Source organism: Notamacropus eugenii, chromosome 6 (genome assembly GCF_028372415.1).
Source record: "Notamacropus eugenii isolate mMacEug1 chromosome 6, mMacEug1.pri_v2, whole genome shotgun sequence".
In the NCBI taxonomy this organism is placed as follows: domain Eukaryota; kingdom Metazoa; phylum Chordata; class Mammalia; order Diprotodontia; family Macropodidae; genus Notamacropus; species Notamacropus eugenii.
In genome coordinates, this window is record NC_092877.1 from 334,505,827 (window position 1) to 334,577,915 (window position 72,089).

Here is a 72,089-nt window from a genome sequence, read left to right on the forward strand (position 1 = left end):
GTCTCACAGGGCTATGAGCTGAGACAAACGAGCTGCCTCTTCTTTCCTGCACTCAAGGGATCATCCTCATTTCCCCTTCAAGAAGCTAGGATGAGTATACCTCCTCATTTTTAATGTTTCATATAAAATGTTTAATACAAGATATGGAAGTTAGTCCAAGAGAAGTATAGAATTTTCGAAAGAAAAACTTGTGAAAAATGTATATAGTATAGAGTAGACAAGAGGGCAACATTCTCTGGAACTTTGGACTCCCCTAAGCACCTTGAACATAGTTATAGAAATAAAAATAGTGAGAATTTTAGACATAGGGATGTGACCTTGGGAAACAACTTCAGAGTTCAATGGGAAGATCATTTACCCATCAATCAGCAAGCAGTTATTGAGCTTCTACTCCATGCAGGGAACTGGACTTGGGTGTAGAGTTATAAAAACCAGGGTAAAGTCATTCTTGCTCTGCATGTTCTATCTGGGCTAAAGGGAGGAGGCTGAGGCCTCTATGAGTATATACAAAGTACTTTCGAGAAAAATGCAAGACAAATGTGAGGGGAGAGCAGTATCAGCTGACAATCAAGAAAGGCTTTCAGTAGAAAGCTTTTCTTGAACTGAGGGAAACAAGGAATTTTAAGGAGTAGAGAAGAGGAGAAAGAGTATGCTAGACATGGGGAATAGCCAGTGCAAAGGCAGAGCTCACCACGCAGAGTGATGGTAGCAGTGGGAGTTGAGGCACTGCCAACATAAAAAGATTATTGGGTAGAGGCAGAGAAGTAGTAAAGGTTGTCATGGGAGGTTTTGGCCATGAAAGTGACCAAACATGATAAGGTGACGACAAGATATAAGTTGTAACCACTCCTATGGGTCGCTGAGGTGGCAAATAGGAACAGGAGATTTGAGCTTGAGAGGGTGAGAAATGGGAAGGTTAGGGTATCTGAGCAGACATCAATAAGTATGATGAAGTTCCCTATAATGGAAGATGTTGAGGAAGAGAGGAATTCCAGGTACTGAATTCCTTGAAAAAGGAGATTTAGAACTGGCAGATACCCTCCTCTTGCATCACTGTTGTTCTCATTAGATTGCAGACTTATGGAAGTCAAGAACTGTATCATTCTTCACCTTTGTATCCTCGGAACATAGTATGTTCACAGTAATGACTGCTGTCAATTTTAGAGAAATGAAAGATAAGAATTTTATATGTATATACATATACTAATACACACAAATATATACAGATATATATCAAGATCACTTCAATGGTTGACTTTTTTTAAGCTTAGAGGTAGCATCAATTAATGAATCATATTTTGCTTACCTTATCCCACTACTGGAGAGAACTATGTGATTCTAGTATTTATGGAGCTGTTATGATCATTGCCATCATTCTCCATGTCCTCCCCCAGATGCTCAAATTTCCCTGACTCAGTCTACCACAGATACTTGATGTTAACCCTGAATACTACCCTCTGTAACACAAACAGCTTTAGAACTCAGGTCTTCTCAAAGATCAGCACATCACCCTTTTTCTGCTCCTGGTAGTCAGAGATGGGGTCACCACACTGTTCTCAGGGAAATGAGCAGACTGACCTGTCTCAACTGAGGCTCCATCAAGTGAGGCAATTGCTCCAGGGATCCCTAATCTAGGGTGATGGCAAAGGTTATCTATCTGGTCCCAACCCAGGTGTCATCCATGTCTATATAATTAGTGAACTACTCATTCAATTCCTTCTTCATTCTGTAGTTAAACAGGAGACTGATCTCATTCCTCAGCTTCTTGCTGTCCTAGGACCTTATTCTTATTCTCATCAGCAGGACCTTAACCCAAACCCACTTATTGTAATCTTACCCTTGCTTTATTTTTAAGGGGCCATCTCTTGACTCACTTTTTAAAGAGACCTAATCACTCAATTGGTGTTGCCTCACTCAAAGTGAGAACCTGGAAAGACTTTACCTTGAAAGGGTCAAGGTCATGGGGATAAGCTAGATGCATTTCCAAAAAGATAGGTGGCAAACCTAGGATGTCCCTTATGACCACCGTTATTCAATATGGCACTAGAAATGTTAGCTTTAGCAATAAGAGAAGAAAGAGAAATTGAAGGAGTTAGAATTGGCAAAGAAGAAACTAAGTTGTCACTTTTTGCAGATGATATGATGATATACTGAGAGATTTCTAGAGAATCAAGTGAAAATCTGCTTGAAATAATAAACTTTAGCAAAGTTGCAGGATACAAAATAAACCCACATAAATCATCTGCATTTCTGTATATTACTAGCAAAGCCCAACGGCATGAGATAGAAAGGGAAATCTTATTTAAAATTACTGTGGACACTATGAAATATTTGAGAGTCTGTCTGCCAAAACAAACTTAGGGATTATATGAACACAATTACAAAATACTTTTCACACAAATAAAATCAGATCCAAATAACTGGAAAAAAATATCAGTTGCTCATGGGTAGTCTGAGTTAATATAATAAAAATGATAATTCTACCCAAATTAATTCACTTATTCAGTGCCATACCAATCAAACTACCAAAATTGTTTTACAGAACTAGAAAAATAATATCAAAATTCATCTGGAAGAACAAAAGTTCCAGAATATCAAAGGGAATTAATGAAAAGAAATGCTAGGGAAGGTGGCCTAATCATATCAGATCTTAAATTGTATTATAAAGCAGCAATCATCAAAACCACTTAGTACTGGTTAAGAAATAGAAGAGTAGATCAATGAATAGGTCAATGACTATAGCAGTCTTCTGTTTGATAAACCCCAGGACCCCAACTTCTGGAATAGGAACTCGCTATTTGACAAAAAATTATGGAAAAACTGGAAAATAATGTGGTAGAAACTGGGCATAACCCAATACATGACATCATATACCAGAATAAAGTTCAAATAGGTACATGATCTAGGTATAAAGACTAATACTATAAACAAATGAAGGGAACAAGGAATAGTCTATTTGTCATATTTATGGAGAATGGAAGAATTTATGACCAAACAAGAGTTAGAGAACATTATGAAATGCAAAATGGACAACTATGATTACATTAAATTGAAAAGTTTTTTCACAAAGCCAATGAAATTAAAATTAGGAGGTAAGCAGAAATCTGAGAAAGAATTTTTACAACTAGTATCTGTGATAAAGGCCTCATTTCTAAAATATATAGAGAAATGAGTCAAATGTACAAGAATATGAGTCATTCCCCATTTGATAAATGGTCAAAGGCTATGAGCAGGCCATTTTCAGAGGAAGAAATTAAAGCTATCTATAGTCATATGGAAAACTGAAAGCTCTAGATCACTATTGATTAGACAGATGCAAATCACAACAACTCTGAGATACCACACCACACCTATCAGATTGGTTAACATGACAAACCAGGAAAATGATAAATGTTGGAAAAGATGTGGGAGGGTTGGAACACTAATTCATTATTGGTGGAGCTGTGAGCTTATCCAACTATTCTGGAGAGCAATTTGGAACTATGCACAAAGGGCCATAAAAATGTGCATACCCTTTGACCCAGAAATATCATTTCTGGTTTTGTATCCCAAAGAGATCATAAAAATGGGAAAAGGTCCCACTTGTACAAAAATATTTATAGCAGTTCTTTTTATGGTGGCCAAGAACTGGGAAACTGAGGGCATATCTATCAATTGGGGAATGGCTGAACAAGTTATGGTATATGAATGTAATGGAACACTCTTGTGCTATAAGAAATGACAAACAAGAGCACTTCAGAAAAACCTAGAAAGATTTAGGTTAACTGAAGCTGAGTGAAGTGAGCAGAAGCAGGAGAACATTATACACAGTAAAAGCCACAGTGTGTGAGGGCTGCTTTTGATAAACTTAGCCCCTCACATCAATGCAAAGACCTAAAACTTTTCCAAAGGACTCATGATGTAAAATGCCATCCACATCGAGACAAAGAACTATGGAGTCAGAATGCAGAATGAAGCATACCATTTTCCCTTTTGTTGTTTTGTTTGCTCATGGTTTCTCCCATTCATTTTAATTCTATGCAACTTGAGTAATATGAAAATGTGTTTCATAGGAATGCATGTGTAGAGCCCATATAAGACTACATGCTGTCTTGAGGAGGGAAGGGGAGAAAATCTGGAACTTATGGAAATGATTATTGAAAACAGAAAACAAATAAATTTTGAGAAAAAAAGAGCCAGAGTCTCTCATTGCATCCCAGGCCATCTCCAGTCATCCTGATCTATATCTGACCTATGGACTTAGATGACTCTGGAGGAGAAAGTGAGGCTGGTAACCTTGCACAGTCCTCCCTCTCTCAGATTCAATTCCATTGCCAGTGAGGTCATCATCTCCCTCATGTCATGATCCTCTTGGAGAACAAAGAACAAACCACAACCACACAAACTTACCAAGGACTGTCCTTCCAGTGCCTCCTGATATCCTTCCATTTACTGTCCCTCTTGGTTGCCACAGAGAAGATGAAAAGGCATTTATGCATGTCCTCACATTTTCAAAGGTCTCTATCAGGTCTTGTTTGAATTTTAAGCCCTTCTTGGTGGTTGTCATTAAGGAAAACATCTTACAGTCGCAAGTGGATTTAGGCACGATACTCCCAACACTGAAAAGTATTTCTTTTGATTTATTTTTTGGACGGGTGGAAGGCAAGACAATTGTGGTTAAGTGACTTGACCAAGGTCACACATCTACTAAGTGTCTGAGGTCAGATTTGAACTCTGGTCCTCCTGACTCCAGGGCCAGTGTTTGAATCACTAGGTTTTTGTTTTTGTTTTTTAAGACACAAGGTAACCTTCCTAACCTGTGGGACAAGAATAACCCTGAGACATGTGCTTGTTTAGAGGGCAAGGGAAAAGGGGAGAGGAAAGACATAAGAGCTAGAAGCCTATGTGTAGAACCCGAAGGAGATCTTGTTCTTTGACCTGGAGGCCTAGTTTTTGATCTTCACAGCAATTTTTTCTCTGTGACTTCTATTGCCCAGCTCCTGTCAGCTCTTACCTTGTGAGTGTCTTCTTGATTGCTTTACTCCTGTCATTTGTTAGGATAGCAGGGGTTAGCCTGGTAGACAAAGTTGATCCCTGCCAGTCTAATTGTTAGGGAAAACTGGGGTTGTGGTGAGGAATTCATGGGGTTTCTGCCCAAAACCAACGAGCAACCATTGCCTGCATCCTGTTTTCATTAGCAGTGTCAAGACAATATTACATTTAGATGAAGCAATGTTTTCTTTTTTTTAGACATAAGGAGAAAGTAGTTTTACGATTTTCTGATAATATACATTTTAAATTACAATTGTAAGAAATCTCATGTCATCTTTGTCTTATCTTTGATTACACTGACAATTTCTGGTAAACATGAAAGTTTTTTTTCAAGCATGGATGGGTTTTATTGATAAATTAATATGATTATATGATTTATTTTCCTTTCTTCTAGTATCTAAAAATCATCCAATGTCATTTACTCTTTATATAGCACAATTCATAACATTGCAGACCAACTATTGTTTTCTTTACCTCTGCATTTTTAAAGGTGCACAGCAAGACAATTCACGATGTTCTTTTTCTAAAAGCATGCTAAAGTTTTCTTTTCCCTGATATCATAGTCATATTATGTTCTTGAAGAAAAAAACATATAGGGGATATCAATAGGTTAATACATTCTATTTAGTATTCTCATTTCAGAAGTTATTTTACAAAAAAAGAACTGACAAAAGAGTATCATTACATACAATCTCAATAAATTGTGTACGTTCAATAACATTAACCTCTATAACTAATATCCCATTAAAGACATGATAAAATATAAGAAGTATTTTTTCTTAAGTAAAGTTGGTTGAATGTTTAATTTAATATCTAACAGCAGACTATAAAGTTAATTCATTTTTTTGCTCATAACATTTTCTTTTTTTAAGAAAACATGCCAAAGCCAATACCACCTTAATCAATTTTATTTAATTTTTCAGTATACCCATTAGAGTTTAGTTTATATATTTATACACATACATTTTGAGAAGTATTTCTTTCTTGTATTTAATAATTAATTATTGTATTAGGCCCAAGATGCTTCCCTTTTTCAGCTTCCTCATCCAGAAACCAAGCAGTGTGGGAAATCTCTCTTAAAAATTTACCCAGACTATGATCTAATCAGGCATTTAAAGAAATTCTAACTTTGAGCTAATGGGTGCATTCCTGCTCATTGTGTGTGCTCAGACAGGTCTGGGGAGGCTGTTGATTCTCTCTTTTGTCAAACAGGTGATATGGAAAGTGATGTCTCTTTGACTAAGATTTGTATGACCCAAGTCACATTCCATTAGACCTCCAAAGTAATTGAACCAAGCCTCTCATTATAATATTCATTTTCTTATCACTTATTGACCAATCAGAGTTGATTACCACTCCTCAGGATCACCTACTGTGCAAATGTGTATAAACTATAAACCCACAGTCATGAGGATTCTTTGGTTTAAGAGAGGTGGCCAAATGATCATCCTTTTATTAATAAACATGCTGGTCTTATTAATAAAATAAAATTATTGTTTTTTTTTCTCTTAGAACTTTTTAATCATTATAATATACACACACATTGGGGAACTATGGGATAGCAAGGGAATTTCTAGAGATTATTGTTGTTTAAGTGCCTCTATGCACTATGGAGGGTCCATAAAAATGAACTTGGAAATCTTTTCAGGGTTCTTGACCTAAGATACTTACAGAAGAAAATAATACATTCTATACTACAAAGATTTAGGGAATATGGAAATGCAAACATGTTTAAGAGAAATATGATAGAACCATTGATTTAAAGTTTAAAGGGATTTCAATTATCATCTAACACAATCCATTCATTTTACAAATGAGGAAATTGAGACCCAGTGGAATCAAGTGATTTGCCATAAAACACACAAGTGGTAGACAGAAAATTTGAACTTTGGGCTTCCGAATCCAGAGGTAATGTCTTGATTTTCCTCTATATGACTATGATATAATATAATAATGGTGTTTTTTAAAAAGGAGCACTAGATTTGACTGACATTTTGACCAGTACCTACCTGGTTAAGTCACAAGATCTCTAGGCCTTATTTCCCTCATATGTAAAATTAGAAGACTGGATTAGGTCCCTTTCAACTCTAAATCTATGATCCTAGGAAAATAAACCAAATTTATATCCTGTCCCAAAAATGTTATCTGTGTTGTTTTATAAAGAGTCTTTTAGTGGTAGGCTACAGCAAGTCAGGATGACATTCTTTTTTCCCCTCCAGCTTGTAAAACTTTTTTTAATGAATGCAAAATGTCATGTTACCACTGATTTCAAGCTGAAAAGGAGTATTAAACCTCTACTTTAGGGATATTGAAACTGAGGCACAGATAGGGAAAATGATTTACACAGTCACATAGGCAGTGTGTGGGGAATGGTATATATAAAAAACAAAGAATGTAATACATAGAATGCAAAGCTGGACACTTTATAAACTTTTCTTTAAAAATACCTGTTTCAGGGGGGTGGAGCCAAGATAGCAGAGTAGGAAAACTCACATACACTAGCTCTTACCCCACAGCCCATAAAATATCTGTAAAGAACTCTCAACAAATTCTGGAGCAGCAGAAGTCACAGAGTGGAGTGGGGGAGATTTCTACCCCAGAGTGACTTGAAAGACCAATGGGAAAGGTCTGTCCCACTGGACCTGGAGCAGAGTCCAGTCCAGCCTTGGCCATACAGCACTGAGAGGAGCAGATCCCAGCAGGCTTCAGGGACAGAATCTCCAGCAGCAGCCCAGATCCCTCAACCCACAGGCACCAAATGTCAATAAGAGGGTCTTTTCAGCTGACCGAGAAGGGAGCAGGGTGTCCCCATAACTTGGGCCTCCTCAGGTGGCAGCAATGGAGGCAACAACTGATGGGGGGGGGGGTCCCAAAGCAGGCAGTACCCCACATCCATTGTTGAAGGTTTCATGGTAAACCCCCTGAGAGAACTGAGCCCTGTGTGGTGGCTCTGCCCCCACCTGAGCAGCTGATCTTAATCTCACACTGAATAGCTGCCTTGCCTCTACCTAAAGCCTTTGAATCTCAGACCCCAGAGCTGGCTTGGTGGAACTGGAGATGAGGTGGTTATGGAGAGGAAACTCAGAAGTCAAGTAACTGGCTGGGAAAATGCCCAAAAAAGGGAAAAAAATAAGACCATAGAAGGTTATTTTCTTGGGAAACAGGTGTCTCCCCCCATCCTTTCAGATGAAGAAGAACAAGGCATCCTGTCAGAAAAAGTCAAGGCCCCTTCTTCCAGGGACTCCAAAGGGAACTTAAATTGGGCTCAGGCAATAGAAGAGCTTAAAAAACAAGTTAGTAGCTTATTAAAGGAGAACCAAAAAAATGCTGAGGAAAATAACAGTTTTAAAAAGAGGCTAACTCAATTGGAAAAAGAGGTTCAAAAAGCCAATGACAAGAAGGAGTCTTTAAAAAGCAGAATTAGCCATATGAAGGAGAAGGTCCAAAGCTCACTGAACAAAATAATTCACTGAAAGAGAGAATTGAGTTCAGGGAAATGAATGGCTATGAGTTAAACCAAGCAGTTAGTAAACAAAACCAAAAGTATGAAAAAATAGAAGGTAATGTGAAACATCTCATTGGAAAAACAACTGACCTGGAAAATATATCCAGGAGAAACAATTTAAAAATTATGGGACTACCTGAAAGCCATGATCAAAAAAAGAGCCTACACATTATCTTCCATGAAATTATCAAGGAAAACTGCCCTGATGATCTAGGACCAGAGAGCAAAATAAATATTGAAAGAATCCATTGATCACCTCCTGAAAGAGACCTGAGCAGAGAAACTCCTAGGAATATTGTGGCCAAATTTCAGAGTTCCCAGATCAAGGAGAAAATATTGCAAGCAACTAGAAAGAAACAATTTGAGTATTGTGGAAATACAATCAAAATAACACAGAATCTATCAGCTTCAACATTAAGGGATCAATGGGCTTGGAATGGGATATTTCAGAGGTCAAAGGAACTGTAATGAAAACCAAGAATCACCTACCAGCAAAACTGAGTATAATATTTCAAGGTAATAAATGGTCATTCAATGACATAGAGGATTTTCAATCATTTATATTGAGGAAAAGATCAGATCTGTATAGAAAATTTGACTTCCCAAGACAAGAATCAAGAGAAGCATGAAAAGGTAAACAGGAAAGAAAAATCATAAAAGACTCTCTGAAGCTGAACTGTTTATATTACTACATGAAAAGAAAATATTCATAACTCTTGAGTCTTTTCTCAGTATTTGGGTAGATGGAGAGATTATACATACACACACATATGCACACACATACACATATATAGATAGAGAGTACAAGGTGTGTTGAATCAGAAGAGATGATATCCACACAAAAAAATAAAATAAAATAAAAATTAAGGGGTGATGGAGGAAAATACTGGAAAGAGAAAGGGAGAAATGAAATGGGTCAGGCTATATAAATCATAAAAGAGATAAGAAAAATCTTATTCAATGGAGGAGAAAAGGGAGAAGGGGAGAGGGGAAAAATGAAGCTACTCTCTCCACACGTGGCTGAAGGAGGGAATCACATGCTCACTAAATTTGACATGAAAATTTATATCACACCACAGGAAAGTAGGGGAGGAGGTGACAAGTGGGGTGAGGAGAATGGTAGAAAGGAGGGTAAATGGGAGAAGGGAGTTATGAGAAATAACACTTTTGAGAAGGGACAAGGTCAATTGTAGGGGTAAAAAAAATGTGGATATAGAGTAGGACAGAGGGCAATATAATTAGTATTATGCAACATGATTATTATGGAAGTCTTTTGCAAAACAACACATATTTAGTCTGTTTTGAATTGCTTGCCTTCTCAGTGGGGTTGGGGAGGGAGAGGAGGAGGGAGAGAGGTTGGAATTTAAAGTATTAGCAATAAATGTTGAGAATTGTTTTTGCATATAATCAAGAAATAAGAAATACAGGGACTGGGGTATAGAAATTTATCTTGACCTACAAGAAAAGAGAGAAAATGGGGTTAAGGGAAGGGTGGGGTGTGATAGAAGGGAGGGTACATTGAGGGAAAGAGTAATCAGAATGCAAAGTATTAGGAAGCTGGGGGAGAGGAGGGATGGGGAGAAAACTGGACATGTTACTAAGTGAGGTAAAAGCAATGAGTATTAAAACAATTGACTGAATTAATTACTGAGAATAAATCAATGATATCTTTAGTTTGGGGAAAAGAATTTCAGTCTAAATTTCCTAGAGGAAGGTAACCTAGGGTAAAATTTTGCATTGATGGAAAAGTTAAGGTTTTAATGGTAAATTTTATTTTATGATTGCTATTTAATCAGAAACTAGAACATCTATAGAAAGGCATGTAAGCCACTTAAGACTTGCCTCAAAAGATGTTCCTTAGCCAAAGTGAAATTATAATCATATTTGAAACCTGGTTATTGGAACTTGCCATTTTTAGATGCTATAGGACTATTAAGTGACTGTTCTTCTGAGTCTAACTCCAGGTATGGATAGCAAGAAAGGAAGTCTGAGCCTCCAATCCATGATGCCAGTAAGTTGATGAGATGCTGGTATGAACTGGAAAAGGTGATCTCATGGGAAGGGTGGGAGAGCAGCTGTTCAGCCTGGGCTGAGGTGGGATTCTCCTGACTCAACTTCCCCACTGACACCTGGCAGACTTTAAACCTGACTGAATGCAAGTGGACAATCTAATCCTGCTTGGAATTGACAAGAAGTTGGGGAGATTTTGCATCCCTGCAATGTCCCTACTCTTGGTGGCAATCTCCTGTAGTCAAAAGGTTTGTAAGCTTTATGCAAGATCTGTTAAATTATAGATTATTGGTAGGGGAACATCTGAGGTTAAGTCTAAAATTAAGCTATTAGGCATAGGACTTCAGACCAACAACAATAAGTTAGGGTCCTTTAATTCTTAGTAATACTGTGGAGACAATTAGATCAAGAACTTGTGAAATTAGCAACATAAATATTATTTGTGTCTCAGTTTGTTAATGTTTAAAAAAAATTCTTTTGTGGTCAAATACTTTAAAAAGAAGTATCACCTAACCAAAAGTTTGAATTGTTTTATCTGTTATAAATTGTGTTAAAAGTGAAAAATAAAATTGAAAAAAAAAAACCTGTTTCATTGATCCCCAACACCACTAACCTAGGCAATAGTTTAAGTGACTTCCATCAGATGGTTCATAACAGGGTAACAAAATACTTAAGGAACCAATAGTTTCCCATGAATATTATCAAAAATATCCTCTTCCTCTCTATGGAATTGTAAAGACTGGGTTTATAATAGAATATAGACTGGCTCAGCTCTATTCCATCCTCTAATATACCCAGGCCAGTTTTCAAATAAATACAAATCCAAGTGATTACATCTTCCATCAACAGGCAATGTCAATAAGCTGGTTATTTTTGATAAGCATTTTCACATGATGTAAGATAATGAAAAGTTATCACTTTTTTCACTGAATCTTACTTTTCCAAAGCAGAGATAAGCCTTCACTGAAATCTGCTCCCAAACTGTGCCCACTATGCTGATCAAAGACAGATATCAGCATCTCTGTCAGAGCTGAGGGGACCAGGTTCAAGTAAAGCATTTTCCATGTGACCATTGACATCTATCTGCAATTGTGCCAGAGACTTCTTGCAAGAAATTTGAAATAGTGTTCACTCTAAAATAGTTCCAGAAAATGTCAAAGATCTACCTGATCCAGGCATATAAATAACTATAAGATTCTCAATCTGTGGTAGTCATTTCAACAGTTAGAGCTAAAGCTACTTTAGAAACCGCATTAAAAAATAGTCTGATGGGTCTGATGACCTAAAATCATATTTTTATTACCCCTTTTCTCTATCCACTTCCTATACAGCCTCATTAACCACCAATCTGCCTACACTAGAGACTATGTCTTACAGTAACATTTGCCTTGAGCCCTCCTTCAGTCCTAAATGATGATTCCCTTTCCCAGACTACTATCTTAGGCAAGAATTAGGCATTCTTCACCTTGTCCCTCTTGTCTACCCTTTTTCTCCATAGATACCTCCTCCATACCCCTCACTAATCCCTTTGCTGATGAGCATTTACTGTTTTGTCACATACCTAGCCCCTCACCATGAACCATGATTAAATCAACTCTGACATTATTACAAGACAGAACACGTAGTCCCATAATTAACAGATATCACATCCACATTCCACAGGGGTTATTTCTAGCCATTCTTCAATATATGGCCTTTCACTTTGTCAACTGTTTTCAAGATTGCAAAATATAGGATCTTTGTTCTAAAGGTTTTGACATAACCTTTAACTAAAAGCAATGAAATTCTGTCCTGATCATTGATATTATACTGAACTCAAAGTGAGAGAGAAAGAAAATGCTAGCTTACCCCAAATACACTAAAAACAAATAATATTCAGATACAAATTAAATGGCATAGAACCAAAGACCTGAACAACATTATGACTAACTGTCTCTTCAATTCAATGTGAATTAATTTATTACCAACTTTGTACAAACAATGGAAATAAAAAGACAAAAATAAAATAGACCCTACTTTTGAGGACCTTCTATTCAGTTTCACATAGTATCTCCAAAATGAATATTATAGAAACAGTAGAAAGAGTATTGTTAAAGTACCAATAATTTTTAAAAGTCCTTTCAAATTCTAAACTCACAGAGTCATAAATTTAAAGCATCTATTCAAATGGCATCATTTTACAAATGAAGAAATTAAGACCTATAACAGTTAGGTGACTTGCCTACAAATCACACAGTAGTAAGTTACAGAGGTAGGATTTGAACTTAGGTCTTCCTGACTCCAAGTCTAACATATCCACCACTCTACCAACAGCAGGAAGCATAGGTAGCCCCAGAAGCAGAGATTACAGAACTAATTTGTAGTGAATCATATTATCACCTTTGGACAACTTTGTCCAGGAACTGATGAGTAAAAATGCGGAAAGCATATGGTAAAGGTGAAAGGATGGAGATTTAGTTGAACCAGTTATGATTTATGATAGGACAAGGTGAGAAAGGGTAGTTGGGGACTGAATCAGACAAGTCCTAGAGATCCTAGATTCAAAAAGTTTCATTTATTTATTGTCTGGGTACTATGAAGGTCTCAGAGAGTCAGTAGACATACAGCAAATGAGTAAATGCATTATTTTGAATTATTTTGCCCTTATGATTTCACTCAGGATCTAGACCAATGTAAATTAATTGCTCTACAAAGAGCCTAGCCAGTTCAGTAGTCAACAAACATTAAGACTTATTTGTCAAGTAAAGAAATGACTGCCAAAGACAATACTAGTTTAGGATATAAACTGCAAAATCGTACAATTGTACTGAATTATTGTGAGTAATGCAGAAAGAAGTCAGATAAAAGTGGTATAAAGAAAGCTTGGGAAGATATTCCAAGAAATAAAGTTACTCAAAGACATTAAGGGATGGAAATGAGGGTAAAAATGACAAACGATTTAAAAATGGAAAACATCTGTTAGAATTATTATAAAAAAAAAACCTTTCTTCATCACAGATAGTTCAACCACCCCACTTGAATCCTAACATCACAATCCTTGGGGTGCTTACAGAGAAAGTAGGAATAACATTACAAAGAACAGAGAAAGAAAAAGAAGCCATGTTAAATCAATTGTACATAGAGGGGATTTTGCTGGAAATGAAACAATTGAGAGAGCGTTCAGCAACCAGTTTAACAAGGTATCTAAAGGAAAAGAACATAGATTCTTGGAAAAAACAATTTTACCATATTGATCATGTTATATATATATATATAGATAGATAGATAGATGATAGATAGATAGATATAGATAGATATAGATATAGATATAGATATAGATATAGATATAGATATAGATATAGATATAGATATAGATATAGATAAATCTATATATGTAGATAGATAGATATAGATACATATATTCAATCACTATTAATCTATGCTTGCTGTTTCATCTACACAAAACTTTTATGATGATGATTAATATATGAACCCTCAGCATTATAAGGAACAAGCAGTCTTTTACAAACAATATTTAATAGACTGCATCTCACAATTGATTGAAATATGTAAGGAACATAGTGATCATATTGTTGTCCATAAAATAATCTTTCAACTAGATAAATCAGCATGTACCTCTATATGACAAACTATCTCCCATCTATATATCAAGATAATTCAAGATTTCTTGGAAGGTATAATACGAGAAATAACACTGTTCAATTATCTTCTGATAATAAGCATCAGGGGAGGAATAAAAGATGTATGTTCACTCACAGCATTTGCCATTGTTATGGAGAAGATTCAGCACAAAATCCGGGTCAAGGAGCAATTCTTTGTGGATACTGAAGTTGTGTTTTTAGAGGAAAATGTTTTAATTGTATGCAGATCCAAGATACTTCAGAGCCTCCTCGAAGAGATCTTCAAGCATGTAAAGAATTTTGGCCTGTATAGAAACACATGAAAAACTAAGTGGATGAAGAATATCCAAATTAAAATATGAATCTGAATTGCTACCCTTTAGAGGAAAAGTCTGGTGTCTACATGTCTCCAAGACGTGTGTGGATAGATTTCAATGAGTTGGTAGACTTAGATATGGAAGAAAATACATCTTTACTTGCACTAACCTCTAATGGAAATTTAGCATTTCCTTTAATTATTTAAAAATATTAGTCTGAGAGAAGAACTGTAGGCTAACTTAGACTGCCAAAAGGCCATATGCACAGGCATGTGTGCTCACACACACACACACACACACACACACACACACACATACACACACACGCACACATACACACATTTTTTCCTGGAAGATTTTGTATTGTAGGTGCAGTGGGAGAGCTGGACAGAGTTTAGATGATTTCAATTTTGTTGGCAACATCCAAAGCATCATAGTCTGGAGCAAGTCAAACATATGCCTTCTTCTCTCCAACAGGCTGGGTCAATGTGTTGACCTTGGCCACATTAGCATCACACGACTTTACCACCTGCTTGATCTGATGCTTGTGGGCCTTGATGTCTACAATGAAGACTAGGGTGTTGTTGTCCTCAACACATTTACATATGTATACACATATACATATGTATATACATATATGTACATATATAAACACACATATATGTATGTGTGTGTTTGTGTGTGAAAATATAGATGAATACAGAAAATACAGATGAATCATAAACTGAACCCACAGCTGAAAAGGAATAAAAAAGACAGGATTACTTTGGGAAAACTGAAAAATATTCTTACTAGCCCCAAACTTCCCAAAAGAACAAAGGTACGTATTGTCAATACAAACATTTTTGCCAATATTAGGGTTAAGTAATAAGACCTAGATAGAGGTGTCAAACTCATTCACAGCCTATGCCCAGTGCAGTCAGATTGAAATGTGGGGAGATGATTAGGAAAATAAATCAAAATGATACAACATAAATATATATTATTTTGTGCTTTTCTAAGCCCATATGTCCCATAAGAATCAAAAACAACAAAGGAGAACAGAAATAAGGGAAGCCATCAAAAAATCTAAATGAGGAAGAAAAATTGATCAGATTACATGAGAGCAAGGGAGGATAGAAAAATGGTCAAAGCATTCCACTGGGTTCCTCTCAATATCAAGGAAAATGGAGAATTGCCCACAGCATGTTGGATAGAGCCCTTATGGGAGGACATGAGCAAGAGTAGCCCAGAGTGGATAGGCATGCATGGGTTCTAGTCAACTTATTGGTGTAATGAGAGTAGTGAAGTCCTGGATCCATTTGGGCCTTTAATTAATTAAAATAGAAGCAATAATACTTGTATTTTGTAGTTCTCTAAATATTTGTGTACAAAATATGTTAGGGAAAGCTTAATGTGCTATAGAAATGTGAGAAGAGTGAGTAACCTAAAAAATAAACATACGTGTTCCTGGAGCAGCCTCACAGCTTGGGGTCAGTTTACATTATTAACAATAAGTAGAAAGAAGATCTTTCCCAAAATGATTTCTTAAACAGGAATTTAAATTTAAACCACTGATAGTCCTCAATACACCCAAGTAAATGTGGTGAATTTAAAACTTAACACTATGTGCAATGTTCTTATTTTTCTTCTCTGTATTTTAATTATCAGAAAAAATAGTAAGTGGAAGTATTTTGAAGGACATAACAGTGACCTTAATGAAATATTGCTGTTCCATATAACCAAGTTGTCTAGAGCAGGAATGGGGAACCTGGGACCTACAGGCCACAAGTGGCCCTCTAGGTCCTCAAGTGTGTCCCTTTGACGAAATCCAAACTTCACCGAACAAATACCCTTAAAAACAGGATTGAACTAATACAAGTTTGGATTCCATCAAAGTAAGTTTCTAATTGTAACAAGCCTAAATTTGCCTCTATTAAATTTCTGTCAATTCAATATGATGAGTTGAAGAAAATGTGCTGACCTGCCTTGATAGAAGGAGTTTCTTCACCGGAAAACTCGCAATATGAATGAAGTCATGGATCCATTTCCTATCCCTCACTTTGGTTTGATCTACATTGTTTTCATGCTTTGATGACAAACTGCTTTGATGGTGGACTGGTTGGTTTTAAACAATGGAAACCTAACCATTCTAACCTAACCATAGTAAATAAGGTAACCTCTTACAGTTCGTTGACAAATCCACTCACATCGGAAACTTGTCCAAACTTGGATCAGTAGGGCTAGGCTTCCTTAATTTTCCTTTGCTGAGGAATGTCAGCACACAGATAAAACTATACTGAATTCATTAACTCAACTCAAAGGGATATTACAGAGACCTGGTTCCTGAAAAGGCCTAAAGTGAAAAATCCATCTCTGTTTTGCCACTCTATTGTACTGCTGGGTCCTAACTATCATCAATAATGCTAATTGGGATAAGATAGCTGCCTTACCAATGACAACTATGTTCCATTCTTAAAAGGAAAAAAAAAACCCACTTAAAATCCCTCCATAATCTTTTGACTTTTTTCTCATCAAATAGGCTTGCTATAAATACCCCTTATACTGACCTCTAAAGAGAACTCACTATTTCCCAAGGTTTCCATTCTACCTTTGGATGCCTCTCATTGTTAAGTACAGACATTCCACAAATCTTTTAAACTCAATTGAGAAGCAATAACATATATACCTCTAGAGGACACTCTTGGAATTCTTGATGGAAGAAACCAGGTTTGATGTGTTGTTGTCATTGTTGTTTTCCACTACCCAGCTATGAAGGAGTATCTTAATAAGCTCAATTAACATACTGTATATACATAAGATTTCAGGACTTTATACAATCAAAGTGATGGATATAGGGTCCTATATCCATTTGAAGATTTGTGAATTCTAGATGGCATTTAAAACTTTTTGAGTAGACCTTAAAATCATCATAAAAATTTCCACTAACATCATTATGACAAATTTCTAACTTTATCTCTTGGCTATAATAAGGCAATTTAAGGTTTATGGTCAATCTAATAGCCAAAATATTTAAAATAGAAGTTTAAATGCATAGACTGACAAGTGTCTCATTCAGGGTAGGCCCAGTCATTCAATAATAATTTAATGATTCCCAATTTTTAAGTCAAAATTTAATCATATAACTGATTTCAAGTTATATTTTATGACCATCCTAAGGACCTAGATGAATAGGAATATAAAAGATATATAAGATAGTCATATACATCTGTGTTACAAGTCTTGAGTACAGAGCAAATGAAATGTCATTCATTTCTAATTTTTTTGTTGACTTAGTCATGTAGATTTCCCTTGTATCTAAAGCAGAGATGGTTTTTGTTATACATGCATCATGCTTTGGTCCATTTAAAAAAGCAGCGTGAGGGGAAAGATAGAAAGAAAGAGACACAGAGAGAGGCATTCCAGTAGATAGTAGGTTAAATGCACCTGGGGTTGAATAGATATCTCTCCTTTTTAGTAAGTTTTTAATTGTCATAAGCCTAAATTTACTTCTATTAAATTTCCATCAATTCAATAAGATGAGTTGCAAAGAATGTTCTGACTTGCATTGACAGGAGCTTCCTCATCTGAAAATTCCCAATATCAATGAAGTCATGGATCCATTTCCTATCCTTCACTTTGGTTTGATTTAAATTTTTTTGATGCTTTTATAGATAGATAGATAGGTAGATAGATAGATAGATAGATAGATAGATAGATAGATAGATAGATAGATAGATAGATGGATGGATGGATGGATGGATGGATGGATGGATGGATGGATGGATGGATGGATGGATGGATGGATGGACAGACGGATGGATGGACGGACAGATGGACTGACAGACAGACAGATAAATAGATAGACAGACAGACATATATCCATATGTAGGTAGATAAAAATATAGATATAGATATAGATAGATATAGGTCTGTCTCTATATCTATATCTATTTCTACATATCTATATATCTCTACATATGTATCTATGTAGATATATCTAGAGATATATAGATACATACAAGGCAAAAAATCATAAATTGGAAAGGAAAGATTTTTGGGCATCATGATGATAAAATTCCTTAGCAATATGAGTACAATATGAATACTTAGCAATATGAGTGATGCCCAGTTAGGTAATTTATGACACCTCTAATCCTTTCCTTAAATTAGAATGAGAGGCTCCCACAAAGATGTTCAGAGATCACATGGGTCAGATTTCTGCCCACCTCCAAAGAAGTAAGAGCCCCACCCATTCTTGTGCCAGTTAACATTCTAAAATTCTTTGCACGAGTCTTTTAGAAGTCTCAAAAACGCCAGACATCAAAAAACTTGTCTTCATGGTAATTTTAGTATGAATCCCTTGCAGTACAGCCTAAATTAATTTCATTTTATGCTTCCTATATGAGATTAGGTGCCAACTAGACATTATCCTATATTGGAGAAAGCTAGGTGGCTCACTAGATAGAGTGTTAGTCCTGAAATCAGGAAGACCTAAATTCCAATGCAGCCTTAGAGACTTGGCTTTGCAATCTGGGTCAAATCAGTTGATCTCTATTTACCTTAGTTTCTTCAACTGTAAAATGAAGACAATTATCAGTGCCTTTCCCCCAGGGTTATTTTGAAGATCAAGTGAGATAACAATTTTTAAAGCACTTGAAATACAGTAGATACTCTATAAATGTTAGGTATTATCATTACCCTAAAACTAACAAGGGTCTCCAACTGTGAATACTTTAAAAGTCAGATCATGTATACAAAGTGCTCTCCAAACATTAAAGTGCTTCAGATTATTATTTTTGCTGTTGCTAATGAGGATGAAGATGACACTTCTCTGATATCTCTACCCTTACCTTTTCCTCCTTTTGGCTATATTTCAACTCTTTCCACTAATCCTATAAAGAATCACAGAATCACAGAACTTCAGAGGGAGAAGAAAACTCAGTGGATAGATATTCCAACACATAACTACAAAATAATTTGCTTCGCAACATACCTAACATCAGCTCATCTTTCCTGACATCCTGCAAAAGGGAGGGAACTCACTCCCTTAGGCAGTCCATTCCACATTTAGGTGTCTCTCATTGTAAGGAAGCTTTTCATTATAGTAAGCCTAAGTTTACCTCTTGGAAACTCCTGTCGATTCAGTTATTGAACATTTACTATGTGATTTGTACCATGTTCCTAGTTCTTCCTCCACAAAAGATTTGCCCTGATACACTTTTGTGGCATGGAGGTTACATTGGCTACTGACACCCTATGTCAGTAGAGCACAAGCATTTTGGAAGGGTGTAACAGTCTAGAAAGACTTCTTTAACTAGTAGATTTTTTTTCTAGCCACTCTATAATCCTCTTCAGGAAAGTTAGGTGTCATAGTGGATGGATTGCTGCACTTGGAGTCAAGAAGATGAAAGATATTCCCAAGATCATTACTTTTCTCCTTCACAGGTGTCCTATCAATGACAGGGACTGCCAAATATATCCCTCCTCAGTTAATGGTGTTTTTCTATTTATCCTCAGGTGGAGGAAAAAATAAACCCAACAGTTGGCCCCAGAAAATGTAAACCTGCATACCATATGTCCCTATTGTCCTCAATGGCAAGAAATTATAAGTAATCTTGCCTCACAAAACTGTGAAATAATGTTAAGAATAAAATGAAATCTTAGAGTGAATGGTATGAGAACCAAGTAACGTACAAAAAAATGAACATTGAAAAACTAAATTGGAAGTAAAAGAGGCACAAACAGTAACTCTTTTGTCAATATATCTATACTGATCTATTATTAAAACCACCACATAATAATATAGAATTGTAATACTATATAACCTAATGTATTTATTAGGAACGAAAATTACTCTCACAAAGCTGAAATTTTGAAGGATAAATGGACCATATTTAACACAAACAAAAGAAATCCATGCAGAGGATGACACAAATTTGAAAATATCCAAATTAAAGGTACTTCAAAGAGGGAAAGATATAAATAAATGGGGTTAGGGAAATAAAAAACAACTAGATAACACAGGGGAAGACACTACTACAAATATATTAAAATTCATGGAACAAGATTAAGGAAATTAAAATATCCAATTTTTGTATTTCTCAGAAGTTTCATGAAGGCAATGCATTCTTCAGTAAAAAGTTAGCATATCCTAGAGCTACCAAGTATCAAAGACTGTCCCCACCCCCATCCACACACACATGCACAATGAAATTGACTATATTTTTTAAAGACAATCAGTGACTGGTTACTGATGTAGAAGACACGTCAGGCATTTCTACAAAAAATAGTTATAAGAGAATATCAACAACTCCCAACACCTATGTCTACTTCCTTATTTCTATAAAATTTTATGAGAATTATCTACTCATGTATCAAGGGTAACTGAAAAAAAATGAGAAAGTAAGAGGTACACTCAAAGGCTTTTTTATAGCATGCTGTCTCTCCTAGCCCTATGTTAAGATCATAGAAGATTCCTCAATAGATGCTACCCAAAATAATCCTGCAATGGTACTCTCATTCTTCATGTTTAGTGAGTCATAAAAGAAAAGAACATATGTTCACCAAGAGTATATGTTCATCATGACAATGTTCATGACTGTCATGAAAGATATCATGCCTAGAGTCCAAGTGTAATAGAGAATACTCTTGTTCATGGATGACAATTGGCTGATTGCATCAGGTCAGAACATCAGCAGACTTCCTCAGATATCCATGGCAACTCAAAAGATATGACAAAAATAACAAAGAAATTTAAAAAAAAACTATTTCCCAGACCCACAGATTTTTGAGTAGTCAGCTGAGTCAACCCACTGAAGCAGCCTGTCCTCCACTTGGTCTCTGTGAATGATACCCTGTGTAAGCAGGATTGGTATTCCCAACAATTTAATAGGAGTAAGAGAACGAGATGTTTTGTATTTAGAATATAGTGCAGGTTTCCTTTTTCTTTATTTTTTGGTGGGGGTAAATCTCAATCTCTACTCTAACTAATGAAAAATATATTTTTAATGCCAATGTTCTCCTAATGATGAATACAGATCATAGACAACCACATTTTCTAAGATTTCAGAATTGCAAATGACCCAAAAAGCAATGGGCAAATACATATGGTTGAATAGGCTGCAGTGTAGAGCCAATGATTTATGCAAAATTGTAGGTTTGCAAGATGTATAGGGAGGAAAGGAGGTAGGCCAGTGAGAAGAAAAACTGACTGCAGGATAATCCAAATGTAAAATTGGTACCCACACCATGTTGGAAAGCTTCCAATGATAAATTCACCCATAAAGCAGATAGCACATAGATTAGAAACTAGAATCCAGTAACACATTATTTGCAAGAAACACACTTTGAAACACTTGAAGGACACACGCAGAATGAAAATAATGGATTGGGGCAAAATAAGAAAAAGGATGCAGGGACAACTGTGCTTCAGTTGAGGTAAAAAATATAGACATAAAATTAAAACAACTCTGGTACCATGTCACACCTACCAGATTGTCTAACAAGGCAAAACAGAAAAATGATAAATGATGGAGAAGATATAGGAAAATTAAAACACTAATGCATTGTTGGTGGAGTTGTGAACTGATTCAATCATTCTGAAGAACAGTTTGGAACTATGCCCCAGAGGCTATAAAACTTTGCATACTGTTTGACCAAGCAATACCACTGCTATGTCTGTATCCCAAAGAGATTATAAAAATGGGAAAAGGGCTCATATGATCAAAAATGTTTATAGTAGCTCTTCTTGTAGTGGCCAGAAATTGGAAACTGAGGGCATATCCATCAACTGGGGAATGACTGAATAATTTGTGGTATAGGAATACAATGGGACACTATTGTTCCATAAGAAAAGATGAGCAAGTGAACTTCAGAAAAACCTGGAAGGACATGAACTGATGCTGAGCGAAGGGAGCAGAACATTGTACACAGTAACAGCAACATTGTGAGATGATCAACTTTGATAGACATAGCTCTTCTCACAATGCAAGGATCTAAGACAATTCCAAAAGACTTAAGATGGAATGAACTATGGAATGGAATCAGAATTCAGAAAAGAACTATGGAACCTGAAGGCAGATTGAAGTGTATTTTTTGTTCTTTTTGTTTCTTTGTTTCTTCTTTCTTGTGGGTTTTCCCTTTGGTTCTAATTCTTCTTTACCACATGACTAATGTAGAAATATGTTTAACATGATTGTACATGAATATTATATACCAGATTGCTTGCCATCTTCAGGAGGCAGAAAGAGAGGAAAGGGGAGAAAACTTGGAACTCAAAATCTCATAGAAGAGAATGTTTGAAACTAAAAACAAATAAATAAAGAAATGTATATATATTTAAAAAGGCAGGTATCATAATAAATCATAATGTCAGACAAAGCAAAAATAGAAATAGACCTAATTAAAAATGATCATTAGGGAAACTACATCGTGCTAAAAGGTACAATAGACAAGAAATAATATCAATACAAAGTGTGTGTGTGTGTGTGTGTGTATACACACCAAATGGCAGAGTATTCAAATTCTTAAAGGTACAAACAAAACCAATGCAACAAAAGTAAGAGGGAAAGCAGGAAACTGGAAAAAATTCTCTGGTAAGGGCCTCATTTCTCAAATATAGAGGAAACTAAGTCAAATTTGTAAAAAACAAACAAAAAAAAAACCCCAAACAAAACAATAGGAACCATTTCTCAAGTGATAAATGACCAAAGGTTATGAACATGTAGTTTTCAGAAAGAAAAAAAGAAATCAGAGCTCTCAATAATCATATAAAAATGTTCCACATCACTATTAGAGAAATGTGAATTAAAACAACTCTAAGATACTAGTTCATACTTATCAGATTGGCTAATAGGACAGAAAAAATGATAAGGATAAATGCTGGAGAGGATGTGGAAAACCAGTTACACCCATGTGCCATTGGAAGTGCTTTGAACTGGGTCAAACATGCTAGAGAATTATTTGGAACTATGTCCAAAGGGGCATAAAACTGTGTATACACTTTCACCCAGCAATGCCAGTACTAGGTCTGTAATCCAAAAAAGATCAAAGAAAAGCGAAAAAGATCTATATGTATAAAAATATTTATAGCAGCTCTTTTTGTAGTAAAAAAGATTTGGAAGTTGAAGAGATGCCTCTCAGTCAGGGAATAGTTCAATAAGTTGTGGTATACGATTGGAATGGAATGTCATTGTGCTATAAGAAACGACAAGCAGCATGGTTTCAGAAAAACCTAGGAAGACCAACAAACACATGCACAGTATACACAGTAGAGAGGACACAGTAGCGATAATATTTTATGGATGATCAATAGTGAGTGAGCTATTATGATCAATACAACAATCCCAAACAATTCTGAAGGACTCATGATGAAAATTACTATCACTTTGTTCTATTTCTTCTTTACAACATGATTAATGTGGAAATACGTTTTACATAATTGAACATATATAACCTATATCAAATTGTTTACTGTCTTAGGGAGAAGAGAGGTGAAGGAGGAAGGCAAAAATTTGGAACACAAAATTTTATTTAAAAACGAATGTTTAAAATTGTCTTTTCATGTAATTGGAAAAAATATTTTAATGATAGATTTACTATAAAGTTTCATTTTCTCTAATAAAAAATGATCTGATAGTAAAAATCTCATCATTTGCTTGCCTCTCATCATGCCTAAAATTCCTTCCCTTTATTCTCCCTCCTCCGTTTCTCTCTCTCTCTCTCTCTCTCTCTCTCTCTCTCTGTCTCTCTCTCTCTCTCCCCCTTTTTCTGCTTCTTTTGCACCCTTTCCCTCTTCCCTCCCTCTCCCTTTTCTTCTTCTTCCCCTTTTCCTCTCCTTTCCCTCCCTCTGTTTGCATCCATAAAAGCCAATATACTATGTTCACATATTATGAGAATGCCTAACATACAGTAACAATACCTATTTGTCTATTCATTCTTATACTTGAGTTGAAACATGCCTAAAATTTCCTTGCAGCATTCAGTGATAACACATGATAATTTTAATCAATATCCAATTAATATAACATAATGTAATATAATTAATATAATATACACACTATAAATATACAGATATAGAATTTATAAAGGGGTCAATAAAATTGGGATTTCTGTGTAAAATATACTTCATTTCTTTGAATACAATCTTTCTACAGTCACCTTTGGAAGTAGCAAGCTCTTCATCACTCTAGGTTTTCAAACAGAAGCTTCATGACCATTAGTTTTGTAGGAGGTCTTCATGTTCAGTTAGGGGTTGAACTGGATAACCTCTGAGATTCCTTCTAAGTGCTGTCATTCAATGTATGGACTTAAGTTTTGTTTATGGACAATTTTTTTTTAACAAACTAGAACAAACAACCCCCAAATTCCTGCTCATAAATATAATGCCTAGGATTTATTCAGGTAATTTATATAATGCTGTTTGCTCTCCTTGTTCATAAAATTCAGTGTTGCTTGCAGGAATTCCCTGCAGTGAGGTCAAGAATCAATAAACCAGTCTGTGTCCTTTGTAGAAATAAGCACTACAAATAAGGTTGTCTGGTCACTCCTGTGCAACTGTGATTCCCCCAACTGTTAGGCAGAAGCCTTGAATCTTTGATCCCTGGTGGCTTTTGGCAGCCAGGTGATATCCATCCTGATTGACTTGAGAGCTGGTGAAAGAAGCAGAGATTACAAGAGAAGGCATTCTATTGTGCACTTTGTTATTTCAGAATTGGAAAACAGAATCAAACTGATTGCAACCTTGGTTAAGGGAGATGGAAAGAAGGAATAGAAGGAAAAGAAAGGGGAAAAATAATTTATCCCAGGGAAGAGCCTAAATAAAGACCTCACCATTTTCAGCCCTAGAGAAATTAAAAGAGAGTGCTTGTGGAATAGATATTAAATATAAAAGATCATGGCATAAGCAATAAATTGGCTAAAGAAGGGACATTAACTACAAAAAGAAAAACATTAAAAAGGAAAAACAAAGCAGGAAATAAATTGTCTAGGGCCAGGGAAAGGTGATAGGCATGAACACTATTTAATGTGCTAAATAATTGTTATTTTTCTTACATAGTAATTTTGAAATATATTTTTCCGCAAGTGAGCAAATGTCTATTTTGCATAAGAAAGTATTTAGGAATTTTCTTTGTGTCTCATCAAATTTAGGCTAACAGCTAACCTCACTGTAATATCCTATTGTTGTGGAAAGTTAAATTGAAATGCAGAGAAAATGTTTAGAGCAAATAGACAGTATAATCATAGACCTAAAACGCAATTGAGCTTTCTCATCTGTTTTCGAGCACTACAGAAACTACTTCTAACTGCAGTATCAATGTCTATGTATTTGTCCTCTGGGAATATTTCTCTATTTGCATCCTGCCACCCACATGGAGTTTTTCCTTTTTGTAACCTGTGGCTCTTTTGTAGTCATCAATACACAGATAGCACTTAATCATAAGCTGTCCTTTATTGTTCTTTAATTCATGTGAGTTAGTCTTTTGCTGTTGTCCATTAGTTTCAGTCATGTCTGACTCTTCATGACCCAATTTTCAGGTTTTTTCTTGGCAAAGATCCTGGAGTGGTTTGCCATTTCCTTCTCCACCTCATTTTACAGATGAGGAAACTGAGACAGTGCTAAGTGACTTGTCCATGGTTACACAACTAGTAAGTGTCCAAGGCCATATTTGAACTCAAGAAGATAAGTCTACCTGACTTCAAGCCCAGCGCTCTATCCATTGTGCCAGTTAGCTTCCCTAGGTATTAGAGTTGCTTACCTCTTTAACTCTATTGTCAATCCAGTGAAGGTAAAATCTATGTCCTCTCCTTCCCTTGTGTCTCCTAAAGCACAGGTGTCAAATTCATGGCTAGTAACCCATGTGACCCACCAAAATCCAAAGTACAGTTGAAACTAGATTAAAATTTAATTGGGAAATGTTTAACAAAACAAAATGCAAAACAACATAGATCATTTTAATTTGTGATTTTCAAACCAATATACACCCTCAGGGATCCATTTCTATTGTTATTTTACAAGATTGCCCTAAAGTACTTAGTATATTTCTTTATATCTAGAAGAGGTTCATTAAATAATCAAAATATCAACCATGCTCTAAAAATCAAATTGCCCATTGGAAATGTTCATCAGCAAAACTAATCATAAGGTTTCATTATCATTACTATCAACTAGTGGGGAATATAGATTGATTTGGTGCTCTTAGAAAATGAATAAGCATGCAGCTAACGTGGCTTTCAATGCATAAAGTATTTGGAAACATAAATTGAAACCAAATTTAGCATAAAATACATCGTAGGACATTAAAAATAATCCCATCATCTTAAAAGCATCTATCAGCAGACAACCATACACTGTGCTACGACAATCTAATCTAACAAACATTTGTTAAGCACCTGCCCTGGGCATGTTCAAGTTTGAAGTGGTGAGGATGCCCCAGTCTTTTGGGCCAGCAGAAAGAAAAAGGATTATATTGGCTAATATTATTGGCTAACTAATTGGGAAGTGAGGCATCTTCAGGTCACTGAATAAAGAGATCTGTCTAGGAGCAGGAATGGTTAGACTGAAGAAGAGATTTAGAAAGAACTGGATAGCTATCTCTAAGTACTGGAAGGTCTTTTGCATAGAAGAGGTCAAAACTACATGTGAGCAATTACAGTAAATGAGGCATTAAGTAAATGGAGACTGGTATAAAAAACAATTTCCCAATAATTCTAGCTATAAGAAATTATTTAGTCAGTAAACATTTACTAAGTACCTACTAGTCAACTATCATGCACTGTGATAAACACTGGGGATTCATAGGTATAAAAACAGACTCAGCTTTCAAGGTACTCATAACCTAAATAGGGGGGAAACGTGCACATAACCTTGCACAAACAAACTACATGTGGTATAAATAAGAAATAAGCAACAGAATGAAGGCACTAGAATTAAGACACATTATGAAAGTCTTCCTGACGAAGGTGGGATTTTAGTTGGGATTTGAGGGGGTCAGGAAGCCAGGAGGTAGAGATAAGGAAGGAGAACATTATAGCCAAGGATAATACCCTGAGTCCAGAGATACAGTGCCTCATTGACACATTGATTAGCAGCAGGGAAGCTATTTTCTCTGCATCAAAAAGTACTTGGTGCTGATGAGACTAGGCTCCCACTTAGAGAATTCTGAGCTCTTCTGGAAAAAGTTGGATGATCAAATTTGGAGATGTAATATAGGAGTTCTTGAGAAGGTATGGATTTGACACTGTGCCCATCTGAGGCACATGACAAGTATGATATTTTTTGATGTGATATCAACATAAAATACATGTAACAAGGTAGTGAGATACAGCCCTTAATTTCTTACAGTCTGCATAATGTTAGAGACTGGACTTATGATTTTGTTTGTAAAGCATATTCACCGTGAAAAAATTTCCTCCACCAATGCAGGTCTGTACCTTCTCTTTAGAGAGAGCTAGCAAGAGAGCTAAAAGATCAAGCAACTTGCCCAGGGTCTTACAGAGTATATATCAGAAGTGGCACTCACATCCAATCAGCCCATGTTCAAACCTGACTTTCTAGTCATCACACTGCCTCATCACCCCTCTCTAAATATCTACTCACAGAAAGTAAATGAGGAAGCCACATTTTATAAGTCAGAACTCAGAGATTTCCAATCTCTCTACTGGTCTTCTCTTTTCCTTTCCTTTTCCTTTCCTCTTCTCTGTTTCCTTTCCTGATTAATTACCTGGTTTTAATTCACTGTTTCCTCCCACCTTCTGCTATCTGACTTCTCAGGTCTAGATGTGTTCTCACTGTCTGAGATCACAATGTTGTTTCTATGCCAACATGTTCAACTGACTTAATGTGACAGACATGAGAAAGGGGCTGTCAGAGAGGTAAGGAGAAAACCAGAATCATGTCAACACAAAGATGTCAAGGACAAAGGGGAGCTCAGGAAGGAGGAGTCAACATTCTACTTGAAGCAAAGAGCTCCTTTTCCTTGGTTCTTGTCTCTGTGAAGAACATAATTCTAACCATTATTGTAATAGAAATAGGTAAGATTGGAAGAGAAAATTATTCTTTCTCTCTCTGTCTCTGTGTCTCTCTGTCTCCTTCTCTCTGTCTCTGTCTCTCTGTCTCTCTCTCTGTTTCTGTCTCTGTCTCTCTCCTCTCCTCTCTTCTCCTCCTCCTCTCCCATATTCCTTTTCTGTATGTGTCTCTGTATGTGTGTGTTTTGCCTACTAATCTAATAGATTTTGAGTCACGGAATCATATGGTTAGAAAAGGTCATCCATTCCAAAAACCTCTATCTGAAACATGGAAGCACTCTACGGTATCCTAACTAATCCGCATTCAGCATCTGTTTGATGACCTCCCATAACAGAGACAGTCATCCTACTGTAAGTGTCCAACAGTGACAGTTGTCAAAAGACAACTAAATTTGGAGATTTATTACTGTTTTCTAATATTGAGGTCAAATTTGTCTCCTTGTGACTTTAACCCCCTGAACTGTATTATGGTCAAACAGTACAAGACTAATTCCTCTTACATGACTATATCTTATTGGAAGACAGTGATCCTGTCTCTCCAAGGTTTCTCTTTTCTAATAGATTTTTTCGTCTAATTGAATATTATTTTTTTATATTCAGTGATATTCTTTAGTTAATAATTTGCTAATGACAAATTAGTTAAGATTATTTATAACAAAATCAACAATAACTCTGATAATGGAAAAGTCTTAATTTTAATGTTCAATAATATATTGTACTTTGACAGTGAATTCTCTGGACTGCATTATCCAAAAGCCAAGCAAGCTGCATTTCACTCCTCCCCTAGAGTTTTCCAGTTGATAGTCTGGAGGAAGGGGTTATATTTTGTCTTTCTTCCATTGGCTCAAGACCTCCACCATGGTGTTCTTCAAGTTTTAGGGATCTGCTCTGGCAATACAATGTCACAATGGAAAGAGCTTGCTACTATCCACATAGTAGGGGGATGTAGGATGTCTTCTCCCAGAATCAGGTACATGCCATGTCCCATGAAGATGCCTCCATCTTTGGTGATTTAAGTGCATGCAAAAGAGGACAATTACAATAATACCAAGTTAGCAAGTATTTCGGCTAGATTGAAGATTGTCTAAGTTTTGTTTTACCATGACACTTTGTTTTTGCTTGAGCTATCATCTATTTGCTTAATCTTATTGCCTTGACATAAGATTTGATAGCACAACATGAAAGAAAGTTCTATTTTTTTTAAATAGTAGATGTTCATTCAATGTATTACTGGCCTGGGGCTCTCTACTAACATATAATTATTTAGTTCTCAATTGCGTTTTATGTCCCTGCATGGTACATCATAAGACAAGTTATCCTGAAAACAAAGTCCTGAGGTAAATTTTTATCAGTGCTAAATAGAGTTAATTTAGGAATTAAGAATAAGGCATTATTTTAAAGTTACCCAATTTTGAAAACATTAAATCTTAATAAAAATATGGACATTTTAATGAATGAGTATTGCCAACAGAAAGGAAGCGATAATATAGTTATTCAAATGTGTACTAATTTCACTAATTTATTTTTAAAAAAAATAGATCCAGTCCATAATTTCTAAATGAGCCCTACAAATCCTTTTTCATTCTTTTAAAAAAAATATCATTTCCCATAGATACGATTAGCTGAGTCTTGAATGAGACTTCGAGGTTCTGTGAATTGGAGGTATGTACGAAGAGAGTTCTTTCTAGTCATGAGAGGATGGTGAATATTAACACAGGGACTTGGGAAAGAATACATAGGCCAATGTGGCTGGAACAGAGAGTATGTGATTGGGAGGAAAGCTAGGCTCCACCCAGATGTCAAAGGGCTTTAAATATCAAACTAAGGAGCTTGCATTTTAATTCAGAATTTAAAGGATGTTATTGAAATTTATTGAGCAGACAAATAGTAATATCAAGCTAAGACTTTAGGCTCTTACATTGCAAAGTCTTTGAAGACAGAGTCTGTCTACATAATTTTTGTATTTACAGTGTCCCCCACAATGTTTTGCATATACTATAGTCCCGCAGAAAAAATATATTAAATTGAACTTGTACCTGAGTCACCAAGACTTTTTCTTATTCTTGTTCTGTCTTATGACTAGAGTCTGGGATGAGGAACCAGCAGCCTTGAGGTCACATGTGGCCTTCTAGGTCCTCAGGTATGGCCTTTTGACTGAGTCCAAGTTTTATGGAACAAATCCTTTTATTAAGGGGATTTATTCTCTAAAGATTGGATTCAGTCAAAGGGCCACACTCGAGGACCTGGAGGTCTACATGTGGCCTCAAGGCTGCAGGTTCCCTACCCTTGATACTAGATTTTAAAAGTATTCTCTCTAATTGCCAACGTCCTAACCCCATCCCCTGTGTGAGATTGGAATTTTCTCTACTTCTGTCTTTGAACCAGAGCTCCCATGACTGATTTTCTACCAGCTGCTTCCAAATATCTCTGCAGCTAGCTGAGTATCCAACAGAACTTTCATCCTGGTATATCTCCCCTACCAAACTACCTGAATAGTATGTTCTATTGGGCAACTCCTGACTGGAATAACAATGTCATGGGTCCCATCACTGAGTCACCTGGACCACAAAGCCTATCTGTGATTTCATATCTCCTGTCCACTGTAATGCTCCACTTTGCTCAATGTTGTAATCTCTTGGAATTTCTCACGTGTGTGTGTGTGTGTATGTGTGTGTGTACGTATGAAAGAGAGAGACAGAGAGAGACAGAGACAGAGAGACAGAGAGATTGAATCTCCAACATTTGGCACGGTGATTAGGGGGGAAGATGCAGAAAAACTGCAGTATGTCATTTAATGAATACATTCTTCTCTCCCACCAGTAGAATGTAATCTAGGGACTGGGATCTCTTTGTTTTTGAATTCCCCAGTGCCCAGCACAGCTATTTAGGTTTAATAAAGTGTAGTAAGTATTTGCTGTTGCTGAGTCCTCATTTTTTTTTCCCTTAAAGTCAAGAAAGTGCAGAGAGAGCTGTGAGGTAGTCCGAAGCCCACTGGATTTGAAAATCAGAAAAGGTGGGGAGGGTCTGAACACTGGCTTTGTTTCTTACTGTCTTTGTTGGCTTTGGGCAAGTTGCTTAACTTACAGATTTTTCCATTTCTTCAATGGAACAGAAGGATTTTCAGATCCGAAGTTTTCCTCTCATCTTTCCCTTTTTTCTTTCCACTCCTTCCAAATGTGGCCAGTTGGCAACTATAATAGAATCAGACTGAGGTTACCTCACCCTGCCAGGACTTGCCCACACACCCTACTCCTGAGTCAGCACTTCCAGAGGGCACAAAGTCTGGCTTTAGGAATAAATTGTTTTTTTTTTTTCTTTTTATTGCCTTTGAGCTCCTCCTATAGGTCAGCATTGAGATCACAGTTGCTGCTCATTCACCCATATTTAATCTAATTTGTAGAGGCAACCTGACAGGGTTGAGAGAAGACTGACCTCAGAGTCAGGAAGATCTCGGTTCAAGTCCTGCCAGTGACACATAAGTATTTGGGAAAGTCATTTGACTGCTCAGCGATCTAGGCGAGTCTCCAAGGTTGTAAGTTTCAGAGGAGATAGCTTGCATTGGTGGAGAGAGTTTTCTCATGGAAGATTTCCCTGTATTAATAAAATCAAAGGCCCAATTCCTATCCCTTACAAGAATGCCCAATAATATTTAGGAATAGCCCATCCCATCTTTGAACTGAAAACCATAGATTATGAGCTCTTCAAAAGCAGGGACTGTATTGTGCCCTTCTTTCTTTGTACCCTCAACAGCTCAACACAATGCCTGACACATAGTATTTATAATAACTTGTTGATTCAACCTGTTTACTTATTCAATTCATCCAGCCTTACAGAGACCACTTTCATAGACTTCTAATATAATCCTAACTATCATCATTCAAACTGCAGAATATCAATAATTCTACCACTGGTCCACTCAACACATAAACAGCCAGCCTTCTGAGACCACCAAGAAAAACAGACTTGTTGGCTGAATTCTGAAATAGTGATCTCTCCAAATCTTGTCCTGGGGTTTCCTCAAGCCCTTCAATCTCTTGCCTAGTGCCCCAAGGTATTAAAGACTATCTCACTCTCACTTATTACTTACGGATGTCTCTGGCTTTCTAGAGCCCTGATGTTTTCTGATATAATTTCTGTTAAATTGCCAGAGCAACAGAATGTTGTTCTTAGAAATTATCTAAGGATAAGTTAGGATTCTTCATTCAGAAGGTGAAGATACCTCCTTTCATGAATTTATCCAGAATTCTGCCCTGTCACCCTAGGCCTAGGTCAAGCCATCCCTTCTAAAGTTCATTGAGGGCTATGGTCAGTTCCTATTTGTCTTCATATCTTACCCAGCAGCTACCACATTACATTGAATTTACTACATGCTAAATAAATGCATATTGAATGAAAGAATGAACAACTCAGACACTTTTTTTCCCTTAAGCAGAAATATGATTCTTCCCAGAAGTCCAAGGGGCCAGTAAAGGCATTCTTATTCTTTAAATAATCTAAGAGAAGAATTGGATTACAGCCAACAAGTAGGCAATGCATCCCTTGAGCAATCCTCCTGGTACTCCAAGACAATGGGATGCTAGATTTAAAATCAGAGGACCTTCATTTAAATTTCAGTGCTACAAATTGCTTTGTGACATTGACAAGTCACTTATCACCAATAGGAATAAAAGGCATTGCCTATAAAATCAAGAGGATGAGACTAGGATTTAGAGGATTATAGATCTAGGTTTGGAAATGATCTCAAAAGCCATCTAGCCCATCAGTTTACAGACAAAGGAACTGAAGACATGGGATGTAAGTGACTTGCCCAAGGTCACACAGAGAGTAAACTCTAAGAGGGGGAATAGAATTCCAAAGGCAGTACTCTTCCCAATATACTGCAGCTTCAAATCTAGTGTCCTATAAACATACAGGGCTTTGCCCTTGTGCTCCCAACACCAGCATCCTGTGAACTTGGAAGAATTAAAAATGGCAAATCAATCTTTTTTTTTTCCTTTGAGTCTTCTGCATGACAGCTAGGGGAGAGGTCAGTCACAATCCACGTGTATAAAGCATTTTAAGCTACTTACTCCACACTACAAAGTAGTTTATAAAGCACTTTCATCACAATAAATGTCTCTTTTTCTAATCCCCATTTTACCAATGTAGAGACTGAGACTCAGGTCAATGAACTTCCCCAAGATTAGACATCCAGGACTCAACCCGAGACTCCCCTGTAGTTTGCGTATCTATTTGGATGGAGAAAAACATTCTGACAAAATGATTAAACCCTGGATACAACAACGTATGTGAAGTGCTAGATGAATCATAAAGCACCATAAATCTCAGCTGTTGTTATTATTTAATATAACTTCACATTTGTTGCAAAATAGTTTGAAACTTTCAGTGATGAAGGTAAAATCCTGGCAGCAGACAGCTGGACTAATGGATGTCTCATAATTTCATCTCAGTCTATGATTCTATAAAACAAAGTTGCAAAGAAGAAAAAAAATAAAATAAAATCACCCCTTTCCTGGAAAACTATACACTTTGCATAGAAAACATGATTTCCAAGCCATCTGTTACATAGCCTCATTGTAGGTGTTTATAGAGTTTTCTTTTTTCACAAAGCAGTTTGTAAATTCTAACATAGTTTCATCAGCCTCACACAGCTGGAGCATTCAGGTACTGAAATGAACTCCTGTTACACCTAGAGAGAAATCAGAACTCAAAGACACAAATTCAATTCTCAGAATAAACCATATAGCTGATATCAAGTCAGAAAAGGGCTTAGGAGGGGTTTAACCCATAACAATGGCACTTTACAAAATAAAAATTTTGGTAACGGACCTAGAATTTATAAATGATACTGACTTGGTTTGTTGGTCCAGATATGTGATTTCAGTTTGACAAGGAGCAATTTTACATCTTACACTCTGTAGAGCACAGGTGACAAATATTTAAGGCCTGAAATAATCCCAACTATGGCTCAAAGCATATTAATGTAATTGGGAAATTTTTAGCAAAATAAATTGAAATATCATAAAACATAGATGATATTACATTTTAAAATTAAGTCAATATGTGGTCCACAGGTTTAGAAGCTACCATTTCTATTTGTTTGGTACTGCTGCTGTAGAGAATTTCATGGAAATGTGAGAGATTTAAGTGACTAGCCATGCTCACTCAGTCAACCGGTCAACAAGCATTTTAAGTACTTGCAATGTGCCAGGGACTGTGCTGGTGCTAGGGATACAAATAACTGGAAAAATTTAGACTCTGCCCTCAAGATGCTAACCATCTAAAGGGGGGAGAGACCATGAAAACAATTGTGAATATGCAAGATACATACAGAGTGGATGGAAAGTAATGTCAGTGAACAGCAACTAGCAATGGGAGAGGGAGTAGCGGGGAAGAACTCCTACAGGAGATCCAGTGTGAGCTGAGTCATGAAAAGAAGCCCAAGGAGTCAACAGGCAAAGGTAAGGAGGGAGACTGTTCCAGGAATGTTGGATAGCCAGGGAAAAGGATCAGAGAAGGAAGTTAAAGACTCATTTTCAAGGAACAGAAAGAAAGCCAGCGTCCCTAGATCTTAGAATATGTTGAGGGGAGTTGAAGGTAAGAAGGCTGGCAAAGTAGCAATAGGTCAGTTTGTAAAGAACTTTCAATGCCAAAGAAAGTATTTTTTTAATTTGATCCTAGAGGTAATAGGGAGCCATTGAAGAAATGTTACTGTGTGTCAGAGGCAGGACTAGAAGTCAAGTCTATCTCCCTCTTAAGCCCAATCTCTCTCCACTCCACAATACTGGCTCCCCAGCACAGTTAAACTGTGTTCTGTTCTGAATTAGGTAACATGGGATAGTGTCTCTATGTACAATGCCATACTAATTCTCTATGTAGTACTGTTGGATAGGGATAGCAACTGAACTTATGATTTTACTGGTATTGGGAACCTTTGGATAAGGAGATTTCTTCGAGCAATATTGGTCAGCACCTTCTCTGTGATGTGTACTCTTGGAGAGTTGTCTACAGTACTGCTGTTAAAACTTGGATAGATCCCTGCAGTCTGTGTATCGATTTAGTTTTAAAATATATTCAGTCATTTCACTTGTGTCTAATTCTTCGTGATTCCATCTGGGGTTTTCTCTGCAAAGATACTAGAGTGGTTTTCCATTTTCTTCTCCAGCTCATTTTATGTATGAGGAAATTGAGGCAGACAGAGTCAAGTGAGTTGCTCAGGGTCACATAGCTAGTAAGTGTCTGAGGCCAGATTTGAACTCAAGTCCTTCTGAGTCCAGGGCCGGCACTCTATCCACTGTGCCACCTACTTGTCTTTTGAAAATATCTATGTTTTATTGTATTTTTATTTATGTTCTTAAATATTTCCAAGTTCTATTTTAATTTGATTCTGAACACCCTAGGGAATGTTGCAGAGTGGATGCTGTCCACAAACTGCATATTTGTCACTTCTAACCTAAAACAATAGAAAGTTAAGTCATTTTCCCAAAGTTACAGAGCTTTTGGAAATATCTAACCAGTAACCATAGTTAGTGAGTATGACCTGGATGAAGATCCAGGAAAACACACTAAGAAATAGTCCAATGTTTAAAAAGAGAACCAAGAGAGAATACTATCACAAAAACATAGAAGAGGATATCACTGAGTGGAGGTGATCAACAATGTCTAAAGCTGCAGAGAGGTCCAGAAAGATGAAAATTGAGAAAAATTCATTAGATTTGACAATTAAGGGATACTGAAGATAGTAGATTTAGTAGAAAGACTGAGTAAAAGACCATATAGTAAAGGGTTAAGAAGAGAGGAGAAATAGAGACTTCTATTGTAGATAGCTTTACCAAAGAGTGTGGGTACAGAAGGTAGGTGAAACGTGTGATGATAGCTCACAAGCAAGGATGGATCAAAGGAGAGCTTTTTTGAAGATGGGGAAGACATAGAAATATTCATAAGCAGCAGGGAAACAATTTAAGGACAAAAAGAGATGAAACATTAGTAAGAAAGGAAGGATGATCAAAGGAGAACTCTTCTGAAGGAGTTAGGTTGGAACTGCATCACTTACTCATGTAGAGGAGTTAACCTTGGCAAGGAAAGGTTTGCCTCTTCATGGGAAGCAGCACTATTAGGAAGGGAATCATGGTAAAAGGCATCTGAAAGCTGCGAAATCAGAACGAAAGAGCTAAGAGGGAGCACAAGTCTCAACAGGACCCACCAAGTCAAAACTTCTTGGTGTACGTGTCGGGTCATGGATATCCGAGGACTGGGCTTGCTAAATTAGGAGAAGCTTATTTTCAGGAAGATGGCTTCTGGTAATAGATTTTTCTATCCGCAGCATCTTATGGAGACTGTCTACTAAGATGGAGGAGCTAGAATATGTCTGTCAAGAAGTATCTACAACTTCATAAACCCTACGATTCCAATGGTTCTAATATTTAAATATCAGTGTAATTAACTTTGTTTTATACTGTTGATCCACAATGTTTTGGAAGCATGACAAAGTTTCCTTTCATTCTTTTCTTTTTTCAGATGCAATAAGAATATATATAAGGAAATAGTCAATTCACCCCTTTATCCTCCATACCCTAATAGTGATTTGCATAAATTCAAAGTATTTATCAATTTATCAATAAGGGGTATTAGAGTGAGATCCAGATGCCTTAGTAGTGCTGACTTGTGAATTCTCAGCCCATGTTGTATCTCTGGAGAATAAGCTCTCATCCTTTCTTTTAATTTCCCACCTAAGGTCAACCTTCATGTTGGACCATGAATAATATGCAATATGTTGCAGGAGTATCTTCAGCCACATGTAGGTGTCTGCATCTTTGTGCCTTTGGTTGAATGCTCAGCCCCGCTTAATATTCCCAGGGCAGCAACTCAGCTGGAAAGGGCACTTTGGCCCAAATTATTGTTTTGGGTTTGTTTTCGTTGCTAGGCAAAGACATGTCTGTTTAGACTGTAAATGTTTTTCTCCAGGCCAGGATCCTACCTTTACATAGACATGCCCTCCCCTAGGCATTAACCACGGCAGACAGCTGCACAGCTAACACTATCTCCTTTCTATGCTTTGGTCTTTGCCCTGGGTTTAGTAATTACTCTATTTAATGATAAAAGGTCTTTGAAAACTCCATGATAGATAGAAAGTTATATAGATTGTTTTTTACATCTAGGTTGAAGCTATGTTTGGTGCAGACTGAGTTTTTTTTCGTTCGTTTATTTTCTTCTACGTTAAGGGTTCCATTGATTGAAAGTTGTTTTTTTAAATCAACCGTTCTTTAAAGTGTTGTTATTAAAATACCTTGTTAACAATTGTGAATTGTTAAGGTAACTTCATTATTATAAACAGCACACAATGCATTGTAACCTTGTGAGTAAATGCCCATAGCAAAGAGAGATTGGGAGGTTTAGTAAGGGAAGAGAAGGGCAGGGTTAGAGGGTTGAGAGCTGGGATGTGTGTGTGCGTGTGTGTGCATGTGTGTGTGTGTGTGTGTGTGTGTGTGTGTGTGCGCATGTGTGTGAGAATCTCATATGACAGAAACTCTCTTTTTCAATACAGGTTGGAAATTTTTTCCTTAACTTTTGGAATTAGTTTTGTTTAGATCATTGAGAGATTAATTAACTTGCCAATGGAAATAAAGTTAATATTACACAGCCAGAATTAGAAACCAAGTCTTCCTAATTCCAAGGACACTTCTATAAACATCTATTACTTAATCTATTACTTACCCCTTATGTGGGTGTATGAGAGACAGAGATTAGGCAATATATAGTCAAAACTAGTTGGATGTCTAAAGAGTAGCAGGTAATGACTCACTGTCCTCCTGGGAGGGAATCTCAGATGGAGTACTCCAAGTATCCATGCTTATCTCTGTGCTGTTTTACATTTTTATTAACGATATTGGTAAAGGTATTTATGCTCTTATGATTGAATTTGATTCAAAGTTGGAGATGTCACAAACCTGGAAAGAATAGTTAACACCCTGGATAATTCAGGATCCAAAAAGATCTTAAGAAGGAAGATCGCCCCCACTATTATCACCCCCCTCTCTTTATCTTCGTCCTCCTCCTCCTCCTCCTCTTCTTCTTCTTCTTCTTCTTCTTCTTCTTCTTCTTCTTCTTCTTCTTCTTCTTCTTCTTCTTCTTCTTCTTCTTCTTCTTCTTCTTCTTCTCTCTCCATCTACTGCTTCCTTCCCTGCTAGCTACAAATACACCTGCAGGGTCATCTCCTGTCATTCTGACATTTATTATCATTACCATAAGAACTAGATGACTTGAGAGGAGAAAGTGAGACTGGTAAATTTGCAAAGCTCTCCCTCACTTAAGTCCAATTCACTTGAAAGTCCTGGTATTGTCTTCCTCCAAGAGAATCAACAACAAAAACAACATCCATGTCTCCTATCCTTTAAAAAACCTTCACTGGATTTTACTATCCCTATATATCTCCTTTACTCAGCCAAACTCTTGGAAAATGCCAACCACACTAGCACCTCCACTTCATCTCTTCTAACTTTCCTCTTTATTACCCTGCATTCTACTTTATCACCCAAGTGAAACTGTTCTCTACAAAATTTCTAATGAAGTATTAATTGACAAATCTCCTCAAATCTTTTCCTCCTTGACATCTTGTAGCACCAATATCATATTCACAGCACCTACAGTGGTCCATGAATAAATATCCTGGCAAATTCTGAATCGCAAAATGCAACAGATTCTCCACATGGAAGACAGAACCAAAACATTTATTCAGACACCATAAAGCCAAATCCACTACAGTAACAAAAATCGGTGCATAAAAGCAGTGCAGAGACCAACACCACCCCTAAGCCTTCCCCATGCTACCGCCTTTCCACAAACAAACACTCAAGATCCAGCTGTCTGCCTCCTCTCTCTCCCTCAGTTCTGATTGCTCTGACCAATTTACTCTCAGCTCTGCCTCTTCCTGCTCCATCCTTCCTGTGCCACCCATTTAGCAAATTCCTCCCATCATAGACTCCATGTGACTTAGACTTCCATGTTACCCAAGAAGGTCACATGGGCCAATTAATGAATGGGAAAGATCTCCATCTAAATTACCATTACACATCTGCAGAATCTGACACTCTTGATCAATCTCTCTTCATACTCTTTTGTTTCTATGTTTTCGTAGCACTCTTCTCTCCTAGTTCTTCTATGTATCTGATTATTCCTTTTTCGTCTTCTTTGCAGATTAATCATCAAGTGTTATACTCCCTCAACATGAGCATATACTAAGGCTCTCTCCTGGGCTCTTTTCTCTTTGGTCACTGCACTGATTTACTTCATGAGCTCATTACATTTCCAAAGATCTCTATGCAAATGACTCCCACATCTATATAAGCTGCCTGTCTCTAATCTGAACCCAGTATTGCATCACACATTGCTATTGGACATTTCCATCCAGAAGTTCCACAGGCATCTCTAATTCATGTTCAAAACGGAACTTTTTATCATTTCACCCAGAACCACTCTTGTCCTGAACTTCATCATTGTAGAGGACAACACCCCCTAAATACGTGTTCACAATCTTAGTGTTTTCTTTGACTGCTCATTCTCGCTGACCTCATATATCCAATTAGTTGCTCAATATTGTCACTTTTATGTAGAAAAAAAATCTCTGTAAGTGTCCCCTCCGCTCTACTCATATGGCCATCATTCTAAGATAAGCACTTAGTACATCTCCTGCCCTAAACCCAATCTCTCTCCTATATGATTCCCAAAGCATTTTCCTGAACTTTATGTCTAATATCATTCCCCAAGGAACAAATTTAGAAGCTCCCCATTAATTCTAGTTCCAAATGTATATTTTGTTTATCACTTAAAAATTCTTTACAACCTGAGCCCTTTCTACCTTTGATTATTCTTATGTTAATGTCCTTCCTGAATTCTGTGATCAGCCATATCAACTTGCCCACTTTTACACACAAAAGACACTCCATCTCCTATTTTTGTGCCTTCATAGTTTCTGTCCATCATGGCTAGAAAGCACTCCCTCCTCTCCTCTACCATTTGCAATCTCTAGTTTCAAAATTCAGCTCATTTCAGCTTTCCCTGATCGCCTCCTGTACTTTCTAGGACCCTTCCTCTAATAAATACCTTATATTCTTTTGGTATATATGATGTATTTACCTTTGTAATCTTGGGTTCAGGTCTTGAGCAATTATATATCTGTGATCCTTTGTGAAGGACAGAGGTAGCATAAGATCTTGGGAGAGGAAAGACATTTTGATTTCATCCTCTATTGAAAGAGGTTACACACATGGTTCCAGATTCTTTTTGAGGAGAAACTGAGAGAGAAAGAAAACAGCTTTTGGAAAAGACATGTAGAGAAATATCAGTGCCCCAATATGACCTTGGTTTTCACTGGGCCTCCCAAGAGACTTCAGTGAGATTGGGGACAATATCTGGTTTGAGCTGAAATCTCACTCCTGTTGGCAAAACTCATATACTCTCTATCATATGTTGTATCCCAATCTGTTTAGTTTAAAAAACCAAATGCTTTTGTTACTATGTTGCAACAAAAGTTGCTTTAGTGTTTTCATAATCTGCAAATTTAAATTCTTTTGTAATCAACAAAAGGATACTTTGTCTTACTTTGACAGTTGTGGAAACTAGAGAATAGAAAGGGTTACTTGCAGATGCTATAAAATGGAGGATCTAGACCAGACTATCTCTATGGTCCTTGGGTGGGCTCTAAGTCTACTATCATATCACTAGAGCTGCTGATCACAATTTTCCTGTTTGTTTGTGCTGCTAGTTCCTTCCCTTTGAGAATATCTTCCATGTACACTGCATATATCTTGTTTTATTACATATTTATTTTAATGTCTCTGACATTGAATTAGGAGCTTCTTGAATAGAGATTATTTAAAAATAAATCTTTCTTTGTAGCCTCAATACTTAGCACAATGTCTGGCACATAATAAGTGCTTCATAAATGCTTTGTCATGGGCATCTCTTAAATCTCACCTACTATGATAGTGGAGTTTTCACACCAATCACAAATATTTGAAGTATTAGAGGATATACCTATGATATCCTTTCTGTCTCCTTAAAATTATAACCTCCTTGGGGACAAACATCATTCTTTGTTTCATCTTTGTATGCCCCCTGCTAGCACTGAATCTAAGACACATGAAGTACTTCATTTGCTAATTCAAACCGAAGTGAATTGATTTTGAAATCTGTTATTTTCTTGGATCAATGAGCTTACTTACTATGTCATATTTGTGGTATTCTTTTATATAACTGCCATTTGGCAAGAAGCAGTCTAGCTTTTGTATATAAGCTTTGGTTACCCCTTTCTTTTTAAGGAATAATTACTAGGAAAGGAGATTGAACCTAAGAGGGAAAAAAATTCCTCTACACTGGTGACATTTAAGGGAGCAGAAAGATATAATTCTAGCTTTATTTGGTTCTCCTCTCTGAGGAAAGCAGAATAGCTATTCTAGGGGACACTCATTTTTTGTTCCCCTCCAGGCAAGAATCAAAGTCTCCCTTGGAGAGAAATGGGTAAGATTTCCAATACTCTATCAAATTCTCCCAGTAAAACAAATTTAGACAAACCCAAGTAAACATATATAAGCTTATATGGGCAACACACACAAAGCCTATACTTATGTGTCCGTATGTGTGTGTGTGTGTGTGTATAATTTCATCTGTTAAAATGTAAACTCCTTGAATTCAGAGACTGTTCCATTTTGTCTTTTTATCCCGAGCACTCAGCACGATGTCTGGCACGTAGTAAGCATGGAATAAACTCTTGTTGATTGATGGCTGAATGCTCTCAGATAGATTCAAGAGAAGTCACAAAGTTTAGGTCGAACATGTTTATTACCCTATTGAGCTCAAAATTTAAAAAAGAAGGGGTGTTGTAGGTGAATGTGGGGAGGTAAAGGAAATTTCATATAGGCAGCTGTAACATAAACTTAAGTTATAATTGATTTTGAGGTGATGTATTTTGGGGAGAAGGGCAGCACTTTTGCGTGAGTACTAAAGGTCAAAATTTCACCAAATGAGGAATTCAAGTTTTACTCCCCCAGGCTGTGCTGATCCCACTAAGCAACTTTGTTTAGACTTGGAGAGAATGCTCACTGAAACAAAAGAAGAGTCCAGAAATGCTTTAAATAAACTTAAAAGAATCTAAAATCACCAAGAAAGAAAGAAATCTTTTCAGTCCAAAATTGTGAAATCAGGACAGGCAAGTCATAAGCAAGTAGATTTATATTCCCTGTGCATCTTGGTCATTTATTAGAGGTTTTCTTGACTCATTAACTTGATACTAGTAACTAACAGTAGAGGGCAATAGAGCTATGTGGCTATAAAGAGCTCCCAAACAAAGGATTCTGGTGTGGCATTCCCCATGGCATCAGTCAACAGTTTCCTGCCCAAAACCTGGGCAGGATTTAAGTAAGCTAAGAATATAATATCCTCACTGCAGCTATATATGGTGTCAGTTTCCCACATCATAAAAGTACATGATCTGAGCATTGTTGCTGAAACAGCTGTGAATGTCATCCCACTTCTGCAAGGATTTCTTAGATAAAGGATTACCACCAGATGGTTTTAAAGTTCAATGATTTGAGATCACTTCAATTCACTAAGTCACCAAATTCACTTGGTACTTCATGTGTCCTAGATACAGTGCTAGGCAGGTAGTGTACAAAGATGAAATAAAGAAGAATACTTGTGCCCAAGGAGGTTAAAATTTTAAGGAGGCAGAAAAAATCTCATAGGGGCATTCTACAAAACTTCAAATATATCTGTGATTTTTCTACTGTGGAAACTCTTTCCACTCTCATTGCAGGTGAGATTCACGAGGTACCCACAACAAAGCATTTATGAAGCACTTACTATGTGCCAGACATTGTCCTAAGTATTGAGGCCACAAAAAAGTTTTTTTTAAATGATCCCTACACTCAAGAAGCTCATAATTTAATGTCAAAGACATTAAAATAAATGTGAAAAAAGATATATGCAGTGTACATGGAAGATATTCTCAGAGGGAAGGAATTAGCAGTAGAGAGAAATGGCAAAGGTCTGATCAGTTTCTATAGTAATATGATGACAAAATTAGAGCCCACCCAAATACCTTAGAGATAAGTGGTCTAGATCCTACATTTCATAGTATATGTATCTGCAAATAACTCTTTCAACTCTCTAATTTCCACCATTGCCAAGGTATAAAAAATAACCAAAACAAAAGGTAATCCTTCTGTTGATTAAAGAGAGTTTAAGTTTGGGGATTATGAAAACACTGAAGAAAAAAGTTACAACATAGTAATAAAATGAATTCTTATTAAATCCAAAAAAGGTGTGTGTGTGTGTGTGTGTGTGTGTGTGTGTGTGTGTGTGTGTGTGTGTGTAGTGGAGGGAAAAGGAAACTTATGTTTCTAAGTCTCAGGAAATCTCAGGAAGGGGGAGCCAAGATGGCAGAGTAGAAAGATGGACATGCTTTAGCTCTTCCCCCACAGCTCATAAAATACCTGTAAAGAAAGGCTCTCAACAAATTCTAGAGCAACAGAGGCCACAGAAGGACAGAACAAAGCAGATTTCCAGTCCAGGGTCACCTGGAAGGCTGACAGTATTGGTCTGTTGCACTGGACACAGAGCAGAGCCAAGCCTCAGCCTAGTGACTCTGGGAGGAGCAGGACCAAAGCAGGCTTTGGGGACCAAATTCCCCGAAGCAGCAGCGGTTCACAAATCCCTCAACCCACAGGAACCAAAGGTCAGTGAGATGGCTTTTTCAACCTGAATGAGAAGGGAGCAGAATCCACCACTGGCCCCACAACTGAGGCTTCTAGAGGCCACTACAGGCAAGCAGCAGCCAGCATCCATTGTTCATGCCTTGTTGGAGCACTGAGAGTAAAGCCTCTGGGAGAATTGAGCAGCTGATCTGAATCTCAGCCCTGAGCACGATCCTGGGTTGAGCAGGATCACTAGGACCCTGCTCTTAACAAAGGATTCAGAAATCAAGTAACTGGCTGGGAAAATGACCAAAAAGGGGAAAAAAAAATAAGAACATAGAAGGTTACTTTCTTAGTGAACAGGTATCTCCTTCCATCCTTTCAGATGAGGAAGAACAAAGCGCACGTCAGAGGAAGTCAAGGCTTCTGCATGCAATACCTCCAAAATGAATATACAATGGGCCCAGTTCATGGAAAAGCTTGAAAAGCGAATCAGGAGCTTGCTAAAGGAGACCCAAAAAAATGCTGAGGGAAATAACACCTTTAAATATAGGCTAACGCAATTGGAAAAAAGAGGTCCAAAAAAGCCAGTGAAGAGAAGAAGTCTTTAGAAAGCAGAATTAGCTTAATGGAAAGGAGGTTCAAAAGGTCACTGAAGAAAATAGTTCTTTAAAAATGAGGGTGGTGTTCAGGGAAGATAGTGATAATACGATAAACCAAGAAGTTGCAAAACAAAACCCAAGGAATGAAAAAAATAGAAGGTAATGTGAAATAACTCATTAGAAAAACAACTGACCTGTAAAATAGATCCAGGAGAGACAATTTAAAAATTATGGGACTACCTGAAAGCCATGATCAAAAGGAAAAAAAAAGAGCCTAGACATCATTTTTCATGAAATTATCAAGGAAAACTGCCCTGATATTATAGAATCAGAGGGCATAATAAATATTGAAAAAATTAACAGATCACCTCCTGAAAGAGATCCAAAAAGATAAATACCTAAGAATATCATGGCCAAATTTCAGAGTTCCCAGGTCAAAGAGAAAATATTGCAAGCAGCTAGAAAGAAACAATTTGAGCATTGTGGAAATACAATCAAGATAACACAGGATCTGGCAATTTCTACATTAAGGGATCAAAGGGCTTAGAATATGATATTCCAGAAGTCAAAGGAACTGGGATTAAAACCAAGAATCACCTACCCAGAAAAACTGAGTATAATACTTCAGGGGAAAAAATGGTCATTCAATGATATAGAGGACTTTCAAGCATTCTTGGTGAAAAGACCAGAACTGAAAAGAAAATCTGACTTTCAAACACCAGAATCAAGAGAGGCATGCAAAGGTAAACAGGAAAGAGAAATCATAAGGGACTTTCTAAAGTTCAACTGTTTACATTCCTATATGGAAAGATAATATATGTAACTTTTGAGAATTTTCTCAGTATTTGAGTAGGTGGAGGAATTATACACACACACGCACACACACACACACACACACACACACATATAGACAGTGAGCATGGGTTGAGTTGAATCGGAGGGAATGATATCTATAAAAAATAAAATTAAGGAGTGACAGAGGAATATATTGGGAGGAGAAAGGGAGAAATGGAATGAGGCAAAATATCACTCATAAAAGAGACAAGAAAAATCTTTTTCAATGAAGGAGAAAGGGGAAGAGGTGAGAAGGGGAAAGTGAAGCTTACTCTCTTCACATATGGATTAAGGAGGGAATAACATGTTCACTCAATTTGGTATGAAAATCTAACTTACATTATAGGAAACTAGAGGAGAAGGGGACAAGTGGGGTGAGGGGGATGATAGAAGGGAGGGCAAATGGGAGAAGGGAGTAATTAGAAGTAAACACTTTGGGGAAGGGACAAAGTCAAATGAGAGAATAGAATAAAGGGGAAACAGGGTAGGACGGAGGGAAATATAGTCTTACACAACATGACTATAATAGAAGTCTTATGCAAAATGACACATATGTTGCCTGTACTGAATTGCTTGCCTTCTCAGTGGCGATGGGTGGATTCAAAGTATTAGAAACATATGTTGAGAATTGTTATTGCATATAACTAGGAAATAAGAAATACAGGTAATGGGGTATAGAAATCTATCTTGCCCTTCAAGAAAAGAGAGAAGATGGGGAAAAGGGAAGGGTGGGGTGTGATAGAAAGGAGGGCACATTGAGGGAAGGGGTAATCAGAATCCAAGGTGTTATGGGGTGAGGGGAGGGGTGAGGTGAAGAGAAAAAATTACAACTCAAAATTTGGTGGAAATGAATGTTGTAATCTAGAAGTAAATAAATAAAACTATAAAAAAAGAAAATCTCAGGACAATCTGTGCAGAATGTACTAGCTATATAAGGGGGGTCCCAGCATTGTGACTTTGATCTAGTGTAGATAACTCACTGAGTCAAATCGAGGGAATCCTTTTTAATATGAAACTGAGTGCCTGGCTAGAGGTCAACTAAGCAATTTGATCTTGCACAAAAATCATCACTTAATGGTTCAACAACTGAGAATTGTACAGACCACCCAACAAACAAAATCATCTTATAGGTTTCCATTCATCACAAAACAGATCATTTCTGGGCACATAGAAAACAAAGGAGGTATCACTGTAAGTTAGCATGGTTTCTTAGAATATATCAGCATGAGAAATGATTCATTTGAACCTCTACCCTATCACAATCAGTATTAATCAGTTTGAAATTTTACATAAATCATATAGGGATAACTAGATAAAATAGGTTTTTATAGGCTTTTATAATGAGCCTCAAACTTTAATGTAATGTTCACCACTTGTTAGCTAGATATGAGACTCACTTGTGCAACCGCAAGAATACTGACAAAGATATCTCCATCTTGTTTTGCTCAAATTCCATGTCCAAATCCAGCATGGGTGGGATGACTTGATTCTTTGGAAAGTTCCCCAACTTATTTTTGTGTCTTTGGAACATTCTCTCTTGTGCAACATGAGCAGATGACCATCTTATGATCATTCAGTCAGTGGAAATCCCCCGTGCTTCAGCCAACCTGTGAACCAACTTCCTACTGATATGTCATTTGTTTTTTGTCCTTCAAGAGCAAGGTTCATCAACCAATGAGATTCTGTATGTTACCAGGACTCTTTTGCATATTTGGGTATCAAATCCTAAAAAAAACCAAGGGCCTGGAAGAATGGGGTATCTCAGAGAATAAGGAAGATCTGAGATCCATTTCATTAGAGGGGACCATGGATCCTTTAATAAAGTACCATCAGCTCGGAGCTCTGCCTCAGTGGTTTCTCTTGCAGATTGGGCAATTATAATCCCCCACATCACACTAAATTGATCTCATTTACTTTTTCAACAGGTTTTGAGATGTGTATATTAACAGAAAACTATTGATAGAGTAGAATCTTATCTACGTCAAAAAAGTTGTGACTTTTATCAGCAAAATAATCATCAATGATATTGATCATAATCCTTCCATTCCTTAGAAGATAGTTCTTCTTAACTGTTGGGAGAAAAAAAATGTGATGCGCTGGCTAATCTTGTGATAAGTCTCTCCATTGTTGGGTAGTTCATGGGGAGAAGGTATACAATTCACTTCCAAAACTATATTTAAAGAATTCTTACCCTTATTAAAATTTGCCAAAGTTTATGATTCATGGGTATTATTTTCAAGAGCCTAAGGTTACCCCACACACAATGATGACATATCATTATTAAGCAGAATAAATTACTGTCTGGAATAAAAAAAAAAAGAAAAACTTAAAAGCTAATGCAAATGTGTGTTTCATTAAGAGGTGCATAGTTATCAGAAATAAGGATACGATAGTCCTGTCGTATTCTCTTCTCTTTAAACACCTTGAATATTGTATTTAGCTCTGAGGACCACAGTTTAAGAAAGAGATTCCTAACAATTTGAACTACCCAAAAGTTTCCCCCTCGTGGGAGGTCTTCAAGTAGCGCACTTGTTGAGTATGTTATAGTTGGAATTGGGATTTTTTTTTCATGTGTGAATAGAAGGTGATGGCTTCTGAAGTCCCTTCCAGATCTCAGAGTCTGTGATTCTGTAAGTTCAGGTAAGCATTTATTGAGTGCCTACTATATACACTGTGCTAGACACTGGAGGAGACAAAAAGTTTAGAAGAAAGTTCCCTCTCCTCATGGACCCAATGTGGTCACAAGAAGCACTTTATACTACAGTTTTGCTAAATGTTCTCCTACCCAATTGAAAGTCCTTCCCAAAATATGCAATGCACTCACTAGAAAAAAAAATCAGTCTTCATTCACACAAGAGAATTTTGCTCTTTCTGTTGAAATCAAATTAATTGGTAGTAATTTGTATTCTGCAAACACAGCTGTCAACCATTGGAGTTAGAAAGAGAAAAAAATAGTTGGATTCAGCAACAATATTTTTGTAGAAATTCACTGTTTATTTTTCCCTCTATGATTCATCAAGGAAAAATTGTTTCCCTATTTGAGGAGAGATTTTTTTTAACTCAGCTCTCTCCACAGCTCCTCATGCACATGGTTTTGTGTATTTGATAGTGCCATTTGGAGACCTTGAAAGTGACTTCATCATGAACAATGAGAAAAAAGTTTACAAATAATGTGTCTTGTCCAGAAGAAATTCAAACTCTCTACATATGTGATTTATATTATTTTCTCTTGATTTCCTTTGTTATTAAAAGAGTTTCCTTGGTTATTTCATAGCAAAAAAAGAATTGGGCCAACGATTTTGCTTAATGAATAAGGTAGAGCAAACAGATCATTCAGTGCCCAGCTTGTGAAATTCAAGTTAACCTTTGTCTGCCATCATCAGCCGGCTGTCGTTTTGACCATCCCAAACTATATCATATCAGGAAGAGAAAAATCATAACATTCCAAGAGTAAATTTCAAAAGACTAGTATACAATGCAATGGAATAAAATGCATTTTTCTAAAGGAATAAGTAAAGTTCTCTTCAGAGCCTTTGTTCTTCTAATTTCCTTTATATTCTTCTGAAGACTTTGAGCCTTTCATTCATTCCCTATACATAGTTCTGTTTTGAAGGTGTGGTTTACAAAAATTCCTATGATACCACAAATGTATCTTAACAAAATAACATGCTATTTAAGTTGAAATTAAACTAAATGTCTAATTTAAAACCTAGCCTTTTTTAGCTACTCAGTTGCACTGACTGAGGCCTCATCCAGATGGGACTACCATGGCCCCCTGCTTAAACCTAGACAGCTACCAAATAAGAGATATTTCTATTGTCTTTCCCATGAGCTTACATTCTGTCCTCAGTGCCAAAGAGACCCGTATGGGCACACCCATGGCATGACATTCAAAGCTCTCTGCAACCTGATACCCTACATATCTCTACAACTTTATTTGCTAGTGATCTCTTCCACAAACTATCCATTTAGGTCAAACTAGCCCATTCTTGTATCTTTTATCCTTCAAAGTGGTACAAGATTTTACTAAATCAATTCAAAAGATCTTTGAACAAAGTAAAAGATTTATTTTAGTTGGCTTAGGAGTTGCAATGAATTCATGATCTCTGTCCTCAAGAAGTTTACAATCTAATAAACTGAATATCCAATCATATGCTCAACCATATTTATCTTTGCGTGTATCATGTCAAATGCCTGAAACGCCTCCCCCCATATCCCTGTGTGCCTATTTTCTACTCATCCTTCAATTTCTAGTTTCTCTGCTCTCCTCCACAAAGCATTACTTGACAATTCTAGCCTTCAGTGATCACAACCTTGTAGTGTTATTTGACTACTGTTCCAGAGATTAACACAGCGTCTAGTACATAATTGGTTGTGGCCCTTAATTCTCCAAGAGGACCAAAATGACATCACCATGATAAAGTGAAGTTTTAGTGTGTCTGATTATGGCTAATCAGACCAATATGAGCTTGGAATGCTCTACCACAGATTGGGCATAGATAGTCCATTTGAGTTTTTGCCCATCCTACATTTCCCTTGTGCTGTCTCAATTCTGCTTTGCTCATAGAGCACAGTACCTTTCTGATATGGGCACACCATGCTGAATTGTCCTGTGCCAGAGTCTCCTATGTTGCACAGTCAAATCCAGACTTCTTGAGAGAGAGAGATCTTGTATTGTTTCTTCTGACCACCATGTGATCACGTGCCCCATGTGAGTTTTCCATAAAATAATCCTTTAGGCAAATGGACATTCTACACTCCACAACGTGGCCAGTCCATCAGAGTTGCGTTTTCTGAAGCAGAGTTTGAGTGCTTGGAAGTTCAGTTTGAGCAAGGACTTCAGTGTCTTGTACCTTATCCTGCCAGGGGTTCCTCAGAATCTTCCTAAGACAGTTCAAATGGAAGCAATTCAGCTTCCTAGCATGGCGCTGGCAGACTGTCCATGTTTCACAGGCATACAACAATGAGGTCAGCACAAAAGCTCTGTAGTCCTTCAGTTTGGTAGTCACTCTAATAGTAATTCTAATTCTAATTCTAATTCTCTCCCAAACTTTTCTTAGGATCCTCCCAAACACTGATCTAGCTCTAGCCACACATGCATCAACCTCATTGTCAATGTATACATCACTGGAAAGTATACTACCAAGGTAAGTGAACTTATCCACACCATTCAAAACTTCTCCATTTGTTATAACTGATGGTTCCACGTATGAATGGGGTGGTGGTGGCTGATGGAGCACCTGTGTTTTCTTGGTGTTAATTGTTAGGCCAAAATTAGCATAGGCAGCAGAGAATTGATCCATACTTTGTTGTATAGCAGCTTCAGAGGCAGCATTGAGTGCACAATCATCTGCATACAGAAAATCATGCACCAACACTCCCTCCACTTTGGTCTTGGCGTGAAGCCTTTTCAAATTGAAGAACTTGTCATCAGTATGGTAGTTGACTTTGATGTGGTGTTCATCCTCACTGAAAACATTTGGCAACTGGCTGAAAACATCATGCTAAAGCATCATGCTAAAAAGCATGGGAAAAGGTAAAAAAAAGTTTCCACCTCTGATGTCCACCTAGTACATAGTAAATACTTAATAAAAGTTTATTGACTATCCAATTATTTGTGACCTGACTATGATTTAGTGCTTAATTACAGAGACCATATCTGATGTCAAATAATATAATGTATTTAAACTTTTTGCAGACCCTAAAGGAATTTATAAATGTGAGTTTCTATCATTTTTTGCCTTCCTGCTCCTTACTTATAGTATGTATTCAGTGTCCATTGTTAATAATGTAAAATCGCAGCAGAACCACAGACACAGATGGGGTGGTTCTAATAAAGCAAGAATTTTTTACAGTTAATACCATAAACAGACAGTGCCATAAAAGCAGATCCTAAAAATAGTTCCTTGTCACCAGCCTGATGATCAAGAATTGCACCATTACTCAGCACAGCAGTCAGAGACTCCATCATAGTGGGGAAAGTGCTGACTAGAGAATCACTAGAAAGGGATCTGGGTTCTTATTCTATCTGTCCCATTAATGAGCAACATGATTTAGGGTAATTGATTTAATATTGTACTAAACCGAATTCAGTGCCTTGATCTCACTTATCTTTAGTCCCCCACAGTTCCTTATACCTATTAGATGCTGTATTAACATGAGATGAATGAATAGTCATATTGTAACATTATCAATAGCAAAGTTATCATATTAAGAAGAGTAGCTATGTTGCATAATATTTTCCATAACCCAGATCTTAGGCATTTTGTCTCTGTGATGTCTCTACGATCTGACTTCTACTTTTTAATATACTATCACTAGAATCATGATTAATATGGGCCAACTGGAATTTGCCCTCTGGGCACCGCAAGGAAGAGGTTGTGCTGCTTTTGTCCCTGTCCCTCATGGGACTGACATCATGTCCCTCACACCCATTAGCCCTTCACCAGTGTGTGGTGGTCAGCCCAACCCTTCTCCTTCATCCAGTCTCACGCCTGGAGTTCCATTGCTGCCAGCCTTCTTTCCTGGGAATAGACTTATGTCTCCAGCCCCCAAGGTCAGACTATCAACTTGATTTGCTGCTCCCCACTTCATTACATCTTTCTTCATCTCACTATTTCCATGAAATAATTTGCAGTTGGAACTTTAGCAGTTACTGATTTAGGTCAAGGACCCATTTCTTCTTATCTCTGTTAATAACCTTAAAAGCAGCTTTCCCATTTACTGTCTCCACTATAACTCATTCTAAACATTGTTGTTAGATTAATGTTCCTGATGCACATATCTTATCACATCATTCTAGTGGAGCTTCCAGACAGCAGGGTATGATAGAAGTGCAAAAAAACTGATGACCAAGTGAAAGAACTGTAAGAGAGAGTTAGAGGGAGCAAGGCACAGAAGGAGAGGCCAGAAACAACAAATTCAAATTTGATCTTGATGATCTTGACTATGGTCTACCCTGGTAGGAAGCATTTCCTTCAGACCTGCTTATCTTTGGGAAACAGGGCAGTGTATGTGTGGGGGCAGGGTGGGGGAGAGAGACAGTGAAAGTCAGGGGGCTAGAGGGAGAGGATGAAAAGCTAAATTTTAATTAGACAGAATAAATTATTATAATAATTATAATATAGTATAGTTATAATAATTATATTATAATAATTATAATAATATTAAAATAATTTCTATAATATTATAGAAACATTCACAATTTCATGGAATTTAGAGTAGGAAGGTACTTTGGAGATCTCAACCCCATTATTTTATAAGAAATCAAAGTCTAGAAAAGTGAAATGATTTCCCCATGTTACACAGGTTATTAACAGTAGATCTGAGATCCACCCTGAGATCCAGGTTGGAAATCCTATTCTCTTTCAACTACAATGTTCCTTAGATCATCAAATTTATAAGATAGTGATGACTCTAGTGATAATTTCATTTTTGTCTTTGAGCAGTTGTTTTATTATCTTTACATTTGTGATGAATTATTTAGCATGCAATATGTATTATATCATATTATATATAGCAATCAATCAACATTTATGTGCCTACTATGTACCAGGCACTCTACTGAGCACTATATTGTATATAACCTCAAGTGAACATCATAATATTCTCCATTTCAAAGTATTTTTTTTTTGTTGCTTAATTTTAGGACACTATGACTACTACATTAGCCTTAAATTAATCAAAGATCATTGCAAAGCCAATTAAAATTACTTTTTTCTCTAAATATTTCCTAAGACATCTTTTTTCTGTCTTTAGCAAAGTCTTAATGACATATATTGGCATTTGTCTTTCTTGTCACCCCCATTTGATTCCCAATCTATGTCACCATCAATCTGATCAAACCTGAATAGTTGAAAAAAGACTCAAGGACATTGTCAGTTTCTTAACTGATCAGCAGTATTCTTGATTGGTAGCAGGAGCCTCTCTCTATTGATTGGTCTACGACAGCTGCACTTTTGGATAAGATCAGCCCTTTCCACCAGTTTCCAATATCTCAGGCATTTAAAGGTAAAATGTCTAAAGGACTTTTATCAGGCAAGATGGATACAATCTTGGCATCTTGTCTTTAAGGTCTTCTTATCAATAAAGTTATTTCCAAGCTGTGAGTAAATAAAGAAATGAATCCTGAGGTCTAAAAAGTTCTTCTAGTCATTGTTCTTTCAAGCTAATGATAAAAACACAGAAGGCATTGCTTTCATGAAAGGTATTATGATAAGTCAAATTTTATTCCACCTTCAATTGGAATTCCAGAAATTAAAAAATAAATGGTTCTAGTATAATAGAAAGAGAATAAAAACAACATCTCCAACTGCATTGAACCTGAGAAATATCAAAGAAATAAAAACTATTGTCTTAGATATCCCATTAAAACCAATGTTTCTAGGCCCCTTTATGAAGTGGCTGTTTCTGGAGTAAATGAATCTCATACAAAAGCAGTTTATCATGGTAGGAGGTGTGTGCATCAGGAGATAGGACTATGAAGTCTGGATAATGAACCTTACCTATTCAGCATCTATAATCCCAACTTTCTATTTTAAGGCTCATTTTAATTGGTTTTGGTTAGAGTAGTTATTTTCTTACCAGCAGGTGTCCAAGGCTTCAGGAAGTGGGCTCATTCCAAGGATTCCAAGGCAGGTTGTTAACAAAGTTGCCAACGTCCCCATTAATCAAAAAGCTTAACTCAGCATATAAAACAATCTTTTTACTCTTTGAACCTGCCTGAAAAAGAACCTAGGCAAATGTGGTCCAGGTACTGGTTTCTCTTCATTGTAAAATCCCTTGGAGAGAGTTTTGTTTGGTCTGGTAAACCCTTTTCTCCTGGGCTAGGAAGTGTGTTGATCAGCATGTTAACACAGCCATACCTTTAACTTTTCTTCATCTGCAATTAACTATTGGATATTAAAAATCTGAAGCTCATGCTAGCAGAGCACAGTCTCTGGAAGGTACTACCATTTTGGCAAGGCTTTGCATACAGACCCAGTAATGGAAGCTGTGTCTATTGTCTGAGGATCAATCTGCATGCGGAAAGGCCCCTCCGTGGATGGGTGACCACCAGTGAGTAAAGGTTATTTGGCTACAACAATTCCCCAAAAGAACTTACTGTGTTATGGAGAGATTTCCGATCTGGATTCACGGAGGGAGTACCCACACTGAGGAAACTACAGATCTTTATAAATGCACATGTCCTGTGAAAAGGATAAGCTAAAACCCTGGAACTGAAACTGCTATAGAGCATATATGGCATTTTATTTTTTAATTTTTATTGTGAACTTAAACCTCGAATAGAAGGGACTTTTGCATATACATAGTGTTATTTCTCATCCTCATTTTCAAAAAGATCAGTGACATCACAAGGTGATGTCTTGACTTGCACATAAATTGGATTTAAGTGAAACAGAGGTGGACAGAGTCATCAGCCTCTCTCTCTCTCTCTCTCTCTCTCTCTCTCTCTCTCTCTCTCTCTCTCTCTCTCTCTCTCTCTCTCTCTCTCTCTCTCTCTCTGTCTTCCAGTCATCTAACTCCCGTGGCAGAAGAAAAGTCAAGTCCATTGGCAATAGCCCACGATGCAGTGCATGACTTTGGCATTTTTAATGTCTGACCAATCTCTAATCCCTCCACAGTGCCTGCTTCAGCTGCCTTCATGTCTGTTGGAATTATTCTTATCCACTCATTCCTCCGGGGAAAGTCTTTGGTTACTCTACACAGTAGAAAAGAAAAGGAGTATTGTATATGGAACTGTTGGTCTCTTTATTGTATAGCTTATTTTGTTTTTTTCTAAAGATATTATTATATTATCATTCCTGTAGCATTTAAAGTTATCCTGCTTGCTTAACATTCTTTCTTGGCTTTTTATTTATTGTTTTCTCTCTTCATAAGAAATTTAAAAAGAGAGATGTATCAATGACTTCTTTTCTTTCTTCTTTCCCCCCATCCATCCTTTCTTACTTCCTTTTTTTTGGGAGGGGGGCTATTTCATCCCTATCTCTATCCCCTTTTTTTCTCCAGATCAGACTCACTTGGAGAAATAAAAAAAAAATCCTTGTAACAAATAGACATAATCAAGTAAATCCCTCACTGACTGTATCCCAAAATGTTTCTCATTCTCCGTAGTGAGTCCATCATCTCTCTCTCTGCCAAAAGGTGAGCAGCAAGTATCATCCTCAGTCCAGAGGCAGGAAAAATGATCTCTAGAAATAGAAAGCTTATTCTTTTCCCTTCTTCCGAGCAAGATCTGGGAATATAATGTTCTCTCTATCTTATTTTAGAACCAAACCCTGTTTTAGTGATACTTTAGAAGTATCTTTAGATGCTTCTTTAGATACTCTTTAGACACTTTAGATACTCTTTCTTCATAAGATCTTCTGTAACACATATATGAACTTGGGGATGAGGATGGTGGATTTTTATATTAATTTATGTCCAAATTAGATTAGATAGATTTGATCCTCTATATTATTCTGTGTCCTTCAAAGTAAGGATGATTCTATTTTTTTTTATCTTTTTATTGCCATTATCTCACACAGTGCAAGGCACATGGCTCTAGGCATGAGTGTAGGACATCAGTGTAGGGAGATTTCCAGTGAAGAATTCTCCCTTACCAATGAAGACCTACAACTTTGCCCTCAAATTTTAGAGGTGCCTGAAGTACTATCTTACCAATATTCCAAGCAACTCACTCATAGCCAGTATGGTCACAGACAAGACTTGAACTCTGTTCTTTCTGACTCTAAGATGCATATTCACTTGGCATATAATAAGGGATTAATAAATGTTATTTAATGAATAAAAAACAAATGAATACACATAGCAGATTTTAAAAAGCTGAAATTTTTTGAGCTATCACTTCTTTAGCAATAATATCGGTGCTCATAAATGACAATTTCATTTTTTAATTGTTTAGTCAAATTAATGCATGCATAGAAATAGCCAACATGACTAATTTTAATAATTGTTCCCCGACTACCAGAAATATCTTACTTAAATAGAGGAATTTGTGGTATATAATAAAAACTGACTTTAATTCAATTTTTTATGGTCTACAAAGTGCTGTTTACATATATTATGGCATTTGGTCCTCACAGCAGCCCAATGAAGTACATAGCCAAGTATTACCCTCATTTTACAGATGAAGAAACTGGACCTCAGAGAGACTAAAGGTTTTGCCATGCAACTGATGACACAACTATGGTTCCACCCAAAGTTTTCTAACTTCTGTAGAATGTCTTTTTAACATGGTTATAAATTCTAGACTGCATTACCTCCTGGAAAAAATTATTTAGAAAAGGTAGAGTAGTTTAGGAAAAAAACTATAGAAATAAAAGTCAAGAGAGAGACATAATAGCTGTGGGACCAGTAGGAAAGTCGTTATTTACCCTAAGCCTTGGTTTTCTCATCTATGAAATGGGTATAATAATACCTGTCAGTTTCTGCCTTAGTTTTTTGTGAAAGTGTAATGAAATATTGTATACAAAGCACTTCTCAAACCTAGAGCATTGTCTAAACACATCTGCCATACATGACCATTCTTTAGCCATACTAATACACATACATACACATATCTGAGGCTTCTCAATGTCTTAGTTTTTTCGTAATTATTTGAATCATGAACTCATATAAAATTCATAACTAGTAAGTAAAAGCCATTTGCAATCATCAGAGCGCAGGCAGATTAGTTTTATAAATAAATTACATATTACTTTATAAAATAACCTTTTGGTGTTCATAATTAAGTTACGTTAGCTGAAAAGTCAAAACATCTCTTCTGCCTGAAGTTTTTTAATCATTGCCAAAACATTTCTGGACCCAAAAACACCTCATCAGCACATATGCCTACCAGAGACAAATAAAAGATATAGTAAATCACAATTCTGGGAGTAAATCAAACTAACTTCTTATGAGTGTGCCAGATGTGAAGTAATATGTAATTACCCTCACAAAACAAATACTATATTAAAGACCAAGTTCTTTTGAAGGTCTTTCAAGAAACCACTCAAAGGGATCTGAGTTCTCTGACAGCCATGCAACAATACAGAAAAATCATCTGAGGCAAAACACAGAGGAGAGGGAATCATCTTAGAATATACCTCCTAATTACATCATGTCCTTAGATGTTTAAAGGGCACCAGTTTGGTGGTCAAAAGTGAAAACAAAGAGATGCATTTTTAGCCTAAACAATGAGAACAAAAACAAAAGATATATGACTATGTAGGAAAAATGCTCATTCAGTCAGTTGTTCAATTATTGGATCCTACTTAAAATAAATGATATGATGAACCCTCTCTAATAAAGTTACCAAGTGAGAACATTTATGGATTATCCATTGGATATGAATAAGCCCTGAATGCCTCTGTGGGTGACATGAAATCTGTTCAAATTGACTTAAGTACTTGCCTGGTTTCCAGTATAAATCATAGTTGGAATTAAAAATTTGGCATGTGGCGAGCTGGAAGAGCAAAGCCTTACAAAAGGCTCTACAAATAACCTGCTAGGATAAAGGAAACATTTCTAGGACTCAAGCAAAAAGGACTTCCATGAGCTGTGAATTCCCACTTTGCTAATGAGCTCTCTAAATTTCAGCCCACTTTCCTCTGAATTCCATACATGTTGACAGGAGAGGGTGTCAAAAAGTTTGCAGGATGAGATGAGGAGGAGATATTTTGTATCAATTTAATCAACTCTACCTTTGTGATAAAAATGCCCTTTTCTAAAAGCTAATTATGTCAACCGACAATCATGCTAAGAAATAAGTTGGTGTGTACTTGTAAGCTTTACCATTGGAAATAACCTTTAGGGTCCTTAGATCTTGGAAACCACAGATATTTCTACAACCCCAAGAAGAAACATAGTAACCAAGCACTAGGAATTAGACTCATCAATGTCAATAGAAATTGAATAGCTATCACAACATGTGCTACATCTGTTTGCAAATATTAGAGAGGTCATGTTGTGCAATCTGACAAGTTCAACAAGGTGGATGATATAATTTGACTTCGTGTTAAGAAGGCACAATTATTATAGAATGGAAGTTTTAGGAAAGTTTCAGATAATAAAGAACCTCACAATTTCACCAGTCTAGCTATCCACTACCACCAGTCATGAGATTTCTATCACTAAATCTGTTCTAGCAGAAATTGGATGCCCCTCTATCAGAGATGCAATGAAAAGGATTTCTGTACTGGGTGGAAAAAAAATCTGACCAGATGACTTTGACGTTCTTTCCAACTCTAATATATTTTTTTCTCCTTCCTTCCTTCCTTCTTTGCTCCTTCCTTCTTTCCTTCTTTTTTTATTAAGTAGTTTTATTTAATATTTCAAACAAATTGAAGCTAAGAGAAATTGACAAAAAATGGACACACCTACTCCTAGAAAAAAAATATCTGGCCCCCTTTCTCTGCTCTGGCAGATGTCAGCAGCTTGAGACCCTGGGAGACTGCTCCAGGCCCTGGAGGGTCTGTTCATGGAGTGAGGCAGTACTGGGGAACCAAGTCCTCCCAGGGCAAGGATCTGTAAGGGTGAATTTGCCTCCCTCAAGTGGACTGACATGGTGCTTTAAGTATCCAGAGCAGAGAAGGCTGGGGAGTAGAACCCACAAAAACCAGCTCATACTTTCTCCCTCTCCCTTCCACCCCACCCACTATGAAAGAAGCAAAACTATACACCAGGCAGCAGGACCCCTTTCCACCACACCCCTAAATTACAACTTGATGTATCACCCAGGCAGATGAAATCACCAAAAAAAGAACGAAGTGTGCAAGGCCAGACCACAGAGCTTCCAGGCTGAGGGTCCCAAGTCATTCCCTGCCTGGCAAGCCTCCTTTAGACCCCCCACAAACTGGAAAATGGGGTCTCAGCTTTAATGATGAGAAAGGAGGGCTTGGGAATGAGGAAAGGGGGCATTCAATTTTTGAAAGGGAGGAAAAGAAGACACCCCAAACCCTTTATACTTGAAATGAGATCATCACAACTCACTTTTCACTAATACTCAAATTTCAGATGGGTTCTGATAGAATAGCATCACTTTCCATTTTAAAACATCCCTACGTTAAGGAAATCTAATTTGAAAACATATACATATGAGAGAGAGAGAGAGAGAGAGAGAGAGAGAGAGAGAGAGAGAGAGAGAGAGAGAGAGAGAGAGAGAGAGAGAGAGAGAGAAAGTTATACTGTTACCTGAAGGGTCAGAAAGATCTCTTCCAAGCCAGCTACTTAAGTCATGCTCTTCAGGATGATGAAAATACACAAGAACAGAGCTGGAATCTGCTTCAGCAATCATCTAATTGAATCTGGCCCCCAATTCACCATTTTAAAGAGGAAGAAAGTGAGGGCTAGAGAGGTCAAGTGATTGGCCCAAGATGACAGCAGAGCTAGAACTTGAACCCGTGTTTCTTGCCTTCCAAACTAATATTTCCTCCACCTTAAGACACAGATTGCATAGGTCAGCCTAGCATCTGGAATCTATTAGCTCCTTTCAGTATCAAAAATATTTCCAGCTGACTATTAACATCTCTAAAACTGACAGGACAAGCAATTCAGAGAATTTAAAAGCTTAATATTGAGGAAATGTACAACCATTCTTGATCATAGGCACTTTTTAAAAATGTATCTCTCAGAAGAAAATATTTATGCTATTTCAATGCTGATTTAATCACTCAGCTAGGCTTCCTTGCCTTGTCCTGCTATCAAGTTCACCACACAAATTCACAATCCTAAACACCCCAGGTGTCCACTTTTTAAGCTCCTGTTCCTAGGCTATAGACTAGCACTGGAGGAAGTCCCATAACAAAGCAATATTAGACCACCACAAGTTCATGTAATTTCAGTACAACCTGATTATGGCTATGCCTCAGTGATATTATCCATCTCTCACCAATTCCCCCGATTACTCTTCTCAAGAACTGTTCCAAAATTCTCCTAATCCCTCCCTCATATCCTCAATTAGAGCAGATGTCCCTTGCTTTCCCAATACCATACTAATGCTTTCCAGCAGGAAGACATGTCCCTCCTCCGCTTTAGAGCCTGCCCTATCGCACTATGGTCTGAATTCCGTCCCTTCCAACTTCCTGATAGACTTGGCTTCCTACCAGTTTTTCCCTCACAGTTTCCAACATTTTCACATCTTTTTCTTATCACCAGCCCGTAAACACATGCAAGAGCCCGCTGCTGAACACAACAAAAACAAAATACTTCAATTGTTCCTCCTGCCCTTTGGAAATATCACACTACTCATTATGATCTTTGGAATTTTCAGTAATCAATATCTCTATTTTCTCAATACCCAACTTGTTTTATGGAAATTTATGGACATTCCTGTCACCCATTCAGATTGGTATGTTATCTGCAATATATAGCCTCCAATAAATGACTAGGGCACTGAGAAGTCAATGACTTACCCAGGCTTGCAGTAGCAGTATGTCTCAGAGACAGGACTTGAACTCAGGGTCTACTTACTTTAAGGCTTGCCTGCTATCCTCTATATGATTAATATTCCTCACATTGTTTTTTGTCATACAAATGCTTAATCAATTATAAAAGCCAAAATAAAAATGATAGATGATTATAATTTTCATTTTTGTAATGTTTTGTGGGTTATGAAGAATTTTTCTGACAACATCCCTATAAATTAGATAGTGTATTATACCCATTTTACAGATGAGGAAACTGAAGCATGTCTAAGTTCATATAACAAGTTCAGTACCAAAATTGAGATGTGGACCCGGGTCTTTTTTGTTTCTTTTCTTTTTTTCGTTTGCTGTGTTATTTTGGTTTGGTTTGGTTTGGTTTTTTGGTACTCCCAGTCCAGAAACAACAACACATAATGGTAACTTACTGCTCATTAAACCAAATTCAAATTCCTTGAGCTCTCTCTTAAGGACAAACTAATTTTCACTTCCATACTGTCCTTTCTTCAACATTCAAACAGCAAGTATCTATTAAGGACCTTCTTTGTGCCAGGAACCACAGAAACAGAGTTGAAATAATGCTAGCTAATATTTATATGCATTTTAGAGGTTAACAAATACTTATCTCATAGGATTGTCACTACAACCCTGTGAAGTAGGTCCTTATACCCCCTTTACAGATGAGGAAACTGAGACTGAGAGGTTGACTTTTTCAGGGACACACAGTAAATTCTTAAAAGGGGATTCAAACTCGTCTTCCTAACTTCAACTCTAGCTCTCCAACAATTTTAGGGAAGCTTTTTATAGTAACACTCACTCCCTGAAACATCCTCCAACTATTCCAATCTCACTCATGGTACAATTCCTCTGTATTCTGTATTGATGAGGAACCTAGATAGCTTGGTGAGAAGAGTATTGGGTTGAAAATCAAGAAGAGAAATGAAATCCTGACTCAGACACTTTCCAGGCTGTGTGAACTTGGGTAAATCATCAATTGTGTCTGCCTTGATCTATAAAATGAGGTTAATAACAGCATGTACCTCCCTCCCAGGATTGTTGGGAGGATGAAATGAGATAATATAAGTTTCCCCAAAAGTATGAGCAAAATTTTAAGCTTACTTAAAACTACACTAAGGTTTTTTCAAATAATTTGTATTTTCCAAAGCTTTTGCAAATCTTAAAGCACTGTATAATGAAGATAATGATTACAATTCATCCTACTTTGTACCACACAGTAGAACCTTATTTATTAAATTAAATTATCCCATTTGCCTCAATCTTGATTGCACAACTAGAGGCCACAATGACAAGGGTCATGCCATAGATTTCTATACCCTCACAGGCCCCTCTCAGAGTACTCTACAAAAGACCTCAATTCATACAACTCAATCAGTAATATTTTCAGGTATAAACTACCTTCAATGACCCGAACAAGTACCTTTGACTAATGGTCAGTAGTTTGATCCTGGAAAGAACTTAATCCATTAGATGCCCAGTAGTTCATAGCACTGTGAAGGATCCTTATTTTGAAAGCAGTAAAATAAGATACGGACATTGCAATTCCCTCTTAGTCCCTCCAAAAAAATCAACACAGACATTCCTGCAGTCTTTCTACATTATTTATGTGTGTTTGTAAATCTCCACTTGCTTCCTGTTTGCATCCAAATTTGGCAGAAGCCTGGATTCACAGGAAAAAAAATAAACAAAAAGAAGGCCTTTTAAGGCATCTCTGGTCTTACCACAAACTGTAGGGCTGAACCTCTCATAAACTTGCTCCTGTTACCAACTTTTTCAAAAGCAAACACTGAAGACAGCTCCATAATATGAGAAGAAGCTTCTGAATTTTGGAGGTAGCTACTTGAATGATCACTTCTGAGCTTTGCTTGCCATTTTTTTTTATGAGACAAATGCAATTTCAAAAAAATCTAAAAATCAAAATAAATTTATATTTTAAGCAACAATAAATATAGATAGGGGTTTGGAAAGGGAACCTGTTTCCATCTCAAGAAATACTACTGACCACAACCTTTTCTAAATCACCAGGATGTATACTTTAGGGAATGTCCTGGATCAGAGGAGGAAGGAAGGGGGATGACTATCTAAACATTCAGCAACATTGAGGATATTTGTCTCTACTGGCAATGAAATCTCAATTATATGAGCTTTGAAAAATGTGCCAGGACACTTGGAATCAGTTGTGCATTTTGTTCTGTGGATTTGCCTCTAGTTGGTATTCTGTGGGACTTGGTGCTTCCCCCAGTGAGCCACATTCATGGCACGAAGCTCAGGCATGAAGCTAGACAGCCGTCAAGGCAAATTGGGTCACCTATGGAAAACAGTACTGAGTGCTCCAAGAGCTTTCCAAGACAAATAGCTATTAAGTCTGGAGTCAGCCCTGGACCTGAATGTGACAGGCAGCCCAGAGCTTCTGGGAAACGGCAAAGGACAAACATAGCCAGAGCAGGAGCTTGATGAGACAGCTTGGACTAAAGAGTTAGGGCTGTGCTGCAACAACACTGAGCATCTTATGTGACAGTAGACAAAGACAGGACCCTGCCATTAAAAACAAACAAAACGAGAAACAAAAACCCAATAATACATACATACATACGTACATACGTACATACATACATACATACGTACACACATACATACATTACATACATACATTACATACATACGTACATACGTATGTACATACATACATTACATACACACATACATTACATACATACATATGTAGGTACATACATACATACGTACATACATACATTACATACATACGTACGTACATACATACATTACATACATACATACATACATACATTACATACATACATACATAACATGTATAAATAGTACTTTAAAATGTTCAAAGTACTTCCTTGCATAAGCTATGTCTTTTTGATACTGTCAATGTTGCCATGCCAAATGCAGGGAAATTACAGCTAGGGGGAGTAGAAGAAGAATTAAAAATATTGTTATTATTATTATTGTTAATGTTGTTGATGCTGCTGTCACTATTGTGTGTTTCAGGAACATGAAATTTACCAGATTGGGAATTTCCTCTTGTTTCTACCCCTTGATTATGTACCACCCTTAGATCTAAGCAAATGGGTCCTCTTTATGTCAGTGTGTTCTGAGTTTTATAGGATCCCACTCATGACAGGCACAAAAAAAAATGTTAAGATAAAAATGAAATATGCAAAATAAAAAAAAATGATGAATGATTTGGACAGCCAAGTAAATGATACCTTTTTTGTATAGATATTTTGCATAAGAAATGGAAGTATCTGAATATAAATGTATTTATGTGTAGATATAAGTATATACATATATGCAAATATTTCATATATAAGTATGTGGGACAGCTAGGTGGTACAGTGGATAGAGCACCAGTGCAGGAGTCAGGAGGACCTGAGTGCAAATCTCACCTCAGACACTTGATACTCACTAGCTGTGTGACCTTGGGCAAGTCGCTTAACCTCAATTGCCTCATCCTGGGTCATCTCCAGTCATCCTGATGAATATCTGGTCACTGGATTTGGATGGCTCTAGAGGAGAAGTGAAGCTGGTGACTTTGCACAGCCCTCCTTCACTCAAAAATAAAAGCCACTTGCAAGTCATGCCATAATTTCTCTGATGGCATGGTCTTCTTTGGCAATGAAGGACGAACACACACATAAGTATATATTTCATGTATGTGTGTGTGTTACTGTAATGTTCTCCAAAGTGTAGAATGGATCCTGATCCCAAGGCTACATGATAAATTAATTGGATTGTGAGAAGATGGGTTAGAACTAACTCCCTGGGACAGCCAATCATGATCTTGTCTCCAACAAAACCAAATGTACCCTTTTGCCTAATACTTTACCTACCCCATCCTCTTACATCATTGAAAAAACTCCTTTCTCCTTTATGAGCTGTGTAGGCCCCTCAGAGCAGTTAAATTTAATTGTTAAGTTGGCATCCACAATACTGATATCACAGGTGTTATAACTGCCAAACACTCAATAACATCTTCCTTGCAGCAATCAACCAAAAGATACGAGTTCAAAGCAAATGCCATTTAATCTAGGAAAATAAGAGACAAGAAGGATTTCTTTCAATCACACAGGGGTTTACTGTACAGAGAAGACATAGACAAGGAATAGACATGACTGTGGAATGTCATTTGGAGATCACACATGTAGGAAACACATACATGTCTGTCTATGTTAGTCCATTGCCAAAGAGGACCACACCATCAGAAATAATGACATGACTTGCACTTGGCTTTGTTTTGAGTGAGGGAGGGCTGTTCAGGTTACTAGCCTCATTTCTCCTCCAGAGTCATCTGAATCCAGTGACCAGATATTCATCAGGATGACTGGAGATGACCCAGTATGAGGCAATTGGGATTAGGTGACTTGCCCAAGGTCACACAGCTAGAGAGTGTCAAGTGTCTGAGGTGAGATTTGAACTCAGGTCCTCCTGATTCCTGCACTGGTGCTCTATCCACTGTACCACCTAGCTGCCCCATATTATACATAGACACAGACATAACCAGGGTTATACCCCTGATCCTTTGGAGCTTCTTAAATCCCATGGTGATATCTCTTGGTATATTGCTGCTCTCTCTGCTGATCTGGGGTCCCTTGTTTCCCTGTTCCCTTTGCCATGCACATTTTTATTGAATTTCCCACCTGATGCTGAAAGTCATTGCTGCCAACTGTTGGGTATTTCCATGACTGCTGATGCTATTACTGTTTCCTGATGTCTGCCATTAATGTAGAAGTAGAGCTGGGGAGAGAGGGAGAGGAGAGAGAGAGAGAGAGAGAGAGAGAGAGAGAGAGAGAGAGAGAGAGAGAGAGAGAGAGAGAGAGAGAGAGAGAGAGCATATCTGTGAATAAGTAGTTCATTTTGCATAGTTTGAGTAAAACGTGTCCAGGCTTCCTGTCATGAAACTGCTAGATCGATCACTAACTTCTCCATAAGTGTCCCCTGTGTATTGTTCCCTAAGCAAAGTGGTTTCTAATCACTCTTTTCACAGTCTGCATTTAGAATGTTCCAATATTCCACTCTGGATACACCAAGATCTTAGTCTTGAATCCCATTCATCATTATGCTCTCTTATTTTTTCTATTCAGGAGAAACTGAACAAATGATATACTTTTCATTATGAATTTTATGTCAGAGACATACTGAGCAATCAATTTTTACCAATAACTTCTTAATAGGATTTTCAGCCCTTTCCTAGACTATTATCCAGCACTGCCTGTAAGCCTCCTAATATGGCAATATTAAAAACTGAAAAAGAAGGAGAATTCTGCTGCCTGTGAGTACTCAGCACACAACTTAGCACATGGCAAGTATCTTCCATGAGGTAAGTGATGACCTTAAAATTATTTAAGTGACAAAATCAAATCAATGTGCCCAGGGCGCAAAGCAGAAGGAAAAGAAGGGAAGAAACAGAAGTGATTGAGTGAAGAAAGTCTGCCTGTGTCAGAAATCAAGGGCCCTTAACTCTTCCTTTTCAACTTCTTGCATCCTTGATCATTAACCCTACTCTTGAATTTCCCCAACACCAGCCTGGAAAAGGAAATGGAAAGGACGTGTTGTCTGCGTAAGATGTGGATATACACACGGTTGTCTGAGAAAACTAGATAATAGAAAGAATGAAGGAGAGATGCAAAACAGGAAAAGAAGGGTACATGCAGGAGTGCTCTGGGACCAGCTTAAACAAGCTGGTGAGAGCCAACTGGAAAATTTTCAGTGTGAACATTTACACTTCAGTAATTGGTAAATACTACAAATTCAGTCTTGTTTACGGTTTGTTTGGTTGTCTAGACTTAAGAGAGTGGTGTGAAAATATTAATAGTGCAGGTTAAAATAAAAGGCATAACATTTGTTTAGTCTTTTTTTTCTAGAAAGTCAGTTGTTAAATTTTTATTTGAATATTACTGGGAATAAGGAAGATAAGGGTGGAATCGTGGTCCACTTAGGGTTCTTATAAAAGATTTGGTAGCTTTCAGTACTGGAAAGGTATCTGACATAAAGAGTCATCCTCACCTTAATATCCACTGAAATGTTATTTAAGCGTTTCCCTTTTGGCCAGCATCTCTGAGGGTCTTCCCCTTCCCCAGTTTAATTTGTTTAATTAAAGGGGCCATCCCTTGACTCACTTCTTAAAGAGGCCTATCCACTGAATGGGTATTACCTCACTCAAAGTGATAACTTGAAAAGAACTTAGCTTAAGAGGGCAAAAGTCTTCAGCTGCACCTTGGGCCACCTTCAGTTGTCCTGACATATCTGACCACTGGACTCGAATGGCTCTGGAGGAGAAAGTGAGGTTGGTGATTTTGCACAGCTCTTACTCACTCAAATCAAAGTCAATCACAAGTCATGTCATCATCCTCTACCTCTGTCACAGTCCTCTTTGAGAACTAAGGACAAATGACAATTTATTGACAGTGGACCTGATAAAAAAAATGCATACAAAACTATTACATAGAAGCAAATTGTCTTGAATATCATGCTTACTAATCATTTCTAAATGAAGTACGTTTTTGTCACCTAGAAGAAATGGCATGCCTGTCATTGCCACATGCTGAGTAACCATGGATATGTATATAATATATGTATGCGTACATATATACATATACATACACACACATTAAAGCTTACCCATACATAGTATGAATTGTGTATGTTTAACCTAGGGCCCTACAGTTCCAGCAGGAGTCCCAGGGCACTTGATGAGACTTCAAATTGAACTAGAATATTATTGTCTAGAAAGAAGACGACCAGGCAGAATATCTTGGGAATAAAAACTGTGGGAGATGTGGATGGTAAAGAACAGAGATGGTGAGTCACACACTTCACAGGCTGTTTAATTAATCAACAAAAAGAATATTAAGCATCTACTATAAGATGCTTTCCCCCCCAGGTGGTCTAGTCTCAAAGAAAGAGGAGAGGCAAACATTTCTATTTTTACACTTCATCTCCAACCTATCATGTACTTGAAATTCTATGTCCCCAATTATAATGGCCCAGAGTTGTATTTAGAATCCTTGGTGTGTTATATTAAGAGACTCAGGTCACAGCAGCTATTTTTGCATATTCCCCATACCATCCGTTTCACTTTCTATTATAATGGGCATTAACAGAAAACTACCTCCAACTGTAAAAAAAATGTAAGAAGATTGTGATAACATGGTATTAAAGTGACAATAAATCAGGTGAAACACAACATTGGATTTTCCAGTTCAACTGCTTTGCAGTCTGGAGGGAGGCGATCATTCTGCGGTGATAAAGTTTCATTGACTGCAATTGACCTCTCTCATCACCTGCTTCTAAATTAGGAAGTGAAAGACAAATAAAAACATTGGAGGCAGCCAAATGCCCGTCTGTAATGAAAGTAAAATGGAAACCAGAGAAGGAAAAACGAATATTGCAGTATTTAATTTGCAGAAATATTTTATGTTGCAAAGTCCTAAATTATCTCCCTGAAAATAATTATGGAACTATTTATTAATACAGAAAATATTTTGTGAGGACACAAGTTTATTTAATATATTCCAATGTTGCTTTTATAAACACACACATATATTATAAATATATATGGAATATGTATATATAATGTGTATGTATGCATGCATGTATGTGTATTACATATGCACAGGCTTATACATATGTATTTACATGTAAATGTATATCTGTATGTGCATACATATATGCATACATACATGTGTATATATACATGTATGTGTGTGTTTGTGTGTGTGTGTGTGTGTATATATATATATATATATATATATACATATATATATATATATATGTATATATATATATATATATATATATATATATATATATATATATATATATATAAATAATGGAAGGGGAGAACCCATCAGAAAAGAGACTGTTTTTACAATAATCAATATTTCTTTCTCATCTCTATCTCTCTTATGACATTTTAACTTTTGAATGTTCACACCAGTGTAATATCTTTCCTCGAGTCTAAGTAACTATGAAGGAAAACTAAGGTAAATGGAGATAAGTGAGAAAGAAGTCTCCTCTCAGATAGTCACAGGTAGTTGAGAATCTCAGGTAAACTTTGAAACAGAATACTTACCAGAGGGACTCTAGAGAAGAAAGAAGATGGCTGATACTATGGACAACCTCTGATGATGTTCCCAAAGGCTATAGGATTAGAATTTCAAAGACATTGCCTGAAGAAGCCAGCAAGAGCTGGAGGTCCCCGCTGCCATCTTTAAGAATTGAATTGGGTGTTATATATGAAGGTCTAGCCATGGCATTCTGCTATTAAATTAAGTCTAATATCTATTACTTCTAATATAAAATATAACTCTTTGTTTTGGCTAGTGAAGCCCTTTAGAACTTAAGCCTCAACCTACATTTCCCATCCTGCAGGACATGATTTCTCCTCTAGCATTCTGTGGTCTAGGATGGGGTGGGGGTAGGGGGAATCTGCACCCTCGAAGTCTCAAAGCTGCAGATTCCCCACCTCTGAACTCTAGCCAAAATGACTGTATTGCTGTTCTTTACTCATAATACCCAATGTTTCATCTCTGTGCCTTTTTGTGGCATCTCCGATCCCTACTGTATACCCCAAAACCTCTTAATCCTCACCTGCATCTTGTCCAATTCCTTACTATCTTTAAGACTCAGCTTAAGTATCACCACATGAAGATGTTCCTAACTGCTAGTACTTTTCCTTAAACTACCTACTATATACATATATATATATATCCATACACACTATATATACATATATATTCTACATGTGCTCCATATATAAATATTTAAGATACTTATATATCATTTATATGTTCTGTATTATATAAATGTATGTTTTTATACAATTTATAAATTTATATGTGTATGTATGTGTGTATACATGTTGTCTCCCCCAATAAGATGTAAGCAACTTGAAAGCAGGGACTGTTTGTGTTTAGTCCTGGGTATTTAATGGGTGCTTAATATTAACTTTGGGTTTACTGGCTAAATTTCTTTTCTTTCTTTCTTCCTTTCTTCCTTTCTTTTCTTCCTTCTTTATTTTTCTCGCTCTCCTTCCTTTCTTTATTTTTCTCCCTTCCATCCTTCCTTCCTTCCTTCCTTCCTTCCTTCCTTCCTTCCTTCCTTCCTTCCTTCCTTCCTTCCTTCCTTCCTCCCTCCCTCCTTTCTCTCTCTCTCTCTCTCTCTCTCTCTCTCTCTCTCTCTCTCTCTCTCTCTCTCTCTCTCTCTCTCTCTCATCTTTCCCAAAACCTTAAACCTAATGCTCTCTGAAGCCCATAGATTGAACAACAAGTCGTCCTTCCCCAAACTACACTTAATGGCTATTTTCTAGACCCCCCCCGGCTTAAGAGTGATTTTCAATAGTAACTGTTGCCCTTTTCTTCCCAGCTTGATTTACTCATATTTTTTTTTCTTTTGCTCATTAAAGAGGTCATTCCCTGATTACTTTTTAAAGAGGCCTATTCACTGAATGGGTATCACCTCACTCTAAGTGAGTACCTGAATAGGCCATAGGAGAAAAAGGCCAAGGTCTCCCATTGCATCCTGGGACATCTCCAGTCATCCTGATAAATGTCTGGTCACTGGATCCAGATGGCTCAGGAGGAGAAAGTGAGGCTGGTGACCTTACACAGCCCTCTCTCACTGAAAACAAAGTCCAGTCCAAGTCATGTTATCATTTCTCTGATGCCATAGTCTTCTTCGAAAATGAAGGACAAACACAACAACAATATATGCCTATTGATTGATTTAATGTATATCTGGACTAAGAGCTGACTTTAGAAATAAAGATCTAGGTTCAGATCCCAATCCTGATAGCCATGTGCTGTGTGACCCTGGATAAGTCATTTAACCACTCAGTGTTAAACTATAAGTTATAAAGAGGGTGCCAACCTCCCTACATTAGTTGAAGTGAATTTCATCACATGGGGTTTCTCTGTACCAACAGAATCATTTCCAATCTAAGCAGGGTTAAGGACAATCAAAGAATTATTATTCCCAATACTGATTTCAGGTACTAACCTACTTCCATCATTCTGCTATATTTTTATTTGGGGGTCCATTGAGAATACATGTAGCCACACGTACCTGTGTAGGGAAGCAGCACTTAGACATTATAATATCCAGTTCTTTCTGACTGAAAACTCATGCTTCTCATGCCCAGCTTTGAAATCTTCTTCTATGTTGTTTTCTTTCTGACCCTTATCAAAGAAATACATTCCAGAACTGCAATACATTTCATTGCTGAAGTTTACTGGGGAAAAAATACAGATGAGCCTCATCAAACGTAGAGTCAAATACTGAGCTGTCTTACTATGAGTAATTTTATACTTCTCTTGATTAACAGAGAATTTGAAATGAAAAATTCTAGGCACAAGGTTATCATAGGTCTCAGTTTTTCTCTGAAGGATTTTCTGTGCATAAATCAATGAATAGCTTTCAATGTCAGATGTATAATGATGACTATTCTTCCTTTGATAACTGACCTAATCAGGGGTTATATACTTACATAAGTTTTTTCATTGTTCCAATCACAGATGTAAAACTTTGAAAGAATACCAAGGTGGCAGTACATAATGAGAAAAGTATTACATCATTTTAATTCCTAATGAAGGCAGCTTTCCATTTTTGGACCAGCACCTGCAGAATACTATGTGGCAAATCATTATAAACCAAAATAAATGTTTAATTTGTTTTAGTCTAATGGAAAATATTTGGCCTGCAAATCAAGAAAAATGACTTCTAGTTAACATGTGGCCATCAATTGACTCCAGATCTGTCCATGTCATCCTCTTATTTCATTAACTGCAGGGACTCCCTATTAACTCTAACTTAAAATATAAATTTTCTTGTTTGACTTGTGAAGTGCTTCACAACTTAGCACAATTTACTTTTCCCATTTTGTGGGATATCACTTCCCATCCAGCACTTTATGATGTAGCCAAGCTGACCTTCCTGCTGTCCTTCACTCATAGCCGATGTCTCATCTTTATGCTTTTATGTGGCAGCCCTTCTCCCCCATGCATGCCTAGAATACGTTCGCTCCTCACA

General features: G+C 37.0%; 2 long non-coding RNA genes and 1 pseudogene across 2 annotated transcripts; all 3 read right to left on the reverse strand.

Moving 5' to 3' along the window:
- Positions 1–1,271: 1,271 nt before the first annotated feature.
- On the reverse strand, positions 1,272–1,810 carry LOC140509991 (mRNA turnover protein 4 homolog; annotated as a pseudogene).
- Positions 1,811–24,843: 23,033 nt separating this feature from the next.
- Positions 24,844–28,443, reverse strand: LOC140509992 (uncharacterized). Its single transcript, XR_011969030.1, has 2 exons — positions 28,063–28,443; positions 24,844–25,114 (listed from the first exon to the last, which is right to left on the reverse strand). It is a non-coding gene; the product is annotated as an uncharacterized lncRNA (long non-coding RNA).
- A 718-nt stretch (positions 28,444–29,161) lies between these two features.
- On the reverse strand, positions 29,162–60,529 carry LOC140509993 (uncharacterized). The gene is made up of 3 exons (XR_011969031.1): positions 60,444–60,529; positions 31,575–31,681; positions 29,162–29,492 (listed from the first exon to the last, which is right to left on the reverse strand). It is a non-coding gene; the product is annotated as an uncharacterized lncRNA (long non-coding RNA).
- Positions 60,530–72,089: the final 11,560 nt, after the last annotated feature.